Genomic DNA, 72,089 nt, shown 5'->3' with positions numbered 1-72,089 from the left:
AATTATCCCTAAATTGAATCTATTTTTTTTAATTAACTCATTTAAAATAAATAAGTAAATAAATAAAAATCTAAAGGAAAAATGAAAAATAAAGTGCGATTTAAGAATGTGTAATAAGACCTCAAAATGAGATGATCTTATTAAATAAACTTCCCTTATAACTAATATAAGTGGGGGGTCTAAAATAACTCTTTACCTTTTGTTTAATCATTGGGACGCATACACGTTAAAAAATAGTATATACAAATATCTATCAAGAAAATATCATTGAATTTTAGCAAAAAAGTTCAAAATATTCCCAAATTAAAAAAAAAATGTATAATTTCTCTACAAAATTTTCAACATTTTTTTTTAGATTTTTAAAAACTTTTCCTCATTCTTATTTTTTGGTATTTAAAAAAAAATTATTTGAGTCAAAGTCGCTCAAAATTTTTATTTAGTTTTTCTAAATTTTTAATATTTTTTTTTTTATATTTTCTCTTGATTTTTCCTATTTTAAAAAATTCAAAACCAACTAAAAATTAATTTAAAATAAAATAAATAAACTAGCGGTTCAAAATTCATACCAGTTCAACCACCTTGAATCGAGTTTACCCAGTTGGGATTAGTGAACCATGTGTCCACCAGTAGTGGACAACAGTTGAGACACGTGGCTCATTTTATTTTTATTTTTTAATTTACCATATCAAGATAACGTCATGTTGACGTCACATAGCACAAGGTGTTATTTTATTTTTATTATTTTTTAAATTATGCAGCAGAGTGATGTCAGCATTATGTCACGTGCCACGCAACAAATTTTTGCTTGGCTCTAAATGTCTGACACGGATTGCTGATGTGACAGCGATCTAACCGTCCAAAAAAAAATGCAAACTAGGCGCCTATGATGGTGCCATGTTGCCTTCCGAATATGCGGCCTTATTTGTGCCAGGTGTTGTCGTACAAACAGTGACACGTGTCCCGCTCACGCATATATAAAAGCTATCTTTTCTTCTTCTTTCATATTTTCTCTGTTTCCTTTATCTCTCTCCTCTCCTTCTCTCTTTCTTTCTGCCCCCTCTCTCTCTCTCTCTGTAGTAACCCGACCCCGAAAAAGGAAAAAAAAAAAGAAGATATTTTGGAGAAGATATTTTGAAAAAAGATATTTTTATATATTTATATATAAATATCTTGGAGGAGATATTTATTTAGATTACTTAAGGGCTAAGTAAGGATTTATTCTATAAATTCTCTTATCCTCCTCTCTCATTCTCTCATTCTCTCTCTCTCTCTCTCTCTCTCTCTCTCTCTCTCATTTTCTCTCTCTCAAGGATTTATTCTATAAATTCTCTTAACCTCTCTCATTCTCTCACTCTCTCTCTCTCTCTCTCTCTCTCTCTCTCTCATTCTCTCTCTCTCTCTCTCTAAGATCCTTCGCCGTTCATCATCCGTTTCCAAAAACGGAGGGTACTGCGTGGATCAGAAGAGGAAACTCTACACTTTTAGTAGATCGGATCGTCGTTTCGAAGAGTTTCGGGTTTTCCCAATAATCGAGGTAGGAATCTGATCCTAATTTTGATTGGATATTTGGATAGCAGTAGAAAACATAGTAAGGTTATGTTCTGTGGTTTAAGGTTTGCAGGATCTCGAGTGTCGTTTTGGACCGTTTTTTTTGTACAGTTTCATTTCGAATAAGGTAAGGGGAACTGATTCACAACAGCTATTTTTGGAAACTAAACCGCTAAAAAACTAGTTTATGTTATTATGTAGGATTTAAATGCTTATGACGTGAAATTCTACCGAGTAGAAAGCCGGTTTGACTATTTTACGTTTTTGTAAAAACAGGAATTTCGACGTGTGATCTCCAAATTTTACAATATTGTTTATTTGTGTTAGACTATAGTAGGAGAGGCCTCGATTCCTTTATTTATTTATTTGTTAGGCTATGTTATTGCATTTCTATCATTTCACGGTTTTTGTATCAAACTTGTGTGATATATGTTGAACATAGAAATGAATGTATGTTTTATCACTACTGATATAGATATGGGAATGAAATTCCATTGTTGTTATCTGACAATGTGATAAACAAGGCTTGGTGATACCCGAGCCGCATCAGTAAACAAAGGGGGGTAAACTGAGTGGAAAGACGGCCCGGTTTGAACCCGCTTGAATTATTTTTCTATTTGATATAGATTATGGGAGATAAAATCATATTGTATAAATTACTAATTATTATATACGAACCCACAGCTTGAAGTTCCCGGGTGGTTGAAAAAATACTTCTTTACAGATTGAAATAATCTACTACTGTTATATATAAAAGGCACGATATCGTAGCTAGATGTACAACGTCACCACACGTACTAAACGATGTTGGATACCGATGTTCGGCTTAGCGGGTTAAACCATTGGTCTGATATTGGGCCAATGAGCAGTCGGATCGTATGTAGGTACTCGTCAGGGTCTGCACGAAAGGCATTGGACAGTACTCATGCAAAACCCGAGCCAACGGGGGTAAAACTAAAACTGGTTATAGGGATAGTTTGCTGTGGTCATCTGATAAATCATTAAATGGTCGAAGACAGATGTGGGAATTTTTGTAATATGAATAATGATCTCCTGATGCATTACTTATTGAAAATATTTGATTTATATTCGCAAATGTTGAATGAAATATGCATGTATGCATCCCACACTGTTGTAACTCTTCTTCCTTAAGGATAGGTGTCTCATCCTATCTTACAAATCTTTTTTTCAGGTCCATCCGTGCGTCGGTCCTCATTAGTAAAAGGACTAGGGAGGGTTTATTTGGTTAGCTTCCGTGCATCTAAAATTTTTGTACTAAACTGATGAATGAAAGTCCTTTTTGGAGGGTTGTAATATGACGATTACTCTAAGTCTGAATGTATGTAAATTATGGATGTATTAGTGAACTTTGGTATAAGGCTAGTAGTAATCCCAATGGATGTTTATGTTTTTTCGCGACATTTATATCATGATTATGTATGTTTTACACCCGTATGTCCCTGTTTAGGGCGGGTTGTTTCCATATCTTGAACAGGTATAGGTATTTGATGTATGTGAGTGACACCTGAGTCCGTGTAAAGGGCCGGGTCGTTATAGTTGGTATCAGAGCCCGTAGCCAGTCAGAAGTATGATTTGATTCATGCTGCCTGGTTAGGGATATGTGCTAAACTAAGAAGTTGCTAGTTGTTATAGTCTAGAATATACCAGGGTATAGGACATGGATATGACCTTGAGTTTTGTTTTGTATACCTGGAGATGAAAACAATTGGCAGACTTCTGTGTTTTTCTGGATCATTCGAGGGTTTTGTTCAGAAAATCATGGCAATCTATTGATGGGTTGTTTCCAAGTGGAAGAGCAGAACTTGAGTTAGAATGAATGATGGTTAAATTAATGGAGTACATCGATTTCAGGATGTGGATTAAGGGAACTGAGTGCTATAGTAGTGATAGTGTTAGTTGATGGCTTAGGCTATTACCTTCTAATGAATTCTCGTAAATGTTTCAGGATGGAATCCAGGGGATATCACTGCCAATATAGGTGGCAGTAGTAGTGAGGGTGCCGGCCCCGAGGCTGGTAACGACTCTACTAGTGTGTTACGTGAATTCGCACAGCAGCTTATGGCTGAGGTAGTGCATACGAATAGAGGGCAGGATCTTCCTCTGACTTAGTTGGGTTGCTCCATTGAGCAGTCACCATATTGAAGCCCTCTGCTTTTGTGGGCGGGACAGATCCTTTCGAAAAAAAAGGTGCTGAATTGGATCCGGAGATCGAGAAGATCTTATGTGTGTTAAACGCACTGTACAAGCAGAAAGTCACCTTCGCCACGTTCAAGTTGGCAGGGGAGGCTGAGAGATGGTGGGGGTCGGTAAAGCAGATGGAGGAGCACCGATCGATACCGATAGTGTTGACATGGGCCCGATTCAAAGAGCTCTTATTTGAACGTTATTTTCCGGCCACAATGAGAAATGCGAAAATGGAGGAATTTATGAATTTGACGCAGGGTTCACTGCATGTGCAGAGCAGTACGCTGCCAAGTTCCAGGAGCTGTCTCGATTTGCTCCATTCGTGATTCCTGATGAAGCAAAGAAGGCTTGGAAGTTTCAGAGGGGTTTGAGGAGCGAGATCCGTAAGCAGACGGCGATTCTGCAGTTGCAGGATTTTGCTACGTTGGTTGATAAAGCCACGGTAGCAGAGGAGTGTTTACTAGAGGATACAGAGGTTCAGGTTACGAAGAAGAGGCCAGCGCCTCCTAATTATTCATCTGGGGCAGGACAGAGTAAATGGAAGAAAAATAGTGGTGGCACGTCCCAGAATGCCGCAAGTGTTCCACATTGCTCTTTATGTGGTAAGAAACACCAGGGGCAGTGTTGGTTGTCTATAGGAGCCTGTATGCGGTGTGGTAGACAAGGACATCAGATGAGAGACTGTCCGAGGCAGAGGAATGATGGAGTCATACAGAAGCAATACAGAGGGAATGCTTCGACACAGCGTGGCGGTCAGCAAGGGGTACTGCCCAGGCTAGGGTATATTCTCTGACTCCTAGTGACGCTGAGAACGCTGATGACGTGGTCACAGGTACTATTTATGTGTTTTTTCATGAAGCTATAGTACTTTTTGATTCTGGAGCTACGCATTCTTTTATTTCCTGTAATTTTGTTAAATTATGTGATTTGGAGGTGCAACTGTTGGATTATGAACTGGTAGTGACTACGCCGTCTAAGTCTGCAGTCGGGTGTAGTAAGTTAGTCCATAACTTCCCTGTGGAAATCCAGGGAAGAATACTACTAGTTAACCTAGTGGTCTATGACATGCATGGTTTTGATATCATCCTTGGGATGGACTGGTTGTCGGCCAGTTGTGCTAGTATTGATTGCCGCAGGCGAGAGGTGTTGTTTAAACCACCAGGTGAGCAGGAATTCAAATTCCAGGGGTCGTGTAAACGTTCTACACCACGAATCCTTTCAGCTTTGCAAGCTAGGAGGCTACTCCTAGATGGCTGCCAAGGGTATCTGGCGTTTGTGAAAGATACGCCGGTTGAAGAAAATAAGTTGGAAACAATTGCTGTAGTGTGCGAGTTCCCTGACGTGTTTCCAGAGGACTTGCCAGGGTTACCTCCAGACAGGGAAGTGGAATTCGCGATAGAGCTAGTTCCAGGTACGGCGCCGATATCGAAAGCTCCGTACCGTATGGCTCCAGCTGAATTGAAAGAACTGAAGTAACAACTTCAGGAGCTCCTAGACAAGGGGTACATTCGTCCTAGTATTTCTCCTTGGGGAGCGCCCGTTTTGTTTGTTAAGAAGAAGGATGGGTCGATGAGGATGTGCATCGACTACAGAGAACTGAACAAGGTGACGGTAAAGAATAAATATCCGCTACCTCGAATCGATGATCTGTTTGACCAGCTTCAAGGCACGCAGATCTACTCTAAGATTGATCTACGATCTGGGTATCACCAGCTGAAGGTGAAAGTGGAAGACATTCCTAAGGCGGCATTTCGAACTCGGTATGGCCATTATGAATTTATGGTTATGCCTTTTGGTTTGACTAATGCACCTGCAGCGTTTATGGATTTGATGAACAGGGTCTTTCATGAATATTTAGACCGGTTCGTCGTGGTATTTATCGACGACATCCTAGTATATTTTAGGAGCGCTGCAGAGCATGAGGGGCATTTGAGGCTTGTTTTGCAAATGCTTAGGAATAAGAAATTGTATGCTAAATTGAAGAAGTGTGAGTTCTGGCTAGAGCAGATTGCATTTCTTGGTCACGTCGTGTCCAAGGAAGGTGTATCCGTGGACCCGAGTAAGATTGAAGCAGTAGTGAACTGAGCGAGACCGAAGAATGTTCAGGAAGTAAGAAGCTTTTTAGGTCTTGCAGGTTACTACCGTCGTTTTGTAGAAGGGTTCTCCAGTTTAGCAGGTCCTTTGACGCGACTCACGAGGAAGAACGTGAGGTACATTTGGATTGAGGAATGTGAGTTGAGTTTCCAGGAGCTGAAACGGCGACTGGTTACTGCTCTAATCCTGACCATTCCTTCAGGGGATGGTGGATTCGTTATTTATAGTGACGCCTCTAAGAAGGGTCTTGGTTGTGTTCTAATGCAGCAGAGCAGAGTAATTGCTTACGCTTCTCGGCAACTTAAAGAGTACGAGAAGAACTACTCGACACATGATATGGAATTAGCAGCGGTAGTATTTGCATTAAAAATTTGGAGGCATTACTTGTATGGTGAAAAGTGCAAGATTTTTACTAACCATAAAAGTCTTAAATACTTTTTCACCCAGAAGGAGCTGAACATGAGACAACGCAGGTGGCTAGAGTTGATTAAAGACTACGACTGTGTTATTAGCTATCACCCAGGAAAGGCTAATGTGGTAGCTGATGCTCTGAGTCGGAAGTCTGTTGATGCGTCTGTTTCAGCGATTAGAGTTCAGCACCAAATTTGTATGGACTTGGAAATGTTGGGCTTGGAAATGGTAAAAGAAAATCATCAGGTTGTCCTTGCCAGCTTGGTGGTGCAACCGACCTTACAAGAGAGGATCCGTGTAGCGAAAAAGAGGATCCAAAGTTAGTTGAGGTTATAGAAGGAGTTCGGAATGGTTTAAAGCCAGACTTCAGTATTTCTGGTGATGGGATACTGAGATTCCGCAGCAGGGTTTGCATTCCGAATGATGCCGTGATTAAACGGGTTATTCTAGAGAGGCACACCGTTCGCTCTACACTTACATCACTGGTGAACGAAAATGTACCGAGATTTGAGGGAATCTTCTGGTGGTCTAATATGAAGAGAGATCGCCCGATTTGTAGAACGGTGTCTGACATGTCAGCAGATTAAAGCAGAACATCAGAAGCCGGCAGGACCACTTCAACCACTCGACGTCCTGATGGAAGTGGGGAACATGTCTCAATGGATTTTGTGACGGGTTTACCTGCGGCGATGCATGGGCAGAATGTCATATGGGTTATAGTAGATCGGTTGACGAAGACTGCACACTTCATTTCAATCAGAGTCAGCTACTCTCTGAATAAGCTGGCAGAACTTTATGTGCAGGAGGTGGTACGACTCCATGGTGTTCCTATATCTATTGTTTCAGATCGAGATCCTCGTTTTACATCTCGTTTCTGGAAAAGTTTACAGGATGCCTTAGGATCACGATTGATGTTCAGTACGTCTTTTCACCCACAAACGGATGGACAATCGGAGAGAACTATTTAAACGTTAGAAGATATGTTGCGGGCTTGTATACTAGATTTTGGTAATATTTGGATACGATATCTACCGCTTGTTGAATTTGCATATAACAACAGTTACCAAGCGAGCATAGAGATGGCACCTTATGAGGCTTTATACGGTCGTCGGTGTCGATCTCTGTTGTATTGGAATCAGGTAGGTGAGCGGCAGATACTAGGTCCAGAACTGATTCAGCAAACCTCTGCAATGGTTGCATTGATCAGGGAAAGAATTAAAGCAGCTCAGAGTCGACAAAAGAGTTATGCTGATACTCGTCGGCGAAAGTTGGAATTTGAAGTAGGAGATATGGTATTCTTGAGAATCGCTCCGATGAAAGGGGTGATGAGATTCGGGAAGAAGGGGAAGCTAAGTCCTCGGTATGTTGGGCCTTTTGAAATCCTTGAAAGGATAGGTTCGGTTGCTTATCGAGTGGCTTTACCTCCAACATTATCCCGAGTTCATAATGTATTTCACGTGTCTGTACTGAGGAAGTACATACCAGATCCATCGCATGTACTGAGTTACGAACCTCTAGAGATCAGTGAGACTTTATCATATGAGGAGGTACCAGTACTGATATTAGATCGGAAAGTTCAGCAGTTACGGACTAGGGAAATACCACTAGTGAATGTATTATGGCGTAACCATACAGTGGAGGAAGCTTCATGGGAGTTAGAGTCAGAAATATGCCAGAAGTACCCGTAGTTATTTTCGGATGGTACGTAATTATGTATAGTAGTATAGGTGGTATGGTCTTCGGGAGAGTTTTGTGTGTGTAATCTTCCGAAGCATCACATTGTAACCACGGTATTCCTCCGCCATAAGCGAGGGTAGATAATAACTTCGCGCCGGAGCTGCTTTGAGGGTGGCTGCCGACTCTTCTGTAGGTCTCCGATATAAGGTAGAGTATGTTTGGTATCAGTTGGTGAATTTCGGGGACGAAAATTCTTATAAGGAGGGGAGATTGTAGTAACCTGACCCCGAAAAAGAAAAAAAAAAAGAAAAAAAGAAAGAAAAAAAAAAAGAAGAAGATATTTTGGAGAAGATATTTTGAAAAGAGATATTTTTATATATTTATATATAAATATCTTGGAGGAGATATTTATTTAGATTACTTAAGGGCTAAGTAAGGATTTATTTTATAAATTCTCTTATCCTCTCTCATTCTCTCATTCTCTCTCACTCTCTCTCTCTCTCTCTCTCTCTCTCTCTCATTTTCTCTCTCTCAAGGATTTATTCTATAAATTCTCTTATCCTCTCTCATTCTCTCTCTCTCTAAGATCCTTCGTCGTTCATCATCCGTTTCCAAAAACGGAGGGTACTGTGTGGATCAGAAGAGGAAACTCTACACTTTTAGTAGATCGGATCGTCGTTTCGGAGAGTTTCGGGTTTTCCCAAGAATCGAGGTAGGAATCTGATCCTAATTTTGATTGGATATTTGGATAGCAATAGAAAACATAGTAAGGTTATGTTTTGTGGTTTTAGGTTTTCAGGATCTCGAGTTGTCGTTTTGGACCGTTTTCGTACGAAGTTTCATTTCGAATATAAGGTAAGGGGAACTTGATTACAACAGCTATTTTGGAAAACTAAACCGCTAAAAAACTAGTTTATGTTATTATGTATGATTTAAATGCTTATTAGTGAAATTCTACCGAGTAGAAATGTCGGTTTGACGATTTTACGGTTTTTGTAAAAACGAGGATTTCGACGTGTGATCTCCAAATTTTACAAATATTGTTTATTTGTGTTTATACTATAGTAGGAGAGGCTCGATTCCTTTATTTATTTAGTTAAGCTATGTATATTGAATTTCTATCATTTAGCGGGTTTTTGTATCAAACTTGTGTGATATATGTTGAAATAGAAATGAATGTATTTTTTATACTACTGATATAGAATATGGGAATGAAATTCCAATTTGTTATACTGACAATGTGATAAACAGAGGCTGGTGATACACCGAGCCGCATCAGTAAACAAAGAGGGGTAAACTGAGTGGAAAGACGCCGGTTTGAACCCGCTGGAATTATTTTTATACTATTGATATAGATTATGGGAGATAAAATCATATTTGTATAAATTGAATTTATGATATACGAAACCACAGCTTGAGAGTCCCGGGGGGTTGAAAAATACTTTCTTTACAGAGTTGAAATAAACTACTGTTATATGATAAGGCACGATATCGTAGCTAGATGTACACGTGCAACCACACGTACTAAACGATGTGGATACCAAGATGGTCGGCTAGCAGGGTGAAACCATTGGCTGATATTGGGCCAATGGAGGCAGTCGGATCGTATGTAGGTACTCGGCAGTGTCTGCACGAACAGGGCATTGGACGAGTACCAGTGCAAAACCCGAGCCACGGGGTAAAACTGGTTATAGGGATATTTTGCTGTTGGTCATCTGATAAATCATTAAATGGTCGAAAGACAGATGTGGGAATTTTGTAATATGAATAATGATATACCTGATGCATTACTGTATTGAAAATATTTGATTTATATTCCAAATGTTGAATGAAAATATGCATGTATGCAGTCACACACTGTTGTAACTCTTTCTTCCTTACTGAGAGGTGTCTCATCCTATCTTACAAATCTTTGTTTTCAGGTCCATCCGTGCGTCGGTCCTAGTAGATAAAAGGACTAGGGAGGTTATTTTGGTTAGCTTACGTAAGCATCTAAATTTTTGTACTAAACTTGATGAAAGTCCTTTTTGGAGGGTTGTAATATGACGATTACTCTAAGTCTGAATGTATGTAAATTATGGATGTATTAGTGAACTTTGGTATAAGGCTAGTAGTAATCCCAATGGATGTTTATGTTTTTTTGCTACATTTATATCATGATTATGTATGTTTTACACCCGTATGTCCCTGTTTAGGGCGGGTTGTTTCCATATCTTGAACAGGTATAGGTATTTGATGTATGTGAGTGACACCTGAGTTCGTGTAAAGGGTCGAGTCGTTATACTCTCTCTCTCCCATAAACCATCACTGACTTCTCTCTACTATTTCTCTTTTCCTTTATCTTTCTTTTTCTTTCTTGCTGTAATTTATTTCTCTCTCTCTTCTATGTCTCTATCACTTTCTCCTTTGATTTTCCTCCTATTTTTTCGAACGAATCTCTCTTTCTATGTTCTTTATTTGAATCACTCCCTATCTCTTGCTTTGCTATTTGATCTGTTCTCTCTCACTCTATTTATTTATATTTTCCCTTTTAATCTTTCTTTTTTTATGTTCTCACCTTTTTTTTTTTTCTCATTTTTTCAGGTTTTGTTTGAAGATAAGCAAGAGTAGGGAGTTTTAGTTTTATGCCTAAAGATTTATATTCAACACTACATATAAGTTCCCTAACTTTTTCTTTATTTTCCTTTGTTTTTCATTTTTTGTTTGCTTGGAATTTATGGGGAAAAATCTCCCCAGTTTTTTCTTGCGAGACAAACAAGATTAATCTAACCTAGGTTGGGCTAAACTAAGTTACTTAGAATCATAGGCTTGAATTGACTATTAGATTGATTTAGTTTTGGACTGCAAGGGACAATTGACTTGTATTGAATGGGTTGGGCTGAATTGTACTATAGATTGGGCTAAATTATAAATTGGGTTTTGAGCTTAACTATATTTTGGATTGGGCTTAAACTGTTCCAAGCCCAAATGAGGCTATGAGTCAGGGTCAAGGTCCATCGGTCTTCAGGTTAAAGGTCAATGGATGGGAGTCTTTGAGTCGTTGGGTCAATGGGTTGGATTCGGGTTAATTGGTCGAATTCAAAATTTAATATAAATTATAAGAAAATTATATGAGTTTGAATATTAATTACAAAAACAAAAATTTAAAATTAAACAAGGGATTGCAAGATCAAACCATACTTACGTTTGTTTTTTAGTTTTTCACTCAACAATTCCCTTCTACCAATTTTTCGCTTCTTGTAGTTGAAGCCGTTGTATTATTTAGTTTTCTCCCTTTCAATTATGAATCTTCACTTTGCAATTCCTCTTAGCCTCATGAATTTATTCGGCTGCAACTTGCACTTCGAATATTCAATCTTACTTGATTTATCAATCAACTAAATCTCTCAGCAATCGAAACTCTCTAAGACTATCAACTTCTTGGTTCTCATTTTCAATTGTCTGTATGACTGTCTATGTGTCTTGCTCACCCTCAAAAATCCACTATTTATAGGTTTGAGGGATCAATTTGGATTAAATTTGATTGATCAATCAAACTTAAAATAAATTGGTTAGTTAAATTGATTGGCGGATTTAAGCTGCTCAATCATATTTAACATGTTAATTAGTTTTTATTTATTATTTCCTAACTATTATACTTTACGCGTGTGTGCAGGTGCTGGAGGATTGGAGAATATGGACTTAGTTTCGTCCTTTTTGTTATTTTTTAAAATTCTATTTTCAATGTAAGGAAAAATTTAATTTCTCTGCATTTTTTCTTCCATTTTATTTTATCAAGAAGCAAACAAAGAATGTTATTTAAATTTTATCATATAAGTTTTTAGACAAAATGAGATATCTACACATGTAAAATACTTTTAGTTGTAACAAGCCTATAAATTCAAATAGATACTAGCTCATCGAAATAAAATCCAAAACCATTACATTTGATATAAGTTATCATATGAGGGTGTAAGACCGATTATAGAAGCCCATTTCACAAGTTAGGGCCCAGCCCAACCTCGCCCTAAATATTTTCATAGAAAATTGATTTCCAATAGAATTGTGCCACGCCAGCGCAGGTCCTCAGGAGCGCGGGAAAAGTTCTACATCGTTTGCCGCCATTATACACAAACCACAGAGGTGCAGAGCACAGCAATTCTGAGATCCAAGCCTCCGAAACTGGCAAACCCTAAATGTTAATCAATCGGAGACTCTAATCGTCAGAAAGTGCAGAGCTTGGTCGCTGAAGCATGGACATGGAAGGGCTATCCGTTATCTGTTCTGGTCTAGGGTTTCTGGAAGAGGACGAGGACGCGAATCGGATCGGCTATACAAAGGGCGAATATTCCTTAGGTATCGTTTTAATCTTTGTAATCCTTTTTTTGGTCGCTGATAAATTTTGAAGGAAAAAGAGCTCAAGTAAGCTGTGATTTGTCGTCTGTGTCGTTCTGGTATGGGAAAATGAAAATTTTTATCTCTTTTAGGTTTATTTAGATTTTTGTATTTGCACAATGGAAACGATTTTTTCTGTCTTGTTTCCGAAATTAAATTTTCTAAACGTTTGTTTGGTTGCTAAGAAATCTGATGAGAACCGAAGGAAAATGAAAAATTGGACTCTTACGTTTTCTGTTGTTTGGGTCGCCAGAATATAGGTTTTCGAATTAAATTTTTGCGCGAGGGAACAAAGCCAAAAACGCACTTATATTGGCAATCAAATGGCATATAGTGGTTGACCACTTTATTTTCTTCAATTTATTGACAGATAACTTGAAGGATTTGTTGAGGTTTCTCAGGCGTGATGATCCCCAGACCCGGGAAGTCTTCAAGCAAGTCTGTAAGTGGAATATTGTTTCTAAAGATTTGATACCAATCATTGAACACTGTCAAGATGATCGCAACTTGGTATTAAATGCAGGTAACTGCTTCTTGTCGATCCACTGAATGCTTGTGTAAAATATGTAAGAAAGATGTGTTAATCGGCCATTGATGTTTTATTTTGCAGTGAAGGTTTTAGTGTTTCTCACAATGCCTATTGAGCCCCCATCTACTGATATTCCCCAACAAATAGAGTATCTATGGGGCTTGAAGTCTGCATTTACATGCAGTGACACAATTGCAGTAATTGTCTCACTTCTCGAAGGTCCACTGGAAAATTTGCAACAGTGAGTACATCATATACTTTGGGGATTTGTTTTATACGGAATTTGTTCTGATTTGTACCTTCACACGTGTATTGCGAAATCATGAGCACATTATCTGCAGTGTTTTGGGAGCCAATGGTCTTTTGGACATCAATTGTGTTTAAAATGCAATTTTATGAAAGAACCAATATGTGCTGCATTTGCAACATAGATTCTTTAAAGCCATTTAAGTCTCAAAGTAAATGGACTTTTTTTGGTAACATTTTATTGATACATGCTGTAGTTTGAAAGAAAGCTATCCATTAAAAATTATTAAACAATTTAAGCACTATCTTTCATTTTTCTTATGTGACAATGCAATGGGCTCATTGCAGTTATTTAAAGGCCAAAAGTAGTTGTTCTTCTATGTTTTGCACTGTGTGTTCCTGCACCAGGGTGTGTGTGGGTTTAGCGTCATTTTCAGTGTTGGCTGACTTCTTGTCATTCTTTTACGGTCATCTTTGTGTTGTAGCCATTTGATAATTGTTACAATGGATGTGCATCCAATGTCTTAAATTTCAATTTCGACTCAAATTGCGAAGTTCCAAAAATATGGAAATTTCGATTGAAATTTTGATTTCAATGTCAATTTCGATTTGAAAAAATAACGGAAATCAGCAGTAAAACATGAAATTCTTTGTGAAACTTTAGAAATGGTTAACAAACATAATAATTCAAGTTTTAGGACTAATATATTACAAGTTAAATACATCTATGTCGTGTATGAGGTGGAAAAGTTGTAATATATTATGTGTATCAAACTTTTTTGTAAGATAATGTACAGCAAACATATTCAGCTAATACAAATGAAATTCATAAATCATTTAAATATTATTTATTATATAAATAATGATAATTTAGACATAAATGGCTAAATAAAATGCTGCTGTAAGTTTCTTTTTTCATATAATTTCTAAAGCATTTGTAATAATATTTTGTTTTGATAAAAATAAAAAAAAAATAAATTAAGAGAGAAATTTCACTTTACTCCTAAATATCATATTTGAATTTTGAGGAAATTTCATTGTATAGTTAAAATTTCAACAAGTTTCGCTGAAATTTTGAGATTTCGATAAATTTTGGAATGATTTGTTGAGATTTTGATGGAAATTATGTAAGACAAAAATCGACTGCCATTTTAATTTCGAGGGTGACAGAAACCCGAAATTTCGACGAAAATTCCAACAATTTCGTGGAAATTTAAGAGCATGTGTGCATCCTTCCTTTTGTACTTCATTCTTGTCTAGTTAGTGCTTCCCCTCCCCCCCCCCCCCCCAAAAAAAAAAATCCCCTTTTTCATGGAGAATGATAATTTTATTAATGTTTGAAAGTGTACATCAATAGAAAAGAACATATTGCATGCATAATGAAGAAAAAATAATAGTAATCATAATGAAGAAAAAATTTGTGAAGCATATTGCATGCATCTGTTACTCTCTTTTTTCCTTTCTGTGTTTGTGCTTCTTGCACTGTTAGTTACCCACAGTCTGGTCATTCAGTTTAAAAATATTATATATTTTACATAGATCTTGGATTTTGTGTCTCTATTTGTTCATGTTCACATGCTTTGTTTTTGTTACTGCAGTTATGTATCTATGCCATTATTTGTTTTCTTTATTATGTTTCCATGTCACTAGTCTTAAGTGACTGACTGATGCGACGTCAAACAGAGAAACTTTTACAGAGGATGACTGGAAATTGGTCCAACTGGTACTTACTTTATTTCGGAATGTTCTAGCTATTCAAGACATCTCCTTGTTTCAGAAGGCTGTGGGATCTGCTACTCAATTTTTGTCCCTACGAGACAAGTTCCTTGAATTATTGTTTGATGAGAATGTGATGGACTTGATCTTAGTTTTAGCCCAGCATGTTGGTGGTTCTCATGGCTATCTCCGTCCAGATAACTTGCTTTTATTGGAAACTTTCCATTACATATTTATGGGTCAAGAGCCAGACTTGATTGCCAGAGCATATCTAAAAGGTCCCAAGGTTGGTTTCTTTTGCTTCCTAGTGTGTTTATGCTTTCTAGGGCTGGCAGAATTTTGCATAGCACTTGTGAACATAACTGGGTGGGTAAATTGAAAGTGTCTCAGGCTGGAAGAGAAGAATTGAGATTAGTAAAATCATGAAACACAATTTTGTAATCTGCGCAAGACAAGTCAGTGAGTAAATTGGTACTATGGCTAGTTCTTTTTCTACAAGCACTAGGATCTTTGAGCCATGTATGCATCATCTGATTCTATATTTGTTTGAAAGCCATTGATAAGGCATTTAGTATCTGAAAATTTTTCATTAGCTGTCTATATCTCAGTGGCTGTTGTTCTCATTTCTTTGCAGTAACCACAATCTAGTGGCATTTAAGTGTTAATCTACTTCTAATTCATTTTTTGTTTGTAGCTAGAAGGAGATGCTGCAACTTCTCTTAAGAGTCTCAGATCTATTATGGAAGAGGAAGAAGAAAAAAGAAAACTGATTAGACTTCGCAGTTTGAGTCGTTATTCACAGTTTAGTGGAATATTTACACGGCTGACTGTGGTATGAAGTTGTCATTGTTCTGATGCCTATCAGGGGCATTATTTGGAAATTTACTAATATTGCTGATGTCTTGTAGGGGGAACTTTTAATTTGTTAACGATTTTAGTAATTTGTCTTGACAGGATGGTTCTAAAACATTATTCAAGGGAAACCCTGGTTCTACTTCTTCTGAAACCCTGTCTAGACATCATAAACTTCATCGTGGTCCACTGAAAAGAATTGTTTGGGACCATGAAAGATTGCCCTCAACAAAGTATAATCTTTTACAGTTATTGCACAACTTTCTGAACCAGTTTTTATCAGAAGCTTATAATGGTAATTATGTTTCATGAGAAATGGCCAGAAATTTTTAAATTTCTTTTTTTTTTTTTGGTTTTTTCCATCTTAATTTTGGTATATATTCTCACTCTAATTTCATGATTATCAGTTTTGATGCAGTCAGTCCGTGAGGATATTGAGAAGGAACATCATTCAGTTCAGAACAGTGATGTTGTTGCTTTCTTCCAGGTTGCTCAATTTGTTATGTCTTTTCAATATCGCAAGTTCTCGATTTCAAAGGTGAGAATTGATGCCAAGGAACTCATGACTTCGGAACTGCCTCTCATTCTTATTGACTTATACATTATTTATAGGGGATAGATTATAGATAATTCCCCCCCTCCTTTTTTTTTTTCTAAATAATTTTTTTTTGTAGCTTTATGTGAATAATTTATTGATTTTGGCTATTCAATGCTTTCAATTTGCTAGGAATAGTGCAAAATTATGATTTAGTTTAGAAGTTTTAATTATTAAAGGAGTTAAAACATGGATTGCAAGGACTGCCTGTTATTGTTTATGTAAGAATTACAATTGCTTATGGACTCTGTGATATCCTATTAGAACATATGGCTGGAAGATCAAATAACAGAGTTTCACTTGCCTGGTTAAGGTGCTAAGCCAAGTCATTGTAGATGAATATCAGCTAAATGTAACATGCTGGTGAGGGCAAGATTTCCTCAAAAGGAAAAATAGATTTTCTCTTAGAAAAAAAAACCCCCTTTTTTTTATGTGTTTAAGTTATTTGACTTTCTATGCTATTCTTTTTTTGAGCAAGTTTTCTCTGAATTACAATGTCTGATTTCCTATCCAATAAGATCAATCAGCTTCAAATCCATTTTATCTGAGAGGTCTTGAGTGTGCTACTGCTCATCATCAGCCAGATTCTCAGTGTCATCTTTCTCATTCACAAATAGAACCAGCTTCTACCATTTGTGGCGTTGGTAACAGACAGCCACCTTTTTTTTAAAACCTTGGAACACTAGTTGATCTGAATTAGCCTGCACATTTTGCTCATCACCCTAATTTTTATTACGTGTCCCTTCTCTCTTTTATTCCTTCTATCCCCTAAGTTTTGGATTCTTGAGTTTATTTCCAAGCCTTTGAAATGTGAGAGGGCTGACCCAGTATCATCTTCTTCCCTTTTTGTTACTTTTTCCTTGCCATAGGAAGGCCATTGTTCTCAATATGGAGCCCGATTTTCTAAGCTGAACTTCTCTAAAGTTAAAATCAAAAATGTTCTTTTGAGGTACTCATACATCATTGCAAATCTTAAATTCCTTCAACTCCACCTTCCAGGTAGACAGATACCTTTGACCCTTTTCATACCTACCCTTACTTTGGTGCTGGTTAGGTTATCTACTTTTTGTTAGTGGAGCTTCTTTCAGAAGCTTTTGAAAAAGTCTGATATGGACCATGTTGGGCATGTTCCATGGCTAAAGTCTGCATCTTAAATTGAGTTAACTCATCAAGGATGTAGTCCTCCTGATTTGGAATTGAAATTTGTTGACTTTTTGAGTCCGATCCCTATTTTGATGCTGACAAAGCATAAGTGTTTTATCTGTGCATTGAGTGCTTGTACAGGTTTTTATTTTGGCACGTACATAAGACAAAGGGAAATGGAAACCAGAAGCACTTAAAGAGACTATTGGTGCATTCCATGAAGACAAAAGAGCAAAGAGGAAAAGAAGACATATTTTAATTTGTAATTGCATTTTGTTTTCCATTTGGTCTGTAATAATGCATTGCATGCATGATGTGGATGAAAGCTCAGTGATGACCGTAGACAGACCTAGGACCAACATTTTTTAATAGAAAAACATTTTCTTAATAACTAATCGGTTAGGGTCAAAAGTTAGGGCCAAAATGAACTTTACAAAGACCGTCGACCGACGTTGGGGTTTTAGGCTTATTTAAAAGCCTTGGTCAGCTGAACCATTCCAGTTCAAATCACTTCAATCGACTGAACGGAGAAGTTGACCAAAGTCAAAGCCTCGGTCGACCGACCCAATTTGAACTCACCTTCCACGGTCAACAGAACTATAAATTTGACTTTTCTACCTTTCCTCGGGCAACCGATCTTCACGTTTTAAATGGGTTAGCTGACCGAACCTGTTAGCTCGGCTAGCTAACCTTTACTCACGGTCTACCGAACCTACGAAGGTTCGTAGATCGCCTTGGCTCAGCCAACTAGCCTTGTCTTCGGTCAACTGAATTCACATATATCTTCAAATTCACCAAGTCTGTTCAGCCGACCGACTCTTTAAGACGGTCAACCGAACCTTTCGGGTCAGGCCATTTTTAAATGCTTAAATACGCTTAAAAATTAATTAAATAATTTTAAAAATGACCAGTGTGTCCCCAACGGTCATATTTTGGCCAAAGTTTATATATAGTCTCTCATTACTCATAATTAGGGACTTGATTAGCCAACAAATTCTCTCAAATTTTATACTTAATTTTTTTACTTTCTTTTATTATTCTTTTGATAAATCTTAAAAGAGAGCATTGTTTTTGAGCATTCATTTGGGCATTTAGTTTTACAAATCATATATATCTTTTACTCTCATATCTTATTCATTTTTCAAATCATATTTTGAGAGTAAATCAAAAGGTTCTCCTATAATTTTTATTGAAAATATTTTTGGAGAAATTTATTTGGGTTCAAGTCTTTGAAGTGCATTATCATATACATCATTTTCAAAGGTTATAAAATAATATTGAGAAATACCACACGTACTCACATTGAACTTTTATTTCATATCATACGTGAGTGTATTTGAGCTTTATTGTGTACACATCTGCTTGTTGAAGAAGCATTTCTTTGTACAAAATTTAATACTTGTTGTATTCCCGACGTGTGGTCGAAAGAGGGAGACTTGCCTTGTGAAAAGTCCCGGATTGCTTAGACCCGGTTAAGAAAGCACCGGATGGTTTAGACCCGGTTAAGAAAGCCAGGTATGCCTTTCTAAGGTGTTGTTGTATAGGTTGGGGTCAGCCCTGTGAATTTGACCTAGGGCTTCCCTTGCTCAGTAAGGAAAGGGTGTTGTAATCGGTATCGCTCCACCCGCGAGTGAGCAACATAGTGAATCCTCTTGCTTGTGAGCTTGAGGCGGGGACGTAGGCAGTATTGGCCGAATTCTGATAACATATCGTGTGTCATTCTCTCTTTCCTTGCACTATTTTATTTTCTGCACTTAAATTTCTGCGCATGTATGCATCTGTTTAAATTTATTATTAATGTGTGCATGTGTTAAATATTTTGAATGATTGGAAAATACTGAGCCTGCTGTATCTGATTTCAATATCTGCTCAGTTATATTGTATTGGGTCTAGGAATTGCGTAGAAAGACCTTAGGCTGTGTAATACTGATTGCTAATTTGAATTGAGCCTAGGCAGAAATCTTTAAATACCCAATTCGCCCTCCTTATTGGGAATACATCAATTCCAACAAACTTGATGTAGAAATACTCAAGGAGGAATATTGAGCTTGAATAGTGCTGATTTGCCTAACCCTACATATGAGACTTGTTTGCTAGACTGTCAGTTCTTTAAATGTTGGAGTGGCCAAACATCATCATGTTGTTTAAGGCAGTGATGGTGATTGAGTGTCGGGAATTTTATCATTTCGGCGGAATTGGTGATGAAGGCTGATTGTAGTAATGGGTTACTCGAGGTGTTACCCTGATAGTTGTCGCAGGATTGATGGTGCTTAATTATTCATTCAAGGTAGCGGTGGTTGCACATCAGAAGTAATTTGAGGTGGCAACTGCAGTCATGGGTTGTTAAAAGCTGTGTTGATTTTGTGGTGCTGGCAAGATTATAGTGAGGCAAGATTGCGAAGGTTGTGTTATGATACTGGTCTGACAAGCGTGATGGCAGTGGATGCAGTCTGGTAATGGTAATTGAAATAAACTAGGGACAATTCCATGTTTTCTGAGTATTATAGAGAGACTGAAATTGATTCGATCTTTTAACTGAAAAATTATGGTGTTTTGATAATCAAAATTTAACCAACAATGCAAGAAGCATTGGTAAAATCTAAAACTATTGATTTTACATGATATTCTTTTACATGCCTCAGTTTTGAATATCCTGTACTGATTTGAACGATGTTTCTTATTGCTCATATATCTACTGGATTTATTGTTTCCATCCTAGTAGTCTATTTTTTATTCTCAATTCAACTGTTTGGTATGGTTCTTTGTGATTCAACAGACAAACATTGGAACCAATTCATTTGAAGCTTTCCCTGATAAGTATGTTGATAGCACATTGTTCAAAGGTGATATTTGTGGACCAATTGCAGCATCTATGAACGAGTCAATGTTCCTACTGGTCACTTCGAAGTGGCGTAGTGCATTTGATGGATTGAAGGAAACAAATAACTACAAGTTTTTATCTGCAGCAGGATCTCTGATGAAAATTATGGTAAAATAGTCTCTAACTTGATATTTTAATCTTCATGTGTGATTTTAGAGTTTTAAGGTTTGAAGAGATACAATTTGTTTGTCCTTCAGCAGCCTCCTAATTGTACTTGATTAGAGATATGCATGGACATGTAGGCTAATGTTAGATTACTACTTTACCTAAAAGTTTGAGCTGTTAGGTTGTGGGCCAACAAAGTATATCAAGCCCTAACACTCTTCCACACATGCAGCCTGATTGCACGTGGAGAGAGAAACAAAAAAGAATGACACCCATGTTGGGAACATGATAATTTCTAAGACTAGAATCCTGTAACTCGTGGAAACCATAGCTCTGATACCATCTTAGATTACCACTTTATCTAAAAGCTTGAGCTGTTAGGTTGTGGTCAACATGTATATCAAGCCTGAACAGTTAATATGCGCTGGGTATTTACTTGCATAACTTGAATGTTTTGGAGAGCAACATACATGTTCACATTAAGTCCCTGTTCTTTTTCTGATTTGGTATTGACATCACCTAGAGCAAGAATGCAAATTGTCTTACCATATTTAGTTAATTTTATGTGGTTACTGCCAGGCACTATTCAAGGATGTGATTCTATTAATGAGCTTTCAAAAGGCCTGGATGATTGATTGATGTGTTGATTTAGCTGGACAAGATTTAGAATATGAATTAATATATTTATTCCTTCCAGCTTCTTAGTAAGTCAGACAACCCATTGTGTAAGGATGGTTCTTCCTGCCATATGTCCTTGCCTTCCATATGCATGTCAATCTGTCTTCTCTACGTTTACCTTATTTGTTTGAATTTCAGTACAGTAGTTTTTATTTGACCATTGATCTAACATGCTTTCTTCGGCTTCTATGATGTCGAGTTTCTCCTTTGCATGCTGTTGACATGATATTTTTTTTTTCCTTTCATTAGCAGTTAATCCCTCTGGGGAGCATTTTATATTATAAGTTATGCTGATAAGATGCATTGTTATCTTTCTAAGTCATTCTGCTTGTTGCCTAGTGCAGATTCGCATGTTAGATTTGGTGCTAAAGCTATCATCAGAAGATTCTAAGGAGTGCCAAACAGCTCGTACCCTCCTTTACAAGTTATTTTATGATCAAACTGATGATGGGATGACTCAGTTCCTCTTGAACCTGATAAAATCATTTGACACTCATAAACAACCCAAAAGGTTTCCTTTCAGCTCAATACACCAAAAGATTTATTGCTTAATTACTATGAAAGTTGCTGATCTGCATTTTCTACCAGTTTGCTCAAAGTGTTGTTTAGGAAAGTGTGCAATTTAATAGAATTTGAATGCTTTGATCTGCAGTGCATTATGAAAATTTCATCCACTTATGCTTTTCCATAAACTTTTCTTCGGGTAACCTGGAACTCCGGTTCCTGAAATGAGTTCTTTGGACCCTCTTCGGTGGCACCAAATGAGGAAGCTGCAGTCCGCTCCAAGACATGCTCCAAGTAATTCGTATTGGGCAAGCATGTGAAGCGAAGGGAACATGATTTGAATTCAATACCTCCACCTGGCATTCCTGCATTTAGAGACATGTGCCTTTGCCATTGTGCCCAACCCTCGGGGGCAACTTCTCCATAAACTTGACTGCATCTATAATTATTTTAGAAGGATAATATGCAGCTGCATGCATAAACTTATGCCCCCTTGGTTCTTGGATAAACCAGCTCTAGATGCACCCATGCTTGTCCAACTCCTTTTGGATTGTAGAATTCAACGATTCACGAATGTGTAGCGTTCACTGAGGTTCAACTACTAGCTAAATCCCATGTTAGTTGAAGCCTACTTCTATTAGGATTAGTAGGTGTAAATAGGAGTCAATCCCTGCACTTTTTTGTTACTTCTCTTTGTTTTTTATCCATATTTTCATGAAATAAAAAGTGCCTCTTCCCATGTATAACTTCTATATTGGAGCTGTTATTTCACGAAAACAATAGGTGTACATCAATGATTTGCTTTGAGTCCTTATCTTTTTTGCACTAGTGAAGGATGAACTTACTAGGAGTATCCAAAATGAGGTTCCATGGTGTATGTTGTGTGTAGATGATTTTGTCTTGATTGATGAAGCTAATCTAATTTTAATTATGGAAGGAAGCTTTAAAATCTAGAGATTTTAGGATAAGTAGAAATAAGATAGAACATATGTAATTTCCGTCATGATAGGAAGAAATATTGGAGAAAAGGTTAAACTTGATGGTCAAAGAATTAATTACACCACTAGGTTTTGATACCTTGGATCTATTATGCTAGCTGAGAAATTGAAAATGTTATACATGAGTTAAAATAGGCTTGGTAAAATGGAGAAGTGCTTTGAGCATGTTGTGTGATTCTATGATACCCTTAAAATCAAAGGGAAAGTTCTATAGGACGGCTATAAAACCAGCTATACTATATGGATAAGAGTGTTGGGCAACTAAGAAACAATTTATTCAAAAATTAAAAGTTGTTAAAATGAGAATGTTAAGGTTATAAGTGGTATAACGTTAAAAGATAAAAATTAAGGAATGAACATATTTGTGGTAAGTTACGCATAATACTTGTAGAGGATAAGATAAGGGAGGGGCATATTAGATGGTTTGAGCATTTGCAATAGTGCAGCAGTGAGGAGTGAGCTAGTTACTGTCGATGGAGAGGAAGGGGTAGGGGTAGACTTAAAATAGCTTGGAAGGGGTTATTAAGTAGGATTTGATAGCCCTTAAATGGTCAGAGGAAATTTCCCATGATCGTGTAAATTGCTGAAAAAGGATTCTTGTAGCCGACTCTACCTAGTGGAACTTGAGCTTGATTTGTTGTTATTATTGTTGTCGTTGTTGTTATAGGCGACTTCTGAAAGAATAGCATAATGGTTGATTTTTTTTTTTAAAAAAAAATAAAGTGAGAGTTTGTTTCATTCTTTGTTTTGCTTTTACAAAGAACTTAATCGATCAGTCAAGTTTTTTCTCTTTTCTTTTTATACATTTAATTTTTTTTCTTGCTTTTCCCTAATTTTTTGAGATTCTAATGTATAAACATTTTATTGTTTATCGCCATTTCATGATGGTTGATTTTATCCTATCCAATCCTTAAAACCCTGCAGCCAATCCAAAGTAGGATCCTTCTTTTTCACAGCCTTGATATTCCTGCCCTCATGCATATACAATTGTAATTTGCTCTATGATAGCAGCTTGCAATAGTTTTTAGTTGTGTAAATGCATTTCTAATTATGTTACTTTGCGTTGTTCTCATCAGTGATCTTGCAGATCTTGTAGAAATGATACATGTGGTTGTACGACTAATGGAGAATCTTCAAGCACATGGCACACTGAGGGTATGCTATTATCTTTTAATACTTGTATGACAAACTTGGATCGGAATTTTATCATTATATTGGTTATTTTAATGACTGGGTTCCATGCTTATATTTTTGTTTTTAGATTTTTTTTACTAAATTAATTTTATAATCTAGTAAAAGCTACTGCAATGTTCACTGACCATGCATTACAGAATGAAGATAATTTAGTATTTCTATACTTGGATATTCTGCAGTCCCAAATTTGTGTAGCTTATAATTTTTGGGTAAACCCAGTACTGAACAACTTGGCTTAAGCATTCAGGGCAAGGTGACCAGTTCTTGGGTTAGCAGGTTTAAGACGGGGGTTGTGTTAGTTTAGTGCCAAATCTACTAAAAAATATGGGGTCATGTTGGGTCTTGTGCATCTTGGTGTGTGGTTATCCATTGCCCTCAGTCCAGCTAGTGTGTAACATTGACGATGGTAGCAGTAGTTTGGACATCTGATACCCATGGAATCCCTCAAATCCCTCATCACTTAGCAGTTAGCAGTGAGGCTGGACTTGCTGTATAACAAAGACATAGCATATTGAGCAGGAGATAATGACACCTGAGTTCCCATTCCAACATCAGTTGTGGAGGGAAAATCTGTGTGGCTTATATGTCTGGGAAAATCTACTACAATACAACTTGCCCCAAGTATTTTGAGCTAGTTGGCCAGCACAAGAGTTCTTGGGCTTGTGGCTTTGGCCTAAGACATTAAGAAAGTAGTGTTATCATGCAAGATAATTAAATGACAAAAATATTGTTCCTCTATTAAATTTTTAATTAGATTTTAATGTGTTGCAGTGAATTGTTTTTTTAGTGGCCATTTAAGTACAATGGAAAATTACTAGAGAGGTGAAACGTCAAAGTAGTGTCCTTGAGGAACCTTGTACTAGAAAGAGCTATAATGTTGACTGAAGCTTGTTTGTTAGTGAGGGTGAGCTTATCATGAGATCAAGTGTATGATCTAGCATGCTAAACGTGATAGGCAGTATTACCCATTAGCCACATTCTAATGCATGAGAATATGCATCATCTTAACTTGGCATGCAATTTTCTTGAAAAATAAAATTTATTTATTTATTTTTATTTTTTGAAGGGGAGCTTAGGCACAATGGTAAGGTTGTTGCCGTGTGACTTGGAGGTCACGGGTTCAAGGCGTGGTCCGCCTCTTGCAAAAATGCAAGGTAAAGCTGCGGACTATAGACCCATTGCAATCCGCCCCTTTCCTGGACCCAGCATACGTGGGAGTTTGTGCACCTGGATGCCCCTTTTTTTTTTCTTTTTTTTATTTTTTATTTTGTTTTAGGTAGACAAAAATGTTATAATGTTGCCATGCGAAGTCTTAAGAGTTATATATCCATGTCCATGTCCTGGGATAAATTTATTTGTCTCATCAATTATATTACACATTTCTTACCATGAATTACATTCTTTGCTTGTATGGGAAGAGAGAGCATCCTCTTTGTAATTATAATTTATAAGCCTTGAAATTATTGATCTGTCTTTAAGGTTTCTAGAAAATCACGGAAAGGGAAGAAAAAGAAAAATGCTGTGAAGGATTTCATGGACAAGCAAAATGCAGATCATGCTGAAATTGACTGTGAGATTGGCATTTCTAATTGTGAAAAATCTGTGCACTTGAGCGCTAAGCAAACGGAGAACTCAACGAATGAATGCTCTGGTCAGGAAGAAGTAACTATCCCCGAGCATGTTGATGGGCCTGGAACATCTATTCTGGACACAAGCAACCCTGCAGATGGGGTGTCACTGATGGATAATGATAAGTTTGATGGCAATGATGGTCTTCATAGTGGAATGAGTGATTCTTCCGGCGACGAGCAGCTACTTATGACTAATGAAGTTGATTTTAAGGTGTCTACTTTTGTTTCTGCTTTTGCAAACAATATGGTCATCCAGAATTTGTGTTGGCTGCTCAAGTTCTATAAAAACAATTCCACTAGTACAAACCACTACATTATATGCACATTGCGGAGGATCTGTGATGATCTAGAACTCTCTCCAATGTTATATCAGGTCAATTTTTTTCCCATGAAATTTGCTTGAAAATTTTTGAATATTTGCCTACATGAAATGTTTCTAATATCTGTGTTTCTTGGACAATTTTTTGCAGCTATCACTTGTCACCACATTCTATGACATCCTGGTTGAGCAGAAGTCAAGTCCATGCAAAGAATATGAAAATATTGTTAATTTTCTAACTAGTTTGGTTAGGAGAATGCTAAGGAAGATGAAGAATCAGCCTCTTCTTTTTGTGGAAATACTCTTCTGGAAGACAAGAAAAGAATGCCAGTACATTGATACTGAATCTTTACTGCAAGAGCTTGGCAGTTTGAAGAACAAGACTAGAAATTGGGCAAGTGGTTTAGGGGATGGAGAAATTGGTTCTTCACAAGATAAAGGAGGAATTCACAGAAGCATAGCAGACGCACTTGGTGATGATGAAGCTGATGTTGTGATATCTCACGAGCTAAATAATCAAATGTAAGGCTTGAATATCCACTTCTTGTTCTCTCTTATTCTTATCCGCTTATTATTTTACTTTTGTGTCAAATATTGGAGTTGGTATGATGATAAGTGCTTATTGGCTGAGCACAGTGGCATGGGTTGAATTCTGGAATTAGCGACTCCGGAATGGTTAAGGCTGCCGGGCATCCATCCTCCCCATACTTCACTATAATCAGGAGCCTTGTGTACAGGAGCTGACCTTTGATTCACTTTCAGTTTTCCTATGTCCCAATGGAAACTTTATGTGTTTTCTATATATATTAAAAGAATTTTCATATAGTATGATGTTTTTAGTTATATTTATGTCTTAGATTGATATACAAGACACTCTTAATTCTTTTAGATTCACGTGCACGAATGCTTTTTTTATTTGATTTATGTGATGTGCTCATGCCCAGGGAGGAAGACCAATATGATCACACAGTTCAAGAGGCTTTGCCTATGAATAATCGTGCTGGAAGATTGAACGAAAGCATCATGCCTACTAGCAGTGAGATTGGTGCGACAGAAAATTCTGACAAGTATGATAATGAGCTATATACTTATTTTTTTTTCCTCTCCTTTTAATCTAAAACAATGGGTTAGGATCTCCATATTTGCAGGGGAAGAGATTCTGTTGAACATGAAATTCAGAGCATTTCTAAAAGAAAGAAAAGGCTTGTTCTCAATGATGAGCTAGAGAAAAAATTAAAGGATCTGTATGAGAAGTAAGCATACTTCCAAGCTGTTGTTCTACTAGTTGTACAGTTCCATTTTAATTTCTTGTTTTTGAGATTTTCTTGCGATGCATCTGGTTTAAAATTTTTTTTATTTAGGTACAAAGATAATCGACGTTGCAGTCATCTTATTGCGGAAGCCCTTGATCTGGATAGAAAAGTTTCGCCAGTTCAAGTTTTTAACATGCTTAAACGTCTGGGAATTAAATTAAAGCCACGGAAAAATATGCTTGATACTGACATACCTTTTGCTGGTGGACCCAATGAACTTGGGAATGAGAAGGCATTGGAAAGTGGTCATCACCCACTTGACTCAAATGATTTGGATGGATCCTTGCTAAGAACTTCGTGAGTACTAACTGGCAATACATGTTCCATGAAAAATTGATTGTTTTTCAAGTCTCAATTTCCTGGTTGCAGAGTGAGTGTGCTAATTTCTAGTTGATGCTTTTTAGGCACACTAGAAAAAGAGTACGTGCCTTTAGTGAAGATCAGGAGATGATGATTAAAACTTTGTTTGAGAAGTGAGTGCTTCTATTAACTTGTATGCAAAGTGTAGTCTTTTTTAAGATCTGAATTTCTTCTAAATAATTGAATCCAAAATAGCTAAAAATTGGGAAATATTATATTTTTATCATTCTCTTTTCAAATTTAACTTTTCACTATTGGTTTGGGCTTGCATGCCTTTTCCCCCCCTTCAGGTTTAAAGACCATAAAAGATGCAGCCATATGATTGCAAATGCACTGGATGCTCATGGGGCATTCTCTGCAGCGCAAGTTACCCGTAAACTAAAGCAACTTGGCTTATTTGTTCCTCGACAGAGGAGTTCCCAGACCAATATGCACTTGATAGATGAGGATCCAAATGACATTTTAACAGATGGTGCACAGCAATCAGATGACGAAACATTACTATCACTTAGAAAGAGGTAAATAAATGTTCATGTTTCTGAAAAGTTTGGATTATATCCATGATATTTTAAATCTTGTTCCAATTGTTACCATGCTGCTAGCATATCAGATTTTGAAAATTCAGGATCAACCATGAATGGGCATGTATGTAACTTGGTGTTTGTAGCTGAATCATAAGACTACAAAGATATGGTATACCTAGACGTTCCTCAACTCTAGAACATTATCCCAGCTATTGTAGGCTAAATATGCAGATTTATTTAACTGCACTTTATTTAAGGGTATGTTTCTGCTATATTGTGGGCTGTCTTTTGTCCTTGCAAAAAAATGGTCTTTTTTTAACATTATTTTAATTTAGATTGTTCTGACCTTCTCAGAATACTTACCTCTTTATCCTTTCTGAAACTTTATCTTTAACTATGTCATAAGCATGTTCTTTTCCTGCTTGTCATTTGTACCATCTACCTTTTTAATAATTGCAGCTATGTAGAAATAGATCATTAATTTAATTGTCTTCAATTAACAGACAAGTCCCTATGACTATTTTTCTACTTCATATAATAATTGCTGGTAGCTTGGTTCATTTATAGAATGATCTTCTATAATTAAAAAGAAATTCCAAATTTTATTTGGGTTTTAAATTAAAAAGAATACGAGTACTAGATATATGTGGAAAATGCTGAGTATTTGCGATGAGGCCTTTTTTGGGTCAAATTCTATTGAGAACTTCTATTTTTTAAACTTTGAGTGTTAGTAGCCATTACTGTTTTTACTAAGATTTGCAGTTCTGCTTGAACTTATATTTGCCTATTCAGGAGCAAAAACAAGGGAAACAGCATATTGCCCAGTGATGAGGCTCAAATGATGAAGACTGATGGAAAACTATCACATGATAATTCTGACGATGAAATCCTTAGCTCTGTTCTGGCGTAAGCTCTCTCTCTGCGTGTGTGTGTGGTTGCAGTCTTTGAATTTTTTAAAATAAAATATTAAATTTATTTAGTGAATAAGGGGAAATGCGACAGAGGAAGAGCTCTTACTTTTAAAATAGGGATTGGGTGAGAAGGAAGGAATATAAAAAGGGAAAAAAGTCAAATCTACATGGGAGGGAGACATTTAAACATTTGTGATGGTGAAGCCCCTCTTTTGCCCCCCAAAATTTTGGGTCTTTTCAAATTTTTGTATATTCCATTCATAAATCTGATGGAAAATCTTCATTTTCTTCACGAACTGCTATTAGCAAGTGGACATTTACAATAATTATTTTTAGAAATGGAAGACCTTAATTGTTTGTTAAAAACGTTGAAATTTGAATTTTGCCATCGTTTGATAGTATGACATCATTGTTTTTTTACTGTTCAGAATATTTTAACGAACGAATTTGTTGTTGTCACTATTGTTAATGTTTTTCTATAATTGGCATATTCATTTCATGATTGCAATTGTAGGATACGATCTCTTTATTCTGTAAATTGATCCATGTTATGAGGGCGTTAATGGTTCTAAACTTCTTTTGATATCAATTTGAATGTCACCAGTCTTGACGTGAGATAAAATTACCTTGTTTATCATGATCATTCCAGACAGTGACAGTAGTTCCATTGTGTATGAGAACTTATCAGTAGTTTTTCGTTTTATGCCTTTCTTCTAGATGATATTTTTCTTATGAAGTTGGGATGTCTTCAAAACTGTGCTTTTACTGGCAATGGAATCCAATTCTTGTTTAAAAGGCACAAAGCAGCAATATTTTTACTATTTTCATGGAATTTGTTAAGGTAATGGTGAGAGCAGAGGGTGGCATTGGAGTGTTTGGTGGGGTTGGTGTGGGTACCAGTTCTAGTAATTTCAATGGTGTGTTGTGGTGAAACTGTAGGTCAATGAATTGGATTCTAACTTGAGTTAATATGAATTTGAATTTGCTAATTTGGATGTGATTATGTAATGGCTGCTACAACCGCTATGGGAGGGCAGAATTATTTTTTTGTGTGTTTTTTCTTCCCATTTCTCTAATCTTTCCTTAAGTCAATCTCAATCAGCTATGTGAAGAGAAAGGGCAGAAGATTATTCTCTAATAAAGTCATTTTCTTTCACGATGAAAAGGGGGAGAAGATTATTGCAGGGATGATAATGATATAGACATTCACAAGCGATGCATTATTGAACAATTTGATATGGACCAACGTTTTTAAAGGACAACTATTCATCTTGATTATATTAGCAATTTGATATTTCTTTTCCATATTGTTCAACTTCAACCTTCATTCTTTTCTAGTTCTTATATTGTTTGAGTAGTCAATATTTTTTTTGAACAACGTTTTGGTCAAAATTTATTTGATTTTATTACTTCAACTAATAAAATAATAGAATTTGTTTAATTTATTTTATGTTTTATGTGCCTAATAGATTGGGTATATCATATTATGAGGTGATGTATTTTGTTTCATTAATTAATTTTTTTATATGCATATTATTATTGAAAAGTGAAAAAATATATAAATTTTTTCTTAGGATAGTTTAAAATCAATGTAAAAGTTATCACTTATTACCTTAGTAAACAATGTTAGTAAGTTTATTTAAAGGATCGAAAATGCATTCAGAATCCTTCGAGGAAAAGTTTAAAACATGTAAATGTACAAATATGGAGAAGGTTTTGGGTGCTTGGAAAAAATCCATGGCTGTTACTCTTGCTTCTTGCAATGTAAAATATGCTCTACTCACTTTTGGCGACACCCATTGCAATTACAGCACACTACCCACTACAGCTATTTAGAACCATGCTTACAACAACAAAGTGATATGTTCATGCTTACAACAACAAAGTGATATGTTAAGAAGTTTATAAAATAAAGAGAAATGAAAAATGCATATGTATTTATGTTTTTTTTTCCCCTCAAATAGTCATCTATAAGTATTGAAAACTTAATATTTGTCTAATATTATATAATTGTTAATTAGCATGTCATTCCCACATCATGTCCTATATTTTAAGGATTTGTCATATTTTTGTGTTTGTCACTTTGTCTTTGTCATGTTGTGTTTGTGTCTCTTGTTGTAAACACTAGCAACATGAATTGAACCTAGGATCTTGCAGCAACCATAGCTTCAACCAAGATATTAGTTGTGCAAATTAATGTGTAGGGGAATTGATTGGTCTTACAATGCAGCAACCAACGATGAAATATACAGAGAAACACAATCACATAGATTGTATGAAAGCAATAAAACAATGACACGAATAATTATGTGGTTCGACAATGCCTACATCCACGGGAGCAAACGGTAGTGATTTTTCACTATCTTGTGTCAAAAGACATGGATTACAACATACAACATGTATATACAACCCTCTCGGAGGTTTTTCCCCCGAAACCCAACCTATTCAACTTCCTAATTCAAAATTTGAAAAGCAGTGCCGAGTAACTTAGCAAAATCGTCGACGGTTTAATGCCAAGACCAAACAATCGATATAACACTACAAATCCGTCGACTGTTGTTCTGCACCTGAACAAAATAGTCGACTGTTTCAGGCAAACTGTCGTTGGTTTCTTCCTTCAAGCTAGCTTCTCTGTTTTTCTCATCATTTTTTTTCGTACATGTGTTCCACTCAACATATGAGCCACATATTACAATAATCTCTACCTTAGTGAATATACACCCCTTGGGAGAAGAAACGAAAACATAACCAGTTGCTTCACTTGGGACAATAGGTTGGGACTGCCTCTCGTCTAGCAACTGGAGACATTAAGCAAGTCAAAGCAGTGCTTGAACTTATCCGTGGTAACAGGCTTTGTCAAGATATCCGCTGCATTCTCAAAGGTGTAAACTTTCTCAAATACAAGTTCACTAGAGGAAATTTATTCTCAGATCCTGTGAAACCTCACATCTATGTGCTTGGTTCTCGTATGATACATTTGGTTCTTCGCCAAATAGATGACACTGACTATCACAACCCAACCGAACTCCATTCTGTTGAATACCTAGGTCCTTGACCAGTCCTGTAAGCCACAATGCTTCCTTGGGAGTTTCGGCAACTGCCATGTACCATGGACCTCCAACAAATAGGCCCTCTCACAAGTGTGAACACATACCCTGTTGTAGACCTCCTGTCATCTAGGTTCACTGCATAATCTGCATCCACAAATCCCATAACTAACGGATCACTCTATTGCCTGCCGAACATGATGCTATAGTGTGAAGCACCCTGCAAGTATTTGAAAATTGACTTGAATGCATCCCAATGCTTTCTATCCGGATTTGAAAGAAACTTACTACACTGACAACTTGTGCAAATTCGGTCTTGTACATACCATAGCATGCATTAAACACCCCGCTGTACTAGCATAGGGGACTTTTGACATGTCATGAATATCATCATCCGTCCTTGGGCACTGAGCGGTAGACAATTTAAAATGATTCGCCAATGGTGTACTTACCGGTTTTGCATAAATCATGTTAAACCTCACCAACATCTTCTCCATATAGCTACCTTGAGATAATCACAATTTCCCTACAGTGTTGTCCCTGCGATTCTCCATCCCAAGAATCTTCTTGGCTGCACCCAAATCTTTCACGTCAAACTCTTTATTCAATAGAGTTTTCAACTGATTTACCTCTGTCATATCCTTCGTAGCAATCAGCATGTCGTCAATATAGAGCAACAGAAAAAAGAGTAAACCATCCTCAAGAAGCTTCACATAAACACAGCAATCATACTCACACTTCCTATAGCCAATCTAGATCATGTGGGAGTCAAAACGTTTGTACCACTGCTTTGGAGACTGTTTCAACCCGTAAAATGATTTTTTCAGTTTACAAACTAAGTGCTCTTGTCCAAGTTGACTAGACCCTGGTTGTACCATATAAATCAGCTCCTCCAAATCACTATGGAGAAATGTTGTCTTTACGTTCATTTGCTCCAAATGCATAACGAAATGCGCCACCAATCCTAACACTACCCTGATGGAAGTGTGTCTGACCATAGGGGAGAAGATCTCATCATAATCAACTCATTTTCTCTATAAGGAACCCTTTGCTACTAATCGAACCTTGAAGTTCTCTCCTTTTTTTGATGTCACTTCTTTCTTCCTATATACCCACTTGCATCCTATTGCACTTTTTCCTTTTGGAAGCTCCACCAACTCCCACGCTTGGTTCTTATGCAATGACTCCATCTCCTCCACCATAGCATCCATCCATCTACTTTACTCTTAGCTGTGCACCGCCTCTTGAAAAGTAGTAGGATCTTTGCAACTGGTAATGAGTGCATAAGACACCAGATCATCAAATCCATACCTAGACGGTGACTTAATAGTGTGTATGGGTTTGTGTATAACTATATTATGATCCTGCTGGTCTCCCAAGCTAGAACTCCCTGCATTTTGAATAATGTCATCATTGCCTTGAGTCTCTAACTCCACCCGCACCACATGTTTATTGATGCTGCAGTTTTCTGACACTTGTTTTTCTTTCTTTTTTTCTTCTTTAGTACGTTGCACCATGGCTTTTTCATAAAAAAAAAACCACATCTCTACTGATCACCACCTTGTTTGCCTTTGGGTCCCATAACTTGAAATCTTTCACACCTTTTTGATACTCCAAAAAAATGCACCGTCTAGACTTTGCATCAAGTTTCGATCTCTCCTCAGTAGAAATGTGTACATAGGCTGGACATCCAAACATTCTCAAACCGGAGTAGTCTATCGCGTTACCTGTCCATACCTCCTTTGCAACTTTCCCATCTAGTGATGTCCTTGGCGATTGGTTAATCAAGGAACACGCCATACTCACCGCCTCTGCCCAGAAGTTCCTTGCAAGCCCTGCATTCAACCTAAGACACCGAGCCTTTTCAGTTAGAGTTCGGTTCATCCTTTCCGTACTGTGAAGTGTCTCCTTATGCTATGTTGCTCGCAAAACTCCTTGAACCTTTAATCAGTGTATTGAATCAGTGTACTTGGTTCCATTGTCTGACCTGAGGCACTTAATTTTTTCTCTCGATCTAGTTTTTCACCTCAGTTTTCCACAATTTAAACCTGGAAAACATATCTGACTTGTGCCGCATGAAGTACACCCAAACCTTTCGCGAGTGATCATCGATAAAACTCATGAAGTACATATGTTCACCTTGTTATGCTACTCTCACTGGTCCTTAAACATCTGTGAATGTAGTCAAGAATACGTTTCGTCTTGTGTATTGTTGTCTTGAATTGCACCCTGTTCTGTTTCTCAAGAACATAATACCTGCAGAAATTCAGCCTGCATGTTTTGATACCCTTCAAAAGATTTCTCTTATGAAGTTCCATCATTCCACGCTCACCCATATGCCCTAACCGCATATGCCACAAAATAGTATTATTTGACTCAAAATCTGCAGCTGCAACTCTACCTACAAGTGTGGTACCCAGCAGTGCATAGATATTTCCCGCTAATTTTTGTCCGTTCATCACCATTAAGACGCCTTTACACACTTTCATTACCCCACTTTTAGACTTGTAACTAAACTCTTTAGAATCTAAAGTGCCCAATAAAATCAAATTCTTCCGTAGATACGGTATATGCCTAACATCACATAATGTTCTCACAACATCATCATACATTTTAATTATAATATTTCCTATTCCAACAATTTTGCATAAAGCATCATTTCCTATAAGAATAGAATCAGAATTTACTGATATGTAGGTGATGAACCAATCTTTATTTCGTGTCATGTGATAAGAGTACACCAAATCTAGGATCTAAGAATCCGTAAGGCAATTTGAACCCGATGAAATAGAAAGCATATCACCATCACCGCTCTTCGAGTCTCGTTGTTTCACTACATTCGCCGATTTTGACGAACTCTCTTGATTTTATGCATTCCCCTTTTTCCTTTCCGGACACGAATTTTATGTGTCCCTTTTTCCCGCACTTAAAACACCGTATGTCCTTCTTCTTGGATTGGGACTGAGATTTATAATTACTCGATCCGCTTCGGAATGTGCTTCTCCCACGTTCTTGGTTACTCTTCACCACAATCCCTTCACCTTGTGAAATCTTATCGGTGACCTTCTTCCTTTGATGAAAACCTAGCAGAGCGCTTATAACCTCTTCCAAATTCAGGGTTTCTTTTCCTCATGTCAGAGTTGTAACCAAATTTTCATACGTATGAGATGCAGGTAGGGAATTTAGTAGCATCAACGCTTTGTCTTCTTCCTCGAACTTCACATCAACCTGCATCAAATCACTTATTATCTGATTGAATACATTGATGTGTTGGTTCAAATCCGAACCCTCTGCCATCTTAAGCCAATACAATTTCTGCTTAAGATACAACTTGTTCGTTAAAGACTTGGACATATACCGACTTTCCAGTTTTTGCTAAATTGTCGCTGGAGATTCCTCATCGATGATGTGATACATCATCAGTCGGACAAAACCTAATAGTCGCCACAGCTTTCGCTTCCAACTTCTTTCAACTTGTTTTGCCCATGCCTTTCGGTTGACTTCTGTATAATGTCTTCACCATATCTTCTCGTACTAACAGATTTTTAACCCTCCTCTGCCATAGTCCAAAATTTCCTGTTCCATCGAACTTAACAACATCGAACTTTGCAGAAGAAATTCCAGAAGCCATTATAACCTAATGCTCTGATGCCAATTTGTTGTACAAATTAATGCGTAGCGGAATTGATTGGTCTTACAATGCAGCAACTAACGATGAAATATACAGAAAAACACAATCACACAGATTATATGAAAGCAATAAAACAATGACACGAAGAATTATGTGGTTCGGCAATGCCTACATTCACAGGAGCAAACGACAATGATTTTTCACTATCTTGTGTTAAAAGACATATAGATTACTACATACAACATGTATATATAACCCTCCCGGAGGTTTGTCCTTCAAAACCCAACATATTCAACTCTCCAATTCAAAATTCGAAAACTAGCGTTAAGTAACTAAGCAAAACCGTCGACGGCTTTAGACATATTGTCGACGGTTTAATACTGAGACCAAACAGTTGATATAACACTACAAATCCGTCGACTGTTTCTTCTGCAACTGAACAAAACTGTCGATGGTTTCAGGCAAACCGTCGCCGGTTTCTTCCTGCAAGCTAGCTTCTCTGTTTTTCTCACCACGTTTTCTTTGTACATGTGTTCCACTCAACATATGAGCCACATATTACAACAATATGTGAAACAACCCCTCAGCCTAAGAGCTTAAGCTACAGGGCTGTAGGCTAACAATTTATATCAATTGCTAAAATGGAAATAGAAAAATATTTTTGAGAACATCTTCTTTTGTGTTATGTATTTTATTCTTTAATTAAATATTGGATGTAAAATGGCAGTGGTGTGATTGTTTATTTATATATGTATTTATGTAGGTATATATGTATCCTTTTAATAAATTAGACTAAGACATGAATTTTGTTTGTTTGTGGAAGAAAAAAAAATGATTTTTAAATTGGAAATAACTTGTTTTGTTTTTTATTAGTTATTTTTTGTTTTTTCCCCTCTTTATGTTTGTGTTTATGTTCTATGCATGCACTTTCCAAAGAACAAGATTGTTTAGAATATGGTTATGGTTATGTTCTGTCTTCATAATACTTAATTGGAATTTAATTGTTTAAGGCGTGTTCAAACCACTATGGATGTCAATATTTCCTTGTTTTTCTCGTTATCCTTTATTTCAAATTTCTTTATTCATTTTCTTGATGCAGGAAAACTAGATATGTTCTAAAGAAAAAAGATGAGAAAGTCACTATCGCATCTGTTCAGCAGCCAGGAATTGAAAGTGACTTACGAAATGGAATTATATCGGATGTTTTAGAAAGGTGTGCAACTAATCTACCCAATTTTTTAATTTATCAATGGACGCATAATGTAATGTTTTATATCTTTGTATTGGGTTATGTATGTGCAGTGTATTTCTTGATTAGTTTTGAATTCTAGGATGTGCAAGGTATGCACCCGACAAAGCAAGCCATATCTAATTCTATCCAGCGCACATTTGAAAGTTCATGCGTCTCTTTATGCATAGTACTGTTGATACATCTCCTTTTGCAAAGTACTGTTGATGCATATCCTCTTGCCATGTACTTTTGATGTCTCTTTTTGCAATGTACTTGTGCTTTAGTGCTAGAATATTGAAATGGATTTTGTATTTTGTCTGAAATGCGTGCATAATCTTTTTTACTGGGAAACGGAGCCTTGATATTTATTATGAGGCTTTCAGGTTTGTATGTCTAATTTATGAGTTCTGAATTGCGACTAATGTTAGTGTGCTAAGCCATTGAAGTGTTTGCATGACAAGCAGTTGAATGAGACTCTAGCATGCAAAATTCAGAAGCCAATGGTCCCATTTTGTTTGTTCTAATGGCAAGTCTAGATGTCAATGAAACGCATGGGTTTGTGTTTTCAAAGTGGGCAACCCTTGGCAAAAATGCTGGGTGTTAGGATCATATTTGGCCTACCCTTCCAAAGACATCACTTGGGGAACAAGGCCCAGGCAATGCCTCTTGTCAACAAAATGCTGTGTTCTTTTGCTGCGAGCTAAACTAGAGTGCAGATTATGGGACTTTTATTGGATCTAGATTTCTTTTAACTCGATAGGATTTTTAGTACAAGTTTTGAGATTCTTTGGAGTTTGATAAAGATATTTGTTTGAGGACACAGTTTGGTTTTAAAATGACTCTGACACCATAGATGAAAAAGGGAGAAAGAAAGCAAACAATCAAGACAACCCATTTTACCCTACTTTGGCCAAGCTACATTGGTAGAATAAACAAGATCCACAACAACAATTGCTTGAACAAAACGTGAGCTTCATGTAGCAGCCTATTTTAATTAGATTTTCATGTTGAATGTTGTGGATTAGCAGACAAAATTTTCTTCTTTTCTCTTGGAATTGTTTTTTGGGGGTGGGCTTTGGAGCCCCACCTGGGGGGGGGGGGGGGGTTGGGGTTGGTGTTAGGCAGCAGAAATAAATTTTACTTACATGATAATATTACTAAAAATTATTAAAAGAATGTGCCTCCTTGTTCAAGAGCATTTTGGGCAGGTCCTAGGACATTCACTTAAAATAGATGTTCAACGTCAATAGAGTTTAAGTCCGAAGAAAATAAATATTTGAAGTGCACTTCTCTTTTGTGAAGGTTTTCCGATCAGGGAAGATCTACTTAGAATTACAAGGTTTATCTTGCCGCTCCTTGTCTTGGGGATGGATGTGAACAATTGGGTGAATTTTGAGCAGGGAAAAGATGGAGGGGGTTAGGCAGCAGATAATTTTAAGTTGTATTACACTATTACTTAAAAGTGCTTCATCATTAATTTATTAAAAATGCCTCATTGTTCAGGAGCATCTTTCAAACTGGTTATTGGCCTAGAACATTTATTTAAAAGAGTTTGTCCAAACTTCAATACAAAAATTTAGTGTGCGCTTTGCATTGTAATGAAGACATTCAGTTTAGTGCAGATTTAATTGAAACATATAGTTTATGTTGATGCTTCTTGTTTTAGGGATGGAAGTCAGCAACCTGGTGAAATATTGGAAGCTCCAGAAACTGATGCAGATCGTCACCTCAAGCATGCAGACTTACATGGCATTGCAGAAGGTGAAGTGAGTGGCAATAGCAGTGGAGGTGTTGATCCTGTGAGCAGTGTTGATCATTCATCACTTCAGCAACCATATGATGAGTTGGCCGATGAATTGGAAGATTTGGGAGATGATGTGGCCCCAGTCACCTCACCAAAAAGTTCTGTGAGAAGGAAGTTGAGGATGGTAATTGATATGGAGGACGACGAGTAAGAGCAGCATGGCCATGTTTGTATGGCTGTAACCTTTTCATGTAAAGTCATGGTGCATTCTGTAAATCCATTCTCTAGGATCCATTAATTTTAAGTTCAATCAAATTATTTAAAGCATTCTTTGTCATGTTGGTAATTATCCAGAGGTTGCTTTTGGAGTTTGCATCATGAATATGGTAACCCAGAGGAGGGGGGTGTTGGCGCGGGTTGTTTAGGTTGGATTGCTTTGGTCCTATTTCATGGAACCCTGACTCAACTATTTCATGGGAAGGCACTGTCAATTGGCCAATCTTGAATGTGGAACAAGCAGATGTATATTGGGGTGGGAAAGGGGAACAACTTTAATTAAATGGTAATAAAAATGGTTCCAGTTCATCAATCTCCTTGCCTCGCCCTGAGAAGATGGCAAAGAGGAAAATGCTAGCCCTAGACATGAAGCTCAAGAATTTAAAAGATTGCTCCATGTATCTTTTCTTTGAATACCATATGTGACTTGTGGTCTAATTTTCTGAATTTTTAATTTTTAAAAATTTTTTTGGTCTTTGATGAAGCAGTTGATGAGAATGTGCTGCTCTTATGGCCAAAATGACCATCTTTTACCCTTGTCTTTTTCAAATGAATTATTTAGTAAGTGTGCATAGTGAATGTGTATTTGGCTTGCAAAATAAAATGGGATATAAAAATTTAAATGCACAGTGTAATTTAATTCAAAGAATAATTTGATTTCATTTCTTTCAATTTCATTTCATTCTTACATATCAAATATGTAGTTATTTTTGGTTAGAAAACACCACAGGAATCCGGAAAATTGTTAGTTGGGTTTTTTTTTTTTTAAAGTATAATATTGTTTGGTAAAGGTTTCTTATGTCTGAAGGTTGCCCGAGTCTTAGTAGGACTTCGTCAACCTAATGAACAGTGGAACCAGGACACCACATACTGCACAGTAAGCAAATGTTAGGACAATTCTTCTTTGTCAGATTTTTTCATCTGTACTGGGACCAATTACAAATAAAAAAACTAATTCAGACACAATGGCAAATAAATAAATTTAAACGAAAAAAATTATATAGTTCACTCTATTTTCGTAAGTATAAAAGCATCACTTTATTTTCCAATTTTTAACAATTGGTAAAAAAAAGTTATAGAACATATTTTTATTGTTTCAATCTTATTTATGTATAATGCTTGAGTTTTTTTCCAACAAATGTTGCAAAATATAGAAAATACATTGATAATTTATATTTATTTTTAAAATAAAAAATAAATACGTATTACAATTAAACATGTAATTATTATTTCAGTTTCTTATATTTTAAAAACTCGAAAATTAGGTGGCGGTGTGTCTATAATTTTTAAAAAACTGAAAATGAAAAATAGAAATTAATTTTCACAATTAATCTCATTATTTTATCTTGTGCTTTGGGAGCTTATATTTATTTATGTGGATATCGAAAAGAGGTATCACAAAAGTATACTCAGTTTTGTCTAAATTTATGAAATCTAACTTTAAAACCCAAAAACCTTTGAAATTCAAATTAATTGAAGCTTATTTCTTTGTGTACAAACTCATCCATAGAACCCAACAAGATTTTATGGGTCGCCCCGTTTATGCCAGAATATTTCTTATAGAAATTTCTATCAGACTTAAGATGTCAATTTTTTAACATTGTGTAGAAAAAAGATAGTTTTTTTAGGAGTTGTTCAGTGGGAAAAAAATATTTTTTATTTTCATTCTTCTAAAAATTTTAAAAATACTATTTTTTTCTTGTTTCTAAAATAAATTTTAAATATATTTTTTATTGCTTTCATCTTTTCCTAGAAAATGAGTATCATTTTTGTAATCATTTAAAAAATAAAAATGAAAAATAAAATTGTTTCTAATAACTAAATAGGTTTGTTTATTTTACTCTTCTTAAACAAATATTTAAAAACTTCTAAATAATGCGATAGTCTTTTTGTTCTGTAGCAAATTCAGAAGGAAAATGAAATGCTTCTCAAAATTGGTCTTAACTATTTTTATAGTTCTTTAAAAAAATTAACAAGACAAAATGCTTTTTTTTCAATTACCATTAATTATTTTAAAATTTTATTTGAAATTTAGAAAATATTAGAGAAAGAAAAAAATATCAAAAGATTTTTTTTTCATAGTTGATAAAGGGGGAAAAAAAAAAAGACAGCAAACCTTAAGTTTAACTAGGTGGGGTCGGCTATATGAATCATTTTCCGCTAATTCATTCAATTCAGAGTATTTTCTTCTATTAGATTGAGAGCTATTAAATCCCTCCTTACTACCTTATTTTTAATAATTTTAAGCCTACCCCTACCCCTTTTCATGCCAGACACCATAACTAATTCACTCCTCACAAGTGCTCTACTAAGCTGCGTTTTAAATGCCCAAACCATCTAAGTCGCCCCTCCTCCTTGTTTTTTTTTTAAGTAAAAGAGGGCGGCACTTCCTAACTTTTTTAAACTAGTGCTATGCTTAAATTTTTGTGTTTATATTCATTTCTTACTTTATTTTTTAATGTCAAACCACTCATCCACCTTAACATACGCATTTCAGCAACTTTCTTTCTTTGAATATGTTGTTTCTTAGTTGCCCATCATTTTGAGCCGAAAAGCGTAGCCGACCTTATAACCATCTTATAAAACTTTTATTTTAATTTTAAGGGTATTTTACGATTACAGAACACACTTAACGCATTCCTCCATTTTACACAACCTATCTTAATTCTATATACTACACCTTCAGTTTCCCCTTCACTTTGCATAATTGATTCAAAATATTTAAATCTATCAGTGCTATTAATCTCTTAATTATCTAGTTTAATCTTCTCTTTGTTGCTAGTCCTTATATTACTAAAATTACATTTCGTATATTAAGTCTTATTCCTACTTATCCTAAATCCTTTAGACTCTAATGTTGCTCTCCAAAGTTCTAGCTTAGATTAATTCCACTTTGCTTCTACTATCATCAATCAACACGATATCATTTGCAAATAACATGCACCAAATGATCTCATCTTGGATACATCAATTACTAAAGTAAAAAGATAAGAACTCAAAGTAGAACCTTGATGAACACGTATTGAGATTGAGAACTCTTTAAACTCTTCTCCTACGGTCTTGATGCTAGTCACTACTTTATCATACATCTCCTTAATGGCCTCCATATATCTACTACAAACTCCCTTCTTTTTTAATACCCACCAAAACACTTCCCTAAGTACTCTATTATAAGCTTTCTCTAAATCAATAAAACCATATGTAAGTCCTTCTACTTTTTCCTAAACTTTTCCATTAAACTTCTTAAAAGATAAATAGTTTCTATTGTTGATCTCTTAAGCATAAAACTAAATTGATTTTTTTGAAATCTTTATTTCTATCCTTATTTTATGTTCAATTACCCTTCCCCATAATTTCATCGTATGACTCATAATCTTAATCCCACGATAATTATTATAATTTTGAATGTCACCTTTGTATTTATACAAAAGTACTAACGTACTTTTCCTCTTTTCTTTTGATATTTTCTTGATTTTTATAATACTATTGAATAGATTAATTAACCAAATAATTACTATATCCTCTAAACATTTTCAAACTTCAATTGTCATTTTAGTTAGTCCTATAAATTTCCCAATTTTCATTTTTTTAATGTCATCTTAATTTCAAGGACTTTAATTTTACGAATAAATCTCCTATTTTTAATCTTCTCTTCATTCGCCACTTCCAAGTTCAATCTTTCATTTTGGTTTTCCTTGAACAACTTATCAAAGTATCTCCGCCACCCTTCTTTTATGCCTTTTTTTTTTCTACTTAAGACATTATTATTCTTGCCATTTACACATTTTACAAAACCTAAATCTTTGTATTTTCTTTTTCTAGCTCTAGTAAGTCTATAAATGTATTTTTCTCCTTCCTTTGTATCTAACTTAGTATATAAAGTATCATAAGCTCTATGTTTAGCTCCATTGAAAGTTTTTTTTTTTTCTTGCTTCTTTATATTTTTCAAGATTTTTTTTATATTTCTACAATTTCGACATATCTTGTACCAATTTCATTTTGTCTTAACAACTTTTTGGATGATTTCTTGATCCCACAATCAACTTTCTTTACTACCCAAATATCTTCCTTTGAATTGATCACTTAAAACCTCTTTTGCTATCCTTGTAATAGAATTCGCGATTTGCCTCAACCTTATTCCCTATTGTCCAATCACACTCTTTATTCATTTTATCTTTGAATTTTACTATATATCTCCTTCTTTAAGTTCCACCATCGAATCCTTTCGTGTTGATTTATGCTACTCCTCTTCTATTCTTTAATATGTATAAATAATATTAAGATTCTATGTTGTGTAACCAAAATTTCACCTGAGATAACTTTACAATCCTTACAAGATAGGTGATCCCTATTCCTAGTCAAAAAGAAATTTATTTGGTTTTTATTATATCCACTCTTGAAAGTTATTAAGTGTTCTTATTTTTTTCCAGAGCAAGTATTCAATATTCATGACAAAATCTAAGATTGTATTATCAACTCATTTTTTTTCTCCATATCCATGGCTTCCATGTATCCTCTTATACCCTATATTATCCTTCCTATGTGACCATTCAAATTAGCTCCTATGAATGTCTTTTTAGACATCGGGATCCCTTGTAAAATACTATCCATATCTCCCCAAAATTATCTTTTTCATATTTTTTGTTAAGCCTATTCGGAGAGCATATGTACTAATGACGTTCACTATTTATAAGCTTAAAACTAACTTGATTGTAATGACCCTATCCCCTATTCTTTTAACATTTACTACATTGTCTTTTAGGTCTCTATCTACAATAATACCCACCCCGTTTTTATGTTTCTTTTTGCTAGTATATCAAAGTTTAAATCCTCATTTTTTAATTTTCCTAACTTTCTCTCCTACTCATTTCATCTCTTGAAGGTAGACTAAATTAATTTTCCTTCTAAACATTATTTCTACTATTTCCATACTTTTTTTCTGGAAGAGTCTCTATCTTCTAAGTTGCTAATTTTATCTTAATTTTTTGTACTAACTTATTAACCCTCTCCCTTTTGTACTAACTCGGTCAATTCCTTTGATCTAGGTGATTTTGGTAAGAACTCATGATAAAAAGATGTTGACGTTTGTTCAACTTTAACACGCGCAGTGGAAGCACATAATCAAATATGAAACAATCAACAACCACTAATGCAAGCACTCTACCAAGAACTCTGATCCAGTTGTAACCAGCTCACCCTATGACTGTACCCCGGACTTCCAACAATTAGGCCTTCTCACAATGTACCCCGTTGCAAGCCTCTGTCATCCAAGCCCCCTATGTAGTCTCCATTTGCAAACCTCACAATTAACGGCTCTGTTGCCCGCCAATGTACCTAACTGTACTAGTGTGGGAAACCTTTGATATGACTCGAACATCACCGTTCGTCCTCGAGTACTGAGTGGTAGACCATTTACTTAGATTCGCCAACGGTGTACCGATGATAGGTTTAACATCTACCATGCTAAACCTCACCAATACCTGATCCCCACAACTACATAGAGATTAACCACCTTGAGATAATCACAATCTCTATGTAGTTTTGCCCATACATCCGCCCTGAGATAACACCAATCTCCCTGCAGCTATAAAGTTACCCTAAGATAATCTCAATCTTCAGGTAACCTTGCGAATCTCCAACCCAAGAATACTCTTGGAAACACCCAACACCTTCATGTCAACCTCCTTTCTCAACAAAGTCCCCGACTAATTTACCTTAGTTGGAACCTTTCCCGCAATCGACATGTCATTCACATAAAACCACAAAATACTTGCCCACTTACAGCCTATCTCCCTCTCCCCCTCTAGGAGCTCCACCAAACCCTTTGTCTGTTTCTTATACAATACCTCCATCTCCTCCACCATGGCACTTGTCCATCTATCCTTCTCCTAGTCGCGCACTGCCTCCTAAAAGGTAGTAGGATCCTTTCTGATGGTAATGGTTGCATAAGACATCAGATCACACCTGGGTAGTGGCCTGATAGTGCCTTTAAGCCCAATGTGATCTTGTTGGTCTCTTGAGTTTGAATTTCCTGCATTTTTATCCCGAATCTGAAACTCCACCTACATCACAATCTCCTTTCTGCTCTAGTTTATCCTGTGATACTGCAAGTCTCCTGAGTTAGAACTCCATGCACTCCTGCCTTGAGTCTCCAACTCCACCTGCATAACATGCTCATCGCTGCAACTGCAGCTTTCTGGAACCCGTTTCTCTTCATCTACCTTAGTACGTTGTCCCATGGGCTTAACACCTAAAACCATGTCTCCACCAATTGCCACCTTGTTTGCCATTGGATCACCCAACTTGAACCTATCTTTCTTATATATTAGAAAGATGCACTTTCCGGACATAACACCAAGCCTAGATCCCATCTCACTAGAAATGTACAAAGTTGAACCTCCAAAGTATACCGCATAATCAATCCAAGCCTCTCATGCAACTCTCTTATCTAGTGAGTCCTTTAGCAATTGATTAACCAAGAAACACGCCATAATCGCTGACTTCACCAAGAAGTCCCTTGCAAGCCCTATAAACACCATGCCCTGCTCACAAAACTCCTTGAATGCCAGTGTACTCAGCAACAATATCTGACCTGAGGAACTCTCTCCTAGTCTGGTACTCCACCTTAGCCACAAGTTACGCCTGGAAAACAACTCCAACTTGTGTTGCATGAGATACCCCTAGACCTTTCGTGATAACCTCATGAAATACCCATGTCCAACCCGTTATGCTGCCCTCACCGGTCCCCAAACATTCACACCTATGTAGTTAAGAATACCCACCATTTTTTGTGTGGTTGCATTACACAAAACAATATTACCTGACTCAGAACTCTTAGCTGTAGCCCCACCTACAACTATATTACCCTGCAGTGCATAGAAATTCCCTGCTATCTTCTGTCCCTTCATCACCATCAATATGCCATTACACACTATCATCGTCTCGCCTTTGGACTTGTAACTATACCCATCACAATCCAAAGTGTAACGACCTGCTTAATTTCCATGTTGTTGTTTTTTTTTGTTTTTTTTATAACTAGGATACTATGACATTTAACATACTCTGATACCCTGTGAGGTTAAACCCGATCATCAACCTAAGCAGCAAGAAACAGAAATCACATGAACATAACCATATGAAAATATATACAATACCAATACCATACAATACTAGAGTACCACGTGTTTCCCAAAATATACACATATCACTGTTCCCAAAATATCCTCAACTGGTGAGGGCTATACAAAATGCTCCCAAAATATACTCACTCTCTACTGACAGGGCAGTACTATGACCCCCTCTATCTGTAAGCCTGGTTTGCTCGCTTACTTGGATCACCTAAAAAATATTAAAGTAATTGGGATGAGCCAACGCTCAGTAAGACGAAATATGCTATTACTAGTGTGTGACAAATGAGCTATAGTATTATGAAAATATGTTTTCATATAATCATGTATAACTGAATATGTAAATACAGTACAAGTGATAAAATCCACCACCCCTTTCCATGTTGTTTAACATAATAGTAATAAAGATTACTATTCAAAATACTTTTAGTATAAATAAGTATGTTCCCTGTTACTGTAAATCTGTACATACGTAATAGTAACTGAAAACTTTCCCTATGGATAACTGTGTGTCATGATTTAACCCCTCATGATAGGGTTGTGCGACCCGTAGACGGGATCTATACTAACTGGCCGACCAGGGTAAATCACTATACTCTATCGGTCTGATCTGCCCACCTCAACCTATATCTAATGGGGAGCCTGTCCACGTCAAGGGCCTAGGTGATCGACCTACTACCACATATTATCTAAATAGGTGGTTGCACTTATAACATAACATAATATCTGTAGAAACGGTACCGTGCTCTGTAACTGCATAGTTCAATAGGGTTTGATATTATATAATATATCTCTATATACAACTATCTGATTTACCATGATTATGAAATAACTGTAATAACCATGATACTACATAAACTGTACTGTAATTCATTCGTCATAATACTGAGAACTGTATAATCATAATACTGAAACTGCATAATCATAATACTGAAATTCTTATAATCATGGTACTGAGATTCGTATAATCATGGTACTAGAATTCGTATAATCATGGTATTGAAATTCATAAAATCATGGTACTAAAATTCATAAACCATATCTCCATACTATATTCATATTCTCAAATCACACCATACTTTAATACATACTTTTCATAATTTAATAAACTGTATATTATTTCAAATTTCCTAGTATAGCATATTTCCCTTACTTGTTTACTGAAAAGCCCTTATGACACACTAGCCTAACACCCGCAGGACCTCCTACCTAACACCTTAAAAACAACATTTGTCAGAACGAAATATTAGTATTTCTCTGCCTATATCATTTCCTATAACTGTCATAAGGCCAAAAATGGACTAAAAGGCCTTACCCTGAATTTGGGATGAATTTCAACTCGATCCTACCGACGATCTTCCCTAGTAAACTTGAAGAAAACTCCTCCAGGAACGTCATGGTGAATTCAGATCATCGATCCGATGACTAACGGGGCCAAAATCGAAGAGAGAAGTGAGAGGATCCGTAAGAGAGAGAGAAGGGAACTGAATTGTAATAAAAATCTGATTTTCACTACTTATAGGGCCAGATTCGTCGACGAGACACGTCACCTCATTGATGAGTCCTTTAGTAAATTCGTCGACAAATCTCACACTTCGTCGACAAAATTCAGAGTAGCCCAAATTCGGTGCTCGGTATTTTCTCATCGACGAAATGGGACCTCGTCGACGAGATCCTGAAGACATTCGTCGACGAACCCTGGAAATTCTTGAAATTTATATTCTCCAAAATGTAATGTCGTTGGCAAATGCGGACAACCTCCTTCTGTTCTTATTCCCATTTTCCTCCCTCTTTGTTATTAAAATACTGTTATTCTTTGGGTCACTACACAAAGCACCCAATGATATCACGTTTTTTCGTAGATTGGATACATGCCTTACCCCATATAACGTCCTTATCACACCATTATACATCTTGATCCTGATATTCCCCATTCCGATAACTTTGCAAACCACATCTTTTCCTATCAGAACGGAACCGAGACTCACCAATCTATAAGTGGTGAATCACGCTTTGTTGAACGTCATGTGAAAATAACATATCGAGTCTAAAATCCAAGAACTCGTGAGACATTCTGAACTTGATGAAACAGTAAGCATCTCACCTTCATTGCTCACCGAGTCCCCTTCTTCAGCTACATTCAAGGATTTTGACGAACCCTCTTGAGCTTTTGCCTTTCCTTTCTCCCACTCCAGACATTCCGATTTTATGTGTCCTAGTTTTTCTCACTTAAAAGAATGAACATACTTCTTCCTCTTGGATTGAATTTTATTACCACTTGATTCATTCTAAGACTTGTCTCTCCCATGATCCTGATTACCCTTCCCCACGAGCCCTTCACTATATAAACTCTCATCAATGAATGTGAAATTTGGTGTAATCCCAAGAGGGGGGTGAATTGGGTATTTTAAAATTTCTAATACTTTAAGTCCTAATATTTAAAATGGCACAACCACACCAACACAAATTTGGAGATATAAAGATTTTAGTATTATACAACTTAATAAATTCAGGCTATGGATATCTCAAACAATTTAGTATTACCTAATCAATATCAAGTGCAAGAAATATTTAAGACATACACAAATATGAAATCAACAATCAAGTGCAAGCGGAAATAAAAATGAGATAAGGGAAGAGAGATGCAAACACCAGATTTTACAAGGTTCGTCCAACTTGGCTTACGTCCTTGCCTTGGGTAAACTACCCAAGGATTTCACTATACAACTCCTTAACTTGGGACAGAGCTTCCCGTTACAATCTGCTGCTTACAAGAGGCTAGCACAACTTCCTCCTTACAATCTGCTACTTACAGGAGGCATAACTTCCTCCTCCCCAGTTCACAACTAGAACTATAAATATAATGGATAAATAAAAATTTCGAATACACTCAGATGCTTCTCAACAAGCCAATGTGTACAAGTGAAATCCTAAACACTCTCTTAAGATATAACTTGAAGTTCAATGGAGTAAATGTGTTGATCTTAATATGATATTTGAAATAGAATAATATGTGACCTTTGTTGAGATACCTTGTGGAAGAAAGGCTTAAAGGATTTGATGTTACTACCCATATCAACAAGGTGCACATTTCTTTTCGGGAGCCTTCCCATAAGAACTCCACAGTTAAGCGTGCTTGGCTTGGAGTAATCTTTGGATGGGTGACCTTCTGAGAAATTTTCTCAGGAAGTGTGTGAGTGAAGACAAAACACACTGAAAATGACACGTGTTGGTCTGTGGGGCCAATCATTATAAGGCCCACCCCTTGTTGTTTGGTCCAGGTGGAGGAGGAGAGATGTAGTGCTCCTTGGCAGACCCAGGTTGGGGCGTTACAAAATGGTATCAGAGCAATTATCCAACCGAAAGTGTGATGAGATTCACATTGCTTGGGTTTGGTGTGGGTTCGCAATGACGGCGTTGTGTTCTGTAAGTGGGGGAGAATGTGATACCCCATGGAAGAAAGGCTTAAAGGATTTGATGTTACTACGTATACCATATCAACAAGGTATTGGAACTGGTGTATTCCCAAGAGGGTGGGTGAATTGGGTATTTAAAATTTTGTCCTAAGTTCAACTAATCCAACAATCAATGTTACACAAATCTAGGGTCTTTCTATGTAATCGCAAACCCAATCAAATATTTAAACAATAAACATAAACATACAAGTGCATAAAGTAAATTGCGAAAAATAAAACTAACACTAGATATGTTAACAGGATTCGGCCAATACTGCCTACGTCCCCGCCTTTAGCTCGCAAGCCCGAAGATTCCACTATGGCTCACTTAACGGGTGGAGCGACACCGTTTACAACACCTTACCAGGATGGTGCACCTAACTTTCCTAACTGGGTCAAAGCCAATCCGATTCACATGGCTAGTCTCCCTCTTCTGATCATACGTTGGGAAATACAACAAATATTCAAATGAAATATTTTGTACAACCAGATTGCTTCTAATACAAGCAGATATGTACCACTATGCACAATCAATCAATGCACTCAAATATGATATGAATATAAGCTCAAGTGAGTATGTGTGATTTTCTCTTAAACATATTTTAATGTAAAAATGTGAGAGAAAATAATAATGATGATCTTTGATCTAAATACAAGATATTCAATAAGTTTTTTTCAAAGATCTAAAACCCTTAAATGATTTCTCCAATATATATATATATATATATATATATATATATATATAAGAAATAAAGTGCAGGAGATTTATGGTTCAAGCCCAAAAAGGATATTGTAATAAAGCCTAAATGAGCTTATGAATTCTTGCAATGAGTGTGCAAGAATCACAGGTAAGAATGTTTTACTCCAAAAAATGTTTATCAGCTAAGATGTGTAGGAGAGACGATCAAACCACTCTCAAAAAATATTTTTCTAAATTAAAATCAAGGAGAGAGTGAATGCCTTGAAAGATAAAATGCCCAAAATATGAATGCTCTCTTTTAATAAAGATTTTTTCAAAAGAATAATGAAAATAGAGTAAAGATTGAGTGAAGAACAAAAATATTTTTGGGAGAATTTTATTTGTAATCTACTTGTTAAGAAAAGAGTAATGGAGGGGGTATATATAGATTTTGGAGGATTTTTGACAGTTAGGGATATATTAGGAAATTTTGAGAAAGTTTAAATAAGGTTAATAAAAATTAACAACGTTTTAACCTCGGTAAAATTCGAGCAACCCGAGAGGGTCGGTCGACCAGGTTGCCCAATTCGGTCGATCAGGATGAATTTGAACTGAGAAGATGGTCGACTAGGCTTAAGGCAATTTTCAGAACCTCTGAGGTTCAAACGACTAGATTCAGTTCGATTGACCAAACTTGGATGTTCGGTCCATTGGGTCAATTTTTTTACTAAAAGTTCGATCGACCAGGGCGTTGCTGCTTATTTTGAGGTTAGCCAACCGAAGGGTGAAACCATTGACCCTAAGGAGGTTCGGTCAACCGGAGTGCTCATAGTGTTGGGGTTTGGTCGACCAAATATGACAACTTTGTGCATTTCGGTCCTATTCTTCTTATAAAGTTGTCCCTATTCACATGATAATTAATTTTAAAATTATGAGAGATTTTTTTCATGCAATATTGTGGGTCCTATGGTCAATCTAAGGCCTTTGAGCTAACCTTAAAAATACGGCGTTGGTCGATTGATCCCTAAGGTCCTGTGGCTCCCTATGGTCAGTCTATGGTCATCACTGAGCTTTTATCCATATCATGCATGCAATGTATTATTATAGACCAAATTTAAAATAAAATGCATTACAAATTAAAAACACAAGTTTTATTCTTCATCTTTGCTCTTCTGTCTTCCGTGGAAAACACCAGTTGATGTGAGCTTTAAGATCTTCAGGCTTCCATTATCCTTTACCTTATGTGTGCGCAAACATATCAAGCCTGCTCAAACACTGGATACACATATAAGAAACTTGCGATTTGTCATTATCAAAACCAGAGATCGAACTCAAAAAGTCAACACAAGGTGCACCTTTCTTTTCGGGAGCCTTTCCATAAGAACTCTACGGTTAAGCGTGCTTGGTTTGGAGTAATCTTGGGATGAGTGACTTTCTGGGAAGTTTTCCAGGAAGTATGTGAGTGAGGACAAACACACTGAAAAGGACACGTGTTGGTTAGTGGAGCCAGTCATTAGTCCGATAAGGCCCGCCCCTCTTGTTGTCTGGTCCAGGTGGAGGAGGAGAGACGCAGTGTTCCCTGACAAACTCAGGTTGGGGCATTACATTTGTGTATAACAATATGTATGATGAGTTTCTTCAAAGATCTAAATCCAATGCAATATTTCTCCAAAAAATAATTTTTCAAATAATATGTGTTGGAGATCCTAGTGTTTGCTCTCAAAACCTTTTGCAAAAATAAAATCTTTGAATAAAAATATGAATGTAAATACTTTCAAAGATTTAATCCCTAGTAACAAAGAAAAACTTTTTTTTTTTATATAAGATTTTTCAAATAACGGATATTAGGGTTCTTGCCCCCCAATAAAGATTTTAAACAAAGTGAATTGGAGAGTAGATAAGCTTTGAAAATATTGAATACTCAAAATAAACTTTACCAAACCTCAAAACCTCAAGATCAATAATGCTTTTCAAGATGATATGAGTGAATGCCCTTTGAAAACTGAGAGAATGCCCAAAAGATATCTGAATACGATAGAGTGTAGGCAAGAGGTGTAAAACTATGTTTTAGGGTTTTTAGGGTTGATATATATAAGCATTTTCAGCATCTAAATGTTTTCTAATCGTTGGATCAATACAAATATTTTTAATTAAAAAAAATCTGCTCATTTAAGCACTGGAGCTTCAATCTGCCTGACAAACTCGTTGACGAGTGGACACACTAGTTGACGAGTGTCCTTCACTCGATCGTTGACGAGACTAGGGGATTAGTCGACGAGTGGTCTGTTTGAGAAAGTTAGGGTCTCGGTATTTTCTCATCGACGGGAACATGCATTCGTCAACGAGTGACCTTCATGCATTCGTCAACGAGGCCAGGGGACTAGTCGACGAGTTCCCTATTTTTCAGCCCTATTAACCATCTAAAATGCAAATCCAACCTAGAACAAGTGCATATGAATGTTTCATGAAAAACATGTACCCTAGGGTCCGTCTATTGGTCATTTTGAGCTTCCAACTATATCTTATGAGACATATTGTAACAACCTGATTTTTCATGCCATTTTTTTTCCTTAATAAACATATATAGCAAAAATCTCTATATTTTCTGCTAACTCATCTTAGGCCTCAAGGGAGCACTGAGGAAACTTTGTTTACATTACATTTCTAGGAAGCGGTAAACATAAAACTTACAACTGTATTTACAATACTAGAAATCTAAGAAGTCCCAAAATATACATCACAAAATACCTAGTGACATCAATCAAAAACCTCGGGATCTATCCTAAACAACCAACACCCAAGACACACTCACCCTTCCAAAAATAGCAGTGCAGGAACTTCTCTACCCACGAGCTTGATCTGCTCGCCTAATTGGATTACCTGAAAAATGTTAAGCCATTGGGATGAGACAACGCTTAGTAAGAAGAAATATGCTATTACTAGTGTGTGGCAATTGAGTTACACATGTGATATACTGATATAATACTGAAACTGTAAAACTGATAGTCTAGTAAATCATACATATTACATTTATTATAATTTAAAATACAATTGTATATCTGAGTTTTCTAGTTACACAAAATTCTAATATTATAATAAAACTACTGCTGCACTGTAAATTTGTGTATATATAGAAACAATTGTGATAATACCCTTGGAACTGAATGTCATGATTTAACCCTTCATGACATGGTTGTGCGATCCATAAGCTGGACTTGATTCTGGTTGACTTGCCAAGTAAGTCAATATGAATCTCTACCAATCAAAAATCTGGTCTATTGTAGTCTCTCCGAGCACAATACTACTCTACCTTGTCAAACCGGCCACCTTAACCCAACTTTTTAGGGAGACTGCAATCTCTCCTAACAGAGTAGACGAAATCCACACACTATCTGAGATATGTGGTTGCACTCTGATATGAAATAGCAATGGTACCGTACTCTGCTGTCTGAATTTGACTGAATATTTCTACAAGCTCTGATACTATTTAGTATTGATATATATAATTATCTTACTGTTTTTACCATGATATTGAAATAACCATAGCATTTCAAAACTGATCTGCATAATTTGAATATCTGGCTGAATAACTGAATAACTGCGTGTTATGGTTCTGTAGTCATGACATTCTGAAAAATACTATAAATTATATTTTTTGGAAATTGCATATTGATATCTTCTGCTAGTATACTGTAAAACATGATATTTATAAAACTGTATTAATACTTTACTAAACTGTTATGAACTTATGCCACACAAATGAGCAATTAGATTCTTATGCTCTAAAATCTGTAACTCCTACTGTAATAATAATAATAATAATAATAATAATAATAATAATATTATTATTATTATTATTATTATTATTATAGAAAAAACTGAATAATAAGCTGATATATATATACATAATCTTCTGATATACTTTCTAAAATCCATAGCATAGCATATTTTCCTTACCTATCTGACTGTGAGGCTGGCCTCCACTCAACACTCCACTCTGCACCCTCGGTGTACTAATTTCAAAAACCTGCATTCATATACACATATTCTCCAGTAAATCAATACACTCATAATTCTTGAAATTGCTTATTCATAAATTTCTTAAACTATAATTTACTTGGGTTCCTAAACATATACTTGCTGGGATCCTCAACCCATGACTATAGGGGCCTAAAACACCCTATTCCTGAAAATATGACACCCCAAATTTACTCCATAAAATACCAGTATATTCTCATAGAATACAAAATTTGGCCTTAAATAATACTGGTAATACTGAAAATACCTAAAAATCTACTTACTATAATTTTAGGATGGTTTCCAAACTGCTCAAATCGAATTTTCACTCCAGTTAGGTTGTAGAGAATCTCCACAGGGTCACCATGATAACTTCTGATCATCAAACTAGGGAGAATCAGAGCCAGAAATTTAGAGAGAAGTGAGAGGGTGCGTTTTCTAGAGAGAGAAAATGAGCGAGCGAAAAGTTTTTGCTGAAAATCCCGTTTTTGCATATTTATAGGTGGCTGGCCACGTGGCCTCGTCAACGAGTCCATGAAGGTGGTTTGTCGATGAAGACGGTGCCCTCGTTGATGAATTTCAGGCTCTGAAAAATAGCCTCTCGGTAAATTCTTTTCGACGAGATAGGTGTCCATGTCCGCGTTCGTCGATGAGACCCAATTGTGTTGTCACGCCCTGAAAGTGTGAAAATAGTAACCTAACATGTCTCTGTATCAATTAAAACATATATAATACAATACAATAAGAGGGTCCGACCCCGTGGGGTATACGGATGCCCTATACACAAACACATATACATCCATACTCATCAAATATGTAGCGGAAAATATTTCATCTATCCATATAACATACCATACCAGAGTCTATACAACACTAGGATATACAAACACATAATTACAATATATACTCCAGGTGTCTACAAAAACCATCACGACAATCCGGTTATAAAACTCGTACCTAATTAGGGACTAAATGTAGCTAAACGACACCTCTGCTTCCGGATGCTAGGATGCTAGTTTCGGCTACCCGAAGGACCTGAAAACATTTGTATATACATTCGGGGTGAGACACTTCTTAGTAAGGAAGAAAGAATGTTATATCAGTGTGTGGCATACCAGTGTTATTTAACGTAAAACATAACACTATACAATACGATACAGTTCGAAAACATTGCCATATAGTTCCAGTATTTTCAAAAATCCATTCCAGTACATATGATACCCAAACATACGGTCAATGTCGTCACAGTAATATGCAACTACCCTGCGAAGACCGAAGCCTCATAGTGATTACGTTGCCAATATGGTGTAGCTCACACCCCTCGGTGACCAGCTGGAACACACTAGTGATATTTCACACCCTCGGATATAGAGCCAAACACTTTTGCCCACGGTAATGAACTGGTACATGGCGTAGCGTATAGTAATTAGCTGCCACATAGCTGTTTCAGCGTATGGTAATTAGCCGTCACTAGCTGATTTCTCAAAACCTGGAATCATTTTGGAACTTACGTTCCTATACTCATCAGCGTACGGTAATTAGCCGTCACATAACTGTTTTACAAAATACCTAGAACAATTACATACAACCATACATTCCACACTTATTTGATATACTGTAAATCATATCGTTTTCCAATTCAAGCATACAATTTTATACAAATAGAGATACGGTCACCTCAATAATACAGATTAAACACCACATACAATTTTCCAAACAAAATAGAGATAATACCTAAAAATTTCATTTTTCTTGAAAACTGTAACCCAAAAATCCCTCATTTTATCGGATAGATTCCCCAAACAAGTAGTCAAAACATACATACGATCGTAACGTACAGGTTTACCGATCCCAATTTAAAAAATAAACTGATATAAACAGAATCCCTTTACCTTAACCTGAATTCCAACTACGAACTCTACGGTCCCCAAAACTACGAACCGAAACTCCAAAACCAATAAACCACAATACAATACATGCTTACAACTCATACTACTACACATATTCTGAATCAGAAAAGAAAACCGAGCCTTACCTCGATTTTGGTCCGAAACCCGAAACTACTCAAAACGAGATTTCAATCCGCTAAAAACGTAGAGAATCCTCCCCTAATCTACGCGGTAACGTCAGATTTATGAACCAGGAAACGAACGACGAAGAAACTTAGAGAGAGAGAGTTCTTCAAGTTCTAGAGAGAGAGGGAGAGAATATTCTTGAGATAACTTAGTGATTAAGCAAAGGAAAGTGATATTTATAGCCCTTGACTCGGCCGCCCTCGTCGACGAAATGGCGCCCTCGTCGACGAGCCACTGAAGATGCCTCGAAATCTCTCGGCTTCTCCTCGTCAACAAGCCTTTGAACTTTGTCGACAAGAATAGAAGGGACTTCGTTGACGAACTCTGACCTCGTCGACGAACTCTACTCAATTTATCAATTTACCATTCTTTTACATAATTAGTCCATATATCACAGTTCGGGTTCTTACATGTGTCCCCCTTTTAAAATTATTTTTCCTTCTCTTTTCTTTATTATTTAATTCCAATAATTATTTGGGTTATTACACATGTAAATACACATACGACTAAATGCACATTACAATTTAAAAACTAGATAATCTTCATCCTTTTGTTTTTCTACTTCCATGGAATGAGCTAAGTCGTATGTGCTTCAAGTTCCTCATAGCTTCCATAGCATTCTTACCATACGTGCATACTAAGTAATGATCTTGTTCAAAAGCTCAATGCACATGCAAAATACTAAGTGATTTGTCATTATCAAAACAAGATTGGACTCATAGAGTCAACACTGACCTTCTTCCTTTCATGGAGCCCCAGCAATGCACTCGTGATGTCCTCCAACTCTAGGGTTTCTTTCCCCCAAGTCAGCGTCGTAACCAGATTCTCGTACATAGGTGAAGTAGAAAGGGAATTCAGCAACATCAACACTTGTCCTCCTCCTCAAACTTCACATCAACTCGCCTCAGATCACTAATGATCTGATTAAATGTGTTGATGTGTTAAGTCAAGCCCGAATCCTCCGCAATTTTAAGCCAATAAAACTTTTGCTTAAGATACAACTTATTCTAAATCGACTTCGACATGTATCAGCGCTCTAGTCTCAGACAAATTGTTGCCGACAAGTCCTCCTCCATGACGTGATACAACACGTCATCGACTAGACATAACCTGATCGTGGAAACCGACTTTGCTTCAAGCTCCTTCCAACTTGCGTCGTTCATGTCATCCGACTTCTTTTCGTATAACGCCTTCACTATCCCTTGCTGCACTAGTAAGTCTTTCACCTTTCGTTGCCAAAGCTCGAGATTACCAGTTCCATCAAACTTGTTCACATCAAACTTACTCGAAGAGACCCCAGCTATTGTATACCACTTGTTGAAGTTCGTTCAACTTAAACACGCGCAGCGGAAGCATACAATCAAACATGAAACAATCAACAACCACTAATGTAAGCACTCGATGATGAAATATACTCAATAAGCAATCAAACGATAATAAGAAGAAGCAAAAACACAACTAGAATGCACAAGATTTACGTGGTTCGGCAACAACGTACGTCTATGGGAGCAACACTTGGGTTTCCACTATGATTAATGTCAAAGCTACAATCTTTGAAGCTTACTTGAAGCTTAATCTATTTAAGGTTACATAATGATGTTTGTATAACCATCTAATGCCTATAGAAGACTTCTAGTGTAACTAAATTACATCTATAGTTATCCCCTCGAGGAAAAAACCTCCAAATAAGCCCAATTTACAAGCCCTTGAATTCAAAATACGTGATCTATTTTGAATATGAGCCACATCCCCAACAATAGATCTGATAAAGTTTTATGTTGGTTGTTAGCTACCTAATACGACCCTGCTTCTTTATCTGGGCTTGGGTTCGACTATATCTGCAAAGACTTTGTGTTACTAAGGTGAAGTACATGTTTACATTTTTTGTTTTAGCAAACTTATTTCACAAAGATAGTTTTCTAAGTTACACCTTACAACTAGTAGAAACTATTCACACAATACAATGCATTAATTTTTTTTTAAAAAAAATATACAATTTTGAGTGTGCGTCCAAGCTGGACTAATTTCCACGCAATATTACTTTTAAAAAAAATTTAAAAAAATAATTTTTTTTTTTTGGTTATATTCCAAGACTTGCAAGTGAAAACATAAAACTATAAAAAACAAATATTAAGCCTACAAATCCTAGACACAAAAATCACCAAAACTAACCAACTATTGGAAAAATTTTTTTAATAAAAAGGTCAAGTCAACTACTTGAAAAATACCCTTTTATATTAAAACACACCTTTATTTTTAGAATAACTTAAATAAAAAATACAATAAAAATAAAATTGAACTCTTTCTCGTTTGGCGCCATTCTCACATAAACCATAAACTACAGTAAATACGGAAACGGAAGCCCCTGCCACTGTCAAACCCTAAATTTGAACCTCTTCTATAACTCTGAATTATTGGAAAGTTGAGATCTTGATCGCTGAAGAATTTACAGGGAAGGACCATCTGTTATCTGTGCTGGTCTAGGTTTCTAGAAGGGGAAGAGAATGAGATTCGAACCTGCTACGCGGAAGGCAAATACTGCTCAGATGTCGTTTTAATCCCTGCACACCTATGTTTGTTTCCTAAGAAATTCCCACAAAAAGAAAATAAAATACACTCTTGTGTGTGAAACGTGGGTATTTTCCGGGCGGATTGTTTTTCCTTAGATGGGGATTGGCAATTTGTTGTCATTCTCCATCTGTAAATGCATCTGATAAATTTCTCGAAATCAAATACTTCAAAATGTTTCTTTGGTCCCATATGTAACTAAAATATGAAGTGAATTGATTCCTTTCTTATGAAATGAAACCCTATCTTTTTAAATTTTTTTATGAAAATATTATCTCATCGGAAAATTCATCTGCCCAAGCTACAAGTCGAGTTCCAAGTCAAAGTCATCTATATATTATCTAATGCAACCCGTATGTATATATATATATATTACGATTGATGAAGACGGGTTGCATTAGATAATATATAGATGACTTTGACTTGAAACTCGACTAGTGATGAGACAACATTGTTGAAAAACAGAGCAACTTTCCCCAGGGTGTTATATAAATAGCAACCTTTTTTTACGATGATAATTGCAATTATCGATTTATCATGTTCACGATGATGATAACCATAATGTGCAGAAGGTCCTTTCAGTTTCAGCTTCTGCCCGCATACATTGTCGTGTTGCTAAGCATGAGGATGGTTGTGATTGGAGTTGATTCTGGAGTCAGAGATGCTGGCATCCATTGCGTAGAAAGGGAGAGGCGTGCTCTGCTCATGTTTAAACGAGAGCTCATCGATGAAGATGACATTCTCTCTTCTTGGGCAACTGATGAAGAAAACAAAAATTGTTGCAACTGGATGGGAGTTCACTGTAGCAACCGAACTGGTCATGTGATTCGGCTCAACCTTGGGTCCAACTCTTTGGGAGGTAACATTAGTTCTTCACTGCTTGGATTGCAACATCTCTATCATCTGGACCTCAGTGAAAACTATTTTGGTTGGTATACTCCTGTCCCAGACTTCATTGGTTCCCTTAGCAATTTAAGATATCTCAATCTGTCATTTTCTTTCTTTAGTGGAACACTGCCTTACCAGCTTGGAAATCTTTCTAACTTGCATGCTCTTGACCTCAGCTGGAACTATGATATGTATTTTTCAAATCTTGAGTGGCTTTCTCATCTCCCTCATTTGGAATACCTCGACATGAGGGATGTCAATCTCAGTAGTGCCATTGATTGGCAGCAAGCAACTAATGGTCTCTCTTTTCTAACACACTTATACCTAGGTGGGTGTGGCCTCTCTCAAATAGTTCCTCCCTCTCCCCACCAAGTTAACCATTCTTCATCTCTTCTTGTTCTTGATCTCTCTGAAAACAATCTCAATTCTTCCATATACCAATGGGTTTTCAACTTCAGCAGCAACCTTGTGCAGGTTGACCTCTCGAGTAACAACTTGCAAGGTCCAATTCCGGAAGCTTTTGGGAGATTATGTGGGTTGAAGTCATTGCTTCTATATATGAATGAGTTGAGCCAAAAGCTTTCAGGGCTTTTTGAAACACTACTAGGCGGTTGTGGAGGGCACTTATTCGAGATTTTGGACTGACATTCAAATCAATTCAGTGGTTCATTCCCTAAACATTTTAGACTTCCTCTTACTCTTGTTGTTTTGGACTTGTCACACAACCAAATTGGGGGGCCATTGCCTGAGCTTGTGGCATTTTCATCATTGAGGGAACTACATCTTGGCACAAACCAAATAAATGGGTCTATATCTGAAGATATTGGGCATCTTTCTCAACTCGAGGTCTTGGATGTTTCTTCAAATTCTTTAGAGGGCATGATTTCTGAAGCTCACCTGTCTAATCTCTCCAGATTACGATTCTTGGACTTGTCTTACAATCCATTAGCTCTGAACCTAAGCTTTGACTGGCTTCCTCCTTTCAAATTGGATATTATACATTTGAGCGGTTGCAAGCTAGGGCCTCATTTCCCAGAGTGGCTAAAAACTCAAAATAATTGTTCTGAGCTTGATATCTCTGGGGCTAGAATTTCAGATGTTATCCCAAATTGGTTTTGGGAACTATCTCCAAGATTAAGTCTCTTGAATCTATCCTACAACCAAATCGATGGTTTGTTGCCCAATTTGTCTGTGAAGTTCCAAGATTCAATTAAAATAGATTTAAGTTCTAATAATTTCTGCGGTGCAGTAATGCCATCATTGTTTCCTAATGTGTCATTATTGGATCTCTCAAAAAACAAATTCAATGGGTCTGTTTCGTTCTTATGCAAGATTTCCGGAGAATCTTTGTTGCATCTTGACTTGTCAGACAACCTACTCTTAGGGGACCTACCCAATTGTTGGATGCATTTGAAAAAATTAAGTGTTTTTCATTTGCAAAACAATAAATTGTCTGGGAATATTCCTAGCTCAATGGGCTCCCTATTTAGCATCTACAGTTTGCGTTTACGCAACAATGACTTTACTGGAGAATTGCCTTCATCATTTCAAAATTGCACGTCGTTGACAGTTCTTGATCTGGGAGAAAATCAATTTTCTGGCATAATACCAGCATGGATAGGGGATAGCCTATTGGATTTGGTTGTCCTTAGTTTAAGAGATAATCAATTCTATGGAACCATACCCCAAAGCCTCTGCTACCTATCACATATTCAAATCTTGGATCTCTCTCTAAACAACATCTCAGGAAACATACCAAAATGCATCAACAATTTTACTACCATGGCTCAGGCGAATTTGGGTGTGGAAGGGAAAAGAGTGTTTCTTTATTCTAATTCAATTGCTAATTTTTATTGGAATTCTCATGGTGACCTGTTCTATGAGATGGTTGAAGATGCATTCTTGGGCTGGAAGGGAAAAGAGTTGGAGTACAAAAATGCTGTGCGTCTTGTCAAGAGCCTTGATCTTTCAAGCAATAAACTAACTGGAGAAATTCCTAGCGAAATCACGTGCCTTGAAGGATTGGTGGGCTTGAATCTATCAAGGAACTCCATGAAAGGGTCAATTCCTTCAAACATTGGTCGGATGAGATCATTAGATTTTCTTGATTTGTCTATGAATCATCTTGCTGGTGAAATCCCTGCAAGTCTTTCTCAAATAAATCGCCTTGGTGTCTTGGATTTATCATGTAACAACTTGTCAGGAAAGATTCCAAGAGGCACTCAATTACAAGGCTACAACGCCTCTGTCTACATGGGAAATCCTCAACTTTGTGGGCTCCCGCTTCTGAAAAGGTGCCCAGGGGACGAAGTGACTCAAGACCCACCGTCTACTGGTGGCAATGAAGACAATAGAAATACTCAAGGAGATGAAGCTGTGCTTGGAATATTCCCATGGTACTATTATGGTATGGGGCTTGGATTTGCAGTAGGATTTTTCGGAGTTTGCGGTACTCTAGTGCTCAAGAGTTCATGGAGAAATGCCTATTTCGAATTCTTGAACAGTATGAAGGACAGAATCTACGTGATGCTTGCAATTTATTTGGCTCGATTTTGGAGGAGGCTTAAAAACCATAGGTACTGATTTCATGAAATGGAATAGGTTTCATGATCAATGCTATCTTACGAAGGTCAAGAAGGCAATCTCTGGTATTGGTGTCATTGACAAAGCAGAGGTAATCTCATTACACGCATAATTTGCTGCTGTCATGATGTTTGTTTGGTTTTGTGTTATGCTATTTCTTCTTACATTTTCTCTGCCATGTCTTCCTTTCTTTCCAAATAGCCCGACACCAGCAGGTCCAGAGTATTTGCTTTTTCAGACTTTATCCAATCTCAGTGAAAAAAAGAAAGTCAATGAGATTCCCTATATCATCCCACTGCCAAGCTTAGTTTGCAAATGGGAGGCAAACCAAATTTTCTGAATTTGATCATATTTAGTTTGGGTTTTGCCTTGTGCTTTGTTTGGAATGCAAATGAAAATAGAATTCATTTCATTTATTTGCAGATCTATTGTGCATTTAGCACTGTATGTATGCATTAAATCATGGAATTCATTGAATTCTCTCTTTAAAATACAACCTGACAGCAAAAATGAGCTTTCATATCTAAATTTAGCGATGAAAAAACACCACTGCTACAAGATTCCATGATCAAATATGATTTGGGTTCTTGTGTCGCAATGTTTCTGATCAGATGGTTACAAAGAAAGGTTTGGAAGCCCTGTATCAACAATGAATTTTAGTTAAACTTTCTAGACTGAATTCAACTGGGCTCGCCGTTGAAAATGTCATGCTTTCTAAATGAATCTAATTTTTTAATTCTCCATTTCATCTTGCAAACATATAGAGTCAAGGAAAAAGAACAAAACAATGGACACCCAAATAGAGATTATCAATTATAAAAACGAAAGGGATGAAAACACAATAAGCACTGTTCCACTAAAATCTCTACCTCACCATGATCGCTCAATCCCTCAAAAAAAAAAAAAAAAAAAACAGTTTTGTTGTACACCACCCACTCCAAAACCGCAATGACCCCTCCCTCAAATCACTTTCTAGATCTTGCTATACCATTAATCAAATTTAGAAGAGCTTGTAGGGAGATGAGGCGTCGAGTGGGTGGATGAGGTAAGTGAGCACCAATGCCGCCAGCATTAGCACGTATGCAATCCCTTGATCTATTGTTGTCCCTGCAACCAAACACCACCCCCAAAAAACAAAAAAACAAAAAAAATTAATTAGCCCTAATCATCATTATATATGAGAAATTCTGTAGTTGGTCCAACACGTATGTTATTGTTTATTTGGTGGATTTCATCTCTCCAAAAATCCGCCAAATGATTTTACCATGATACATTGGTGAAGGATGGAACTTTGGCTACTAATTTTCAAAGAGGCTATTCACTTCTAATTTTGCAAAATTCTTTTTTGGTTTTGCAAATGCAAAGACGAAATTTCCAAATGTAACACTTTCACATTTTGAAATATGAATGAAAAAGAAAATTATATGGGACGGTGCCTTCATCAAAGGAATAATCAATTCATATTTTCTTGGAAAGTTGTATTGAGATGGAAGCACTCGAGCGTAATTAAAAAAGAAAGATATATGTGGCATTTTTTTTAAAGATCTATTCTCCGAATTTTCTTTAAATTTTCATTTTCCTTGTTTTTTAAAATCCAAAACAAAAACGAGGCCTGAATGCTCCAAGTTAGCAATGAAAATAACGGAAAATACACAGCCTTTCAAGTTAGCAGTTATGAATATATCTCTAAGCACTGCTCAAATTATTCATGTTTCCTTTTCACGCATTTTCTCGGCAGCCGAACAGGAAAAAAGAAAAAAAAAATGAGAATGAAAATGAAAATTGGGAACATACCATCGCTGGTAGGAGCTGGGGCAGGAGCAGGGGACTCTGCATTTGCTGCAGGCAAAACAATGGCGAAGATGAGAGCCATGATGGCCACCACATTAAACTCCAAGGAAGCCCTGGAGATTGCCATTTTCTGCCGTTTTCTCTTTCCTTTCTTCCGGCGAGAAAGAGAGAGAAAACCCAGAAGACAAACAGACAGCGAGAGACAACAAGAGGAGAGGTAGAGGTGACCATGGAAATAGGGGTGGCTTGCTTATATAGTGGTGGGACGGGGTGGCCTCCAAAAGGGTAGTTTGGTCAAATGAAAATTGAGGGGCATACCCGCATTTGTAGGGTAGCCCCACACCCATGTGGCCGTTAATCTCAACGAACAGTCTGGTTGCCAAGTTGGCGCCAGCATGAACTCTGCAATTCTTTTTTTAGGTTTTCACTTATGAGGATTTGATTTAAAGAGTAAATGATGATTATTATTATTTATCACTAATCAGCTCCTACAATTTTGCCACTCTTGTTTTGTGGTCCAATGAATTCATAGGGCTTAATTTGGAACATTTTTACTTAATGGTAATTTGCGTGAATTTGAAAGAAATTTAATATTAAATTTAATTTTTATGCTCTTAAATATATGGGAGCTTTCTAATAATATTGTATTGGAGCTATTTCATGATTCTTGATTCAGACACAATCTAAAAAGTAAATTACTTTGAAAATAAGTTGAAATGGTGGAAATAGTCCTTAATATTGATATCTTTAAAGATCAAAAATCATAATTTATAATTTTATATGGATCACAAATGCACAACTGTAGGCAAAATTACATATATTCCCTTATGATTTAATAAAAAAATAATGAGTCGATCTATTTTTATTATGATCATTGATTCTCCCAAAATGATATGATTGTTGTAGACACCCCATTTTGTTTGGGGCATTACATAGCAAAACTTGATTTTTTCTTATTTTAATTGTAGTGTTCTCTTAGGTCTTTTTCAAAGTATGATCTCTCATTTAATTGCAATTTGTATATTACTTTGTAAATATTCATTAATACAATAAAAAATAACTAAAAATAAAAATCTAGTGGGTCAGCTCCTCTATCTTAACACCTGCATATACATCACAAGAAAAATTTTAGTTAATAATAGATTAGTGATTGCAAATCAAAATAAACAAAAATCAATTACTCAACTTCAAATTTTGATTGATCAATCAAATTTGATTGACCAATCAGAGTTAATTTGAGGTTCTCATTCTGACCTATAAATAGAGCATTTCAAAGAAAAAAAATGGATATTGAAAAAAAAAAGGTGAGAAAAGAGGTTGAGAGATTGAAATTGAGAGGTTTGAAAAATAAAGAGAGAATTAAAAAACTAAGAATGAAAGGGGTTGGAAAGTTGGCACGTTGGGAGTCTAAAGAGCTTTGGATTTTGAATTGAAGAGCAAAGGGAGCACTTTGAGCGGAAGCAGCAAGCAAAAAGGGAAGTTTTTGAAGATTTAAAAGGTTAGTACTTTTTTTTCTTGAATATCATTGGTACTTTTCTGAATTTAAGATTGAGTTATTAATAAGTAGTTTCAAAAGCCGTAGAAAATCTTAACAAAATTTATAATCAAAAGAACCCCAAAGGAATTCCCCAAATAGGGACTTGAATTGGATTCGAAATTTCCCAAACAAAGAACCCAAAATTTTCCCTCAAATTTTGACTTGAAAATCCAAAAGTCAAGCTCGAATACCTATATCCAAAAACCAAAACTTGAGTCCTACGAACCGAATCTGAATACCCATATCCAATTACCCTAGACTCAACCTTGGGACCTAGGTCAACTTTACGCGTGTCCGAGTCAATTGACCCATGGACCCAACCCAGATATGGATCTAACCTATTTACCCCAAGACTCAGGTCAACTTTGACCTAGGACAATTGTCCCAATTTCACCTAAGCCCACATCCTAACAAGTTAAAACCCTATGGCTCAATTGGGCCTTCCTTAGCCCTAAATTGCCACAGCCCAATTGGACCTTATTTAATTTCTTTAAATCCTAGCCAGACTAGCCCAATAACCCAAGTCCAATTTCAATCCAATACCCTTTAACCCAGTTCAATTAGCCCACCTAACAATCTAGGCCCTTCCTAGGCCCAATCACTCAAAGCCCAAATCCAAACTAAATGTCACCTGATAGGCTTGGCCCAATCCAAGTAACCCTAGTCTAATAATCTAATCCTAGCTTAACCCAAATTTAACCCAACCTTTTGACCTAAGTTAAAACTAAACCCAAGCACCCATCAACCCTGTTTGGCATGTAAGAAACCCCAAGAAAAATAAAAAAGAACCTCAAGAAAAATACAAAAAAATAGAGAGACAATTCAAGAAATCACAAAGGAAAAGAAGACTGAAGGGAAAGGGATTGGCTCTTTACCTTTTGTTGATTCGTGTTTAGATATGGAAGACCCAAGCAAAGATTTTGAAGCTCTCTATTATGGTAGGTCTTGTCCAAACATGAAAAAGATTGAGGAAGGAGTGAGTAGAGAGAGAGAGAGAGAGAGAGAGAGAGAGATGATATGTGAAAGAGAGATCGAGAATCTAGAGAGAGAGCTGTGATAGAGAGCTGTTTAGATTCTCTCTTCTCGCCATCTCTTCCCTTCTTTTTCTTCTCTCTCCCTCTGCTGTATTTTGTCACGCCCCTCTGTTGTAGCTGCTGCTGCTCCTCCTTCAATCCTCCGCCCCTACTGCCCTCTGCTGCTGCTCTGCAACCCGAAGCCTACCTCTGCTTCTGCTGCTGCCATAGCTGAAGACCCAAAGCTCCTCCATTGCCGCTACTGTTCTTCTTCTCCACGGCCAGCCACGACTTGCTCTTTCTCTCTTTCTTTTTCTTTCTCTTTTTCTTTCTTCTCTTTTCCCTTAGCTTTCCTTTGTTCTTGCTTTTAAAATATTTGAATAATTGTTATTTTTTAGTAGAATTTTATTTAAATTTTTAATTTTTAAATATTGTTTGGGTGTTATTATTAAAGTTTGTTATTTTCTTTCTCTCTTAATTAATATTAGCATTAGATTTAATTTTTGCTTGAGCTATTTTTTTTAATTGGTTAAAGTTCGGTTTAATTTCTAAAAAAAGAAAAAAAAAAGTATTTTCTTTAGGAGTCAAAATGGTTTTCTTCCCTAGAATTTAACTTTGGTTGGGTTTTAATTATTTTTAATTTTTGTTTAATTAGATATTGAATTTTTATCGTGTTTTCGTTCATAGTTTAATTGTTAAAGAGTTAATTTTGGTTCGCGTTATTGATTGCATTGAAATTTAATTTTTGTTTGAGTTTGTGATTGATTGACTTTTTTTTTTTTTTTTTTAGAGTTGCAAGCTTTATTTCTTGCTTAAAATTATCGTCTTTAGTTATTGTTTGAAGTTCAAATGTGGGTTTTAATTCTTACCTGGTTAATTAAATATAGGATTTTTGTTTTTCATTGTTAATTTAGTGCGCGTTAGGGCTCATAATTTAAATTGCACGTACTTTTAATTCGTCAAAAAGAAAATCTCGAACATCCCGAAAAACCCGAATCTGAATTGTGTTCAGTGACTCTTTTGTTTCTCATTTTTGGTTGGAATTACATAAAATTTGGAATTAAACTGCATTTCCTGAAGAGACGATCTGGCCCTTGAGCTAAGTATTACACGACTAAACTCCTATACTTGGGATAGATTTCGAGCTGCTTATTTTTCAAGTGAGTCATAAATAATGATTGTATATTTGGAACACTAAAACTCATATTACCACACACTGATAATAACATATTCTCACTTACTGAAAGAGAATAGGGGGATGCATTGGGGGGAATTCCGAATCGGGTCGAATGCATGTTATCGGTGTGGTCGGTCTGGCCATATTGCGAGCGACTATCATGTGCCGCTAGCTAATGTACCCGCTCTTAATCGTTACCGGGGAAACAATCAAGCGTCCCGAGGCAACTAGCAGAGGAACACCGCCTTGGCGCGGGTCTATGCACTGACACCGGGGGATGCAGAGGCAGCCGACGATGTGGTGATAGGTATCATTCTTATATCTTCAAATAAAGCTATTATTTTGTTTGATTCAGATGCCACCCACTCTTTATATCTTTGGGATACATCAAGTTATGTGGGATAGAAAGTCAAATGTTAGACACCGAACTATCAGTAGCCACACCGACGAGATCAGTAGTAATATGTAGAAGGGTGCTTATAGACTATTTAGTGGATAGTCAGGGGAAAATGCTACTAGCCAATCTTGTAGTATTTGACATGCATAGGTTCAATATGATTTCGTGAATGGATTGGCTAGCCGCCCACTATGCCAGTATCGATTGTCATAAGAAATAAGCGGTATTCAGACCTCTTAGGGAGTTGGAGTATAGATTTGTGGGGTCGTGTGTGCGCTCTCACCGCAATTATTATCAGCTATTCATGAAAGGAGGCTGCTTCTAGGTGGGTGTCAGAGATACTTAGCCTATATAAAGGAAGCGCCAGGAAAGGAATTGAAACTTGTAGATATTCCAATAGTAAGAGAGTTTTCGGATCTCTTTCCAGAAAAGTTACTTGGATTACCTCCTGATCGGGAAATTGAATTTGCTATTAAACTACTTCCAGGGACAACACCGATATCTAAAGCTCCATATAAAATGGCTCCAGCAGAATTAAAAGAATTAAAAGAACATTTGCAGCAATTACTGGATAAGGGATTTATAAGACCTAGTGTATCAACCTGGGGAGCGTTAGTTTTATTTGTAAAGAAGAAAGATGGAACGATGAGGACGTTTATTGACTATAGGGAGATAAATAAAGTGACAGTGAAGAATAAGTATCCTCTTCCCCGTATTGATGATTTGTTCGATCAGAGTCAGGGAACACGAGTTTATTCAATGATTAATTTCCATTCCAGGTACCATCAAGTGAAGGTCAAGGTAGATGACGCTTCAAAGATAGTGTTCCGAACTCGGTATGACCATTATGAGTTTTTGGTTATACCATTCAGACTGATGAATGCTCCTGCGGCGTTTATGGATCTAATGAACAGGGTTTTCCATGAATACCTGGACCAATTTGCAGTGGTCTTTATTGATGATATTCTGGTCTATCGAAGAACTCCGAGGAGCACGAAAATCATTTGAGGATGGTACTATAGGTGTTAAGAGAAAGAAAGTTGTACGCTAAATTCAATAAATGTGAATTCTGGCTAAAGGAAGTTACATTCCTTGGACGTGTGATCTCTAGGGACGATATTTCAGTAGATCCAAGCAAAATAGAAGTGGTAGTGAATTGGACGAGACCAAGAAATGTTCAGGAGATCATGAGTTTCTTGGATCTGACAGGATACTACCAATGGTTTGTGGAGGGTTTCTCTAGACTATCGGGTCCACTAGCACGATTAATGAGAAAAAATATGAAGTTTGAGTGGGCCAATGATTGTGAGCAGAGTTTTTAGGAATTGAAGCAGCGACTCGTCACTGCACTGACTTTGTCTTTTTTCCATTAGGAGATTGTGGATTTGTGATATACAGTGATGCATCTCAATAGGGACTCGGGTCTGTCTTGATGTAGCAGGGGAAGGTTATTGCATACACTTCTCAGCAACTAAAAGAGTATGAGAAGAATTACCCTACCCATGATTGGGAGTTGGTTGCAGTGGTGTATGCATTGAAAATTTAAAGGCATTATTTGTATGGAGGGAAGTGTGAAATATTCACCGATCATAAAAGTTTGAAATATTTCTTCACACAGAAAGAGTTGAATATGAGGCAGAGGATGTAAGAACCCGACTCGAGAATTTTGGATTAAATAAATGAGAAAAGGGGAAGGAATTTAAAAAGGTGAAAATAGCAAGGCTCATCGACGAGGCTCCTTCTCTCGTCGACGAAGTCCCTTCAACAGTTCGGTGACGAAATTCAGAGGTTTGTCGACGAGTGAATATTGAGAGATTTTCGAAATTCTGAAATCTCAGGCTTGTCAACGAGGCCACGCCATTGTCGATAAATACCTTTATTTTGGTTGTCGACGAGCGCTCCACTTCGTCAACGAATCTAGCCGGGTCAAAGGTTTATAAGTTGAATTTTCATTTGCTTAATGGTTAAGAAACATAAAATTCCTCTCTCTCTCTCTAGAACTCGAACCACTCTCTCTCTCTCTCTCTAAGGTTTTGGGCCGTTTATTACCCTAATCAACGATCCGACGTTGTTACGAGGATCGGGAGGAGAATCTCTACAGTTATAGCGGATCAGATCTTCATTTTGTGGATTTTTGGGTTTTGTTCCAAAATCGAAGTAAGGGTCTAAATTCATTTTTGGTTTGGTAAATATGTAGTAGGTAGGATTGTATTGAAGTATTGTTCTTCGGTTTTTAGATTTTGGGAACTCGGCTCACTGTTTTGGGAGCCGTTTAGTTTCTGTATTGACTTTCGGGGAAAGGTAAGGGGTTTCTGTTTATATCAGTTATTTGTAATATATGAATCGGTAAAACTATGGTTTACGATTATACGGATGTTTTGGTTTCTTATTTGGGAAAATCTATTGGGTGAAATGACGAGATTTTCGAGTTACAGTTTTTGAGGAAATTGAGGGTTTCAGGGATCATCTCCAACTCTGTTGGAAAATTATTTAATGGTTAAATTGTAATATAGAGATGACCATACTTTTGATTATATTAAACTGTATTTTCGGAATATCTAATATGAGATTATTTGTTTACCCAAATAAGTGTGAAATGAATTGTTGTATTGAATGATGTGTTTTGTGAAAAAGCGTGCCGGTTAACTACCGTAGGCTATGAGTTATTGAAATGAGATATAAGAATAGGAGTTCCATATTGTTCCAGGTTTTGTGAAAATGTCGAGTCGAAATCAGCCCGAACGCCAAGGATAATCAAAGGGCGCTGACTTATCCCTGAAGGCTGAGATGTTGAGGCGGGTCAGAATAATACTGTAGGCAAAGAGTGTGAAATATCACTTTCTATACTGGTTGATCACCAAAGGGTGTGGGTGTAACGCCCCGAACCCTTAAACCTGGGTTTGACGCGTTATACCTGATTATATCTTGATAATCATGATCCATAACATACGCAGTAGAAAACATAATTATAATCTCCATGTAACATAATACCAGAGTTTACTAATTCTAACTATAATCCATATTAAATCATTCATCACCTGCATTTCCATAAATCCACATAACTCCCAAAACAATTCAGTATTTTCACAATCATTCCTTACTCAACAACCTTAAAACATAAATGTTATGTAACGCCCCGAACCCTAAAACCCGGGTCCGGCTCGTTAAACCTGATAAAATCCCTGATAAATCATAATCCATAATATACGCAGCAAAAAACATAATTATAATCTCCATATAACATAATATCAGAGTTTACTAATTCTAACTATAATCTATAATAAATCATCCAACACTTGCATTTCCATAATTACATATATCTCCAAAACATTTCAGTATGTTCACAAACTTTCTTTTCTCTACAGACTTAAAATATAAGGACGTAAAACATAAATATTTGCATCCTAAAATTAACATAGAAATATACCATTTTATTTTTCTATTTCCCAATAATGATATAAAAACCTCGAGCTCTCAAAACTCGATCTCAAGGAAATCCTGAAAAAAAAAAAATTCATATTCAAGTGAGACACATCTTAGTAAGGGAAGAAACCATATATTAAAACAGTGTGTGGCCAATATGAGTTTATATATAACATAATATTTAACATTTGAAAATCTTTAACATAATTTCCGAAATCATTCCCTGATCCTAATCAAACACATGCAAATGTTTAACCCGCGAGATTACCCGAGGATAGGGGTGATTACCTGCCCATACAAGTAGCACCCCTCTGCTCTGATACATTTGACAACCCAAAGATCACAACTAAAGCATACCAGGGCATTCACCTTACTTAGTAAGCTCTCAAGTGATAAATTGATCTCGTACTCACACGGTTCATACAAAAGTTTACCGGCAAAGGCCCTAAGGATAGGGAAATCTACCCGCCCATACAAGTAGGTTCCCTCTGCCCTAGTACGTTATGCCGCTACTGCCACATCTGTAGCTACTAGTGCACTCGCCTTACTCAATAAGCCCTTAGACGAAAGGTACGTCTCGCCCAATCGTAACATGTTCTACGTACATACATACTTCTAATAT

The 72,089-nt window shown here is 36.5% G+C and overlaps 4 protein-coding genes across 6 annotated transcripts; 3 read left to right on the top strand and 1 right to left on the bottom strand.

The window, feature by feature from the left end:
• Positions 1–12,043: 12,043 nt before the first annotated feature.
• On the top strand, positions 12,044–38,764 carry LOC131145435 (uncharacterized). 3 transcript variants are annotated; one of them, XM_058094508.1, is made up of 20 exons: positions 12,044–12,270; positions 12,680–12,832; positions 12,920–13,079; positions 14,768–15,086; positions 15,495–15,632; positions 15,755–15,947; positions 16,060–16,190; positions 20,167–20,379; positions 21,399–21,565; positions 23,633–23,711; positions 25,230–25,754; positions 25,852–26,222; positions 26,645–26,767; positions 26,849–26,953; positions 27,062–27,310; positions 27,418–27,486; positions 27,664–27,891; positions 28,690–28,803; positions 36,586–36,699; positions 38,384–38,764. In XM_058094508.1, the coding sequence occupies exons 1-20, from the start codon at positions 12,168–12,170 to the stop codon at positions 38,670–38,672; spliced, it is 3,843 nt and encodes a 1,280-aa protein (XP_057950491.1). In that variant the 5' UTR covers positions 12,044–12,167; the 3' UTR covers positions 38,673–38,764. The 3 variants fall into 3 exon arrangements, with proteins under 3 accessions (XP_057950491.1, XP_057950492.1, XP_057950494.1); XM_058094509.1 differs by lacking the exon at positions 28,690–28,803 and having other exon boundaries at positions 12,050–12,270; XM_058094511.1 differs by lacking the exon at positions 12,044–12,270 and having other exon boundaries at positions 12,698–12,832; positions 12,925–13,079; positions 38,384–38,758.
• A 20,420-nt stretch (positions 38,765–59,184) lies between these two features.
• On the top strand, positions 59,185–62,551 carry LOC131145433 (receptor-like protein EIX2). Its single transcript, XM_058094506.1, has 2 exons — positions 59,185–62,220; positions 62,331–62,551. Exon 1 carries the CDS (start codon positions 60,426–60,428, stop codon positions 62,127–62,129), a length of 1,704 nt encoding a protein of 567 aa, XP_057950489.1. The 5' UTR covers positions 59,185–60,425; the 3' UTR covers positions 62,130–62,220; positions 62,331–62,551.
• LOC131146720 (receptor-like protein EIX1) lies at positions 59,220–60,191 on the top strand. The gene has a single exon (XM_058096477.1). It carries the CDS (start codon positions 59,220–59,222, stop codon positions 60,189–60,191), a length of 972 nt encoding a protein of 323 aa, XP_057952460.1.
• Positions 62,552–62,919: 368 nt separating the features above from the next.
• Positions 62,920–64,299, bottom strand: LOC131145434 (arabinogalactan protein 41). Its single transcript, XM_058094507.1, has 2 exons — positions 63,924–64,299; positions 62,920–63,236 (listed from the first exon to the last, which is right to left on the bottom strand). The coding sequence occupies exons 1-2, from the start codon at positions 64,045–64,047 to the stop codon at positions 63,130–63,132; spliced, it is 231 nt and encodes a 76-aa protein (XP_057950490.1). The 5' UTR covers positions 64,048–64,299; the 3' UTR covers positions 62,920–63,129.
• Between the last annotated feature and the right edge of the window lie 7,790 nt (positions 64,300–72,089).

This window comes from Malania oleifera, chromosome 13, assembly GCF_029873635.1.
Source record: "Malania oleifera isolate guangnan ecotype guangnan chromosome 13, ASM2987363v1, whole genome shotgun sequence".
Lineage (NCBI taxonomy): Eukaryota > Viridiplantae > Streptophyta > Magnoliopsida > Santalales > Ximeniaceae > Malania > Malania oleifera.
Note: the sequence above shows the minus strand (reverse complement) of the source record. Positions and strands in the feature narration are given on the sequence as shown.

Coding starts and splice junctions, on each gene's coding strand:
- LOC131145435 (XM_058094508.1), top strand. CDS start 12,168: ATGGACATGGAAGGGCTATCCGTTATCTGTTCTGGTCTAGGGTTTCTG. Junction 26,954..27,061: donor TTAAAGGATCTGTATGAGAA/GTAAGCATACTT, acceptor TTTTTTATTTAG/GTACAAAGATAATCGACGTT. Junction 27,311..27,417: donor GGATCCTTGCTAAGAACTTC/GTGAGTACTAAC, acceptor GATGCTTTTTAG/GCACACTAGAAAAAGAGTAC.
- LOC131146720 (XM_058096477.1), top strand. CDS start 59,220: ATGTGCAGAAGGTCCTTTCAGTTTCAGCTTCTGCCCGCATACATTGTC.
- LOC131145433 (XM_058094506.1), top strand. CDS start 60,426: ATGATTTCTGAAGCTCACCTGTCTAATCTCTCCAGATTACGATTCTTG.
- LOC131145434 (XM_058094507.1), bottom strand. CDS start 64,047: ATGGCAATCTCCAGGGCTTCCTTGGAGTTTAATGTGGTGGCCATCATG. Junction 63,237..63,923: donor CCCAGCTCCTACCAGCGATG/GTATGTTCCCAA, acceptor GTTTGGTTGCAG/GGACAACAATAGATCAAGGG.